General features: G+C 35.9%; 2 protein-coding genes across 3 annotated transcripts; both read left to right on the top strand.

Annotated features, from left to right (window-relative positions):
• Positions 1-3,000: 3,000 nt before the first annotated feature.
• Positions 3,001-43,060, top strand: LOC129283159 (sodium/glucose cotransporter 4-like). Of its 2 annotated transcripts, XR_010296560.1 has the most exons (14): positions 3,052-3,348; positions 5,496-5,567; positions 11,172-11,276; positions 11,668-11,832; positions 13,244-13,430; positions 14,281-14,489; positions 18,166-18,301; positions 22,323-22,424; positions 27,863-27,893; positions 33,470-33,665; positions 34,839-34,963; positions 36,198-36,463; positions 37,743-37,947; positions 41,266-43,060. XR_010296560.1 is itself a non-coding variant. In XM_064113638.1 (10 exons), the coding sequence occupies exons 1-9, from the start codon at positions 3,238-3,240 to the stop codon at positions 27,874-27,876; spliced, it is 1,101 nt and encodes a 366-aa protein (XP_063969708.1). In that variant the 5' UTR covers positions 3,001-3,237; the 3' UTR covers positions 27,877-27,893; positions 30,552-33,132. The 2 variants fall into 2 exon arrangements, 1 of the variants encoding a protein (XP_063969708.1); XM_064113638.1 differs by lacking the exons at positions 33,470-33,665; positions 34,839-34,963; positions 36,198-36,463; positions 37,743-37,947; positions 41,266-43,060 and adding an exon at positions 30,552-33,132 and having other exon boundaries at positions 3,001-3,348.
• On the top strand, positions 33,274-41,477 carry LOC135157670 (sodium/glucose cotransporter 4-like). Its single transcript, XM_064114067.1, has 6 exons — positions 33,274-33,280; positions 33,470-33,665; positions 34,839-34,963; positions 36,198-36,463; positions 37,743-37,947; positions 41,266-41,477. Exons 1-6 carry the CDS (start codon positions 33,274-33,276, stop codon positions 41,475-41,477), a joined length of 1,011 nt encoding a protein of 336 aa, XP_063970137.1.
• Positions 43,061-57,481: the final 14,421 nt, after the last annotated feature.

Below are 57,481 nucleotides of genomic sequence, written 5' to 3'. Positions count from 1 at the left end.
GCACAACCCTGATTGAATTTTTTATCAACAATGATCTGATTTGATTGAGAAATTTGTAAATTAGTTTTTGTATTTTGTTTGTTCGTATCCTTCCTCTACCCTTGTTTATTTTCATCTTTTTGATGATCAAGGTGATGATAGATAGTAGTGATGATTCTGATGATGATGGCAATAATGATCATGATGATGATGTCGGTGAATGTTAGTCTGCAGGCACAACCCTGATTGAATTTTTTATCAACAATGATCTGATTTGATTGAGAAATTTGTAAATTAGTTTTTGTATTTTGTTTGTTCGTATCCTTCCTCTTCCCTTGTTTATTTTCATATTTTTGATGATCAAGGTGATGATAGATAGTAGTGATGATTCTGATGATGATGGCAATAATGATCATGATGATGATGTCGGTGAATGTTAGTCTGCAGGCACAACCCTGATTGAATTTTTTATCAACAATGATCTGATTTGATTGAGAAATTTGTAAATTAGTTTTTGTATTTTGTTTGTTCGTATCCTTCCTCTTCCCTTTTTTATTTTCATCTTTTTGATGATCAAGGTGATGATAGATAGTAGTGATGATTCTGATGATGATGGCAATAATGATCATGATGATGATGTCGGTGAATGTTAGTCTGCAGGCACAACCCTGATTGAATTTTTTATCAACAATGATCTAATTTGATTGAGAAATTTGTAAATTAGTTTTTGTATTTTGTTTGTTCGTATCCTTCCTCTTCCCTTGTTTATTTTCATCTTTTTGATGATCAAGGTGATGATAGATAGTAGTGATGATTCTGATGATGATGGCAATAATGATCATGATGATGATGTCGGTGAATGTTAGTCTGCAGGCACAACCCTGATTGAATTTTTTATCAACAATGATCTGATTTGATTGAGAAATTTGTAAATTAGTTTTTGTATTTTGTTTGTTCGTATCCTTCCTCTTCCCTTGTTTATTTTCATCTTTTTGATGATCAAGGTGATGATAGATAGTAGTGATGATTCTGATGATGATGGCAATAATGATCATGATGATGATGTCGGTGAATGTTAGTCTGCAGGCACAACCCTGATTGAATTTTTTATCAACAATGATCTAATTTGATTGAGAAATTTGTAAATTAGTTTTTGTATTTTGTTTGTTCGTATCCTTCCTCTACCCTTGTTTATTTTCATCTTTTTGATGATCAAGGTGATGATAGATAGTAGTGATGATTCTGATGATGATGGCAATAATGATCATGATGATGATGTCGGTGAATGTTAGTCTGCAGGCACAAACCCTGATTGAAATTTTAATCAACAATTGGGTCTTCACACAAGACTAGCACAAATAGAAATTGCTATTCCAGTTTCTAAATGAGAGTGGTCTTCTGCAAATAAGTCACTGCCAGTGTTTTTAGGCTCCATATTCAGACCACTTTCCACGAGTCAAGGGTTTGCACAGCAAATTAGGTGATTGTAGTCATGGGCGTACACAGCCTTCCTTCCTTAAGTCCACTTTACAAAATACAAAAGCACCCGAATGACAAGCTCTGTCGCCTCGCTCCCTCGATTTTGAGTTTTTTTTTAAAGTTTATTTGTCCTGCCCCCCAGCTAAAAAAATTATGAGAATTGCCATGACGGTGATTATAATGGTGGTGATGAATGATGATTTTTGATGGTGGTGGTGGAGATGATGGTGGTAGTGGTGATGGTGATGATAAAAGTGTACTTTTTTATATATCTTTTTTTTTCATCCTCTCCTGTCATTCCTAATTATCATCTACTACACATACTTCTCTTTTCTTCTTCTTTTTCTTCTCTTTTCATCTTCTTTTTCTTCTTCTTCTGCTTCTCCTTTTCCTTCTTTCTTCTTCTTGCTCTTCTTTTTCCTCTTGCTTCTTGCTCTTTAATTTTCATCTCGGTTTCTCTTCTCTCAATTAGGTCCATCACCACCTTAATTCCCGTTTCCCTTCACGGTGCCATGCCAGGGAATTTAAATCCTCAGCCATCCACTGCGGGATATCCCCCCCCCCCTTGGGATCAGTAGCATGATCATCCAGTTTCTGTGACTAAACTTGTCGTTTGTAGTGAGATGATAAAAAATATTTTCAGCATTTCATTGCATCGTAAATCAAACATTTAAGTGCCTTAACCCCCGGCTTTTACGTTCGCCCAAACGGGTCACAAATCATTTGTCACTGGCCATAAAATGAATTATCTTTTACCAAACTGAGACGGTGTTCCACATGAGTTAGCCGAATTTTATTGACAATAATATTTTATTTAGGTATATGAATACACATTTGAGATCTAGATTGCAAGCATGCAAGCAAGGCAGGGCCCTGGGAACGATTTATTTACTGGGGGTGCTGATGTAAATTTGAAAAGCATAAAAGAAAAAAAAAAGTTTTCACTCCAAAATGGACATCAAATCAGGGTGCCGAGGAATTTGGAAAAAAAGGGGGTTTCACTGGAAAATAAATGTCATTTGGGTTACATTTTTCAATTTTTACACATTCTTTCAGAATACATGTGGGTGCTGCCTATATATGGAGAATAATACACGCAGCACCCCAATAAAATTTTTGGGGTGCTTCAGCAACCCCGCTTCCCAGGGCCATGATGATAAGCATGTGGTTTTGTATTTCGGGAATGGGCGTGGTTGACCGGCTCAAAAGGGTAGAGCCTGATATGCCTTCTGGGATAATGATGTGTCTGCAAATTGGCTCGCTGAGCCGTATGAGGGGGGAGGGGGTAAACCATCCAAAAATACATTAGGATGGGATTTTTTTTTATACATGCAAGGTTTTTTTTATTTTTAAGGACGGTCTGTCGAGCCCTCTGAGACGCCCGCCCCCCTCCCCGGGTTCGGCAGCCCGAGTTTAGGGTTTAACCATGGACCTTATCTGACGGCCCGAATTCATACAGGAGGTCCATGGTATAACAAAAGAAGGATTAGGGCCTACAGTTACGTAAATAAGCCAAAGAAGAGACAATTTCAAAGCCCCATCGCATCGTTAACCGAGCATTGAATAGGGGAGGGTGGGGATCTTATGCTCGGAGTCGAGACAGCTGATGAGGAATCGGAAAGCAGTCGCGAGCGATAGCAGACGATGCAGCGGGCGGCGAGAGGAGTAGGCACCTACATGTATACAACGACAAACTTTCATGCAATTGACAAGCGCTAATAGTAATATCTAGCTCCACTCAATTTAAGTTTACAGGTGTTTTTCTAGTCGATTATCATCATGGAGGGAGAAGAAATCGTAACACCGATGGACGGTCAGCAGGGATTTGTTGCCGTAGATATTGTGGTGTTAGTGGTTTACTTTGTGCTTGTCCTCGCTGTTGGTTTGGGAGTAAGTATCTTCTTTATATAGTCAATACTCTTGCACAGTGATGAACTGAGGGGTGCGCTAGCTGCTAGCACAGCCTCAGCTCAGGAGGGGGGCAATGACATAGATTACGTGGCCTCTTGCAGATCCACACAACTCGCGCTCGCTTCAGCTCTCGAAACTTCGCTAATATTTATAAGCTAATGTTATAGATCTATACATATCCATCCATCTGTTGTACAGGCATTGTTATTGCCAATAACAATAATATTGGCAATTACTTAGGACTAAAATAATGAATCAGACGCATATTAATACTGCACATGTGCTTAATCATGTTAATTGGAATATAACTGTAGTGTAGGACATCTAATATATCGCTCAAAGACAATGCATTATATAGATGATGGTGATATAGATGACTCCTATCTTTATAATTGCCATAATTTCTGTCAGAGTCTAGACTATATTGAACCATCGCTCATCAATATCGTTATTATTGTAGTCAAGGTCATCATTTTTTTCATAATCTTTTAACTCTTTCATAGTCATACTGCATTGTTACCTTAATCCTTATTAGGCCAATGATCAATGGAATGTATATTTAGAGAAAAATCACTTGTTTTACAAGCGTTTAATACTGAAAATTTTCATCAAAATCGGATGTAAAAATAATGAGAAATTTTGACATTTAAAGTTTGCTTATTTTCACAAAACAGTTATATATCATGCCTAACTCAGTGACATATGCAAATGAGACATGATGATGTCCCTCACTTTTTCTTTTATATTTTATTATTTGGATTATACAACTTAAATTTTTACAAATTTTTTAACCATAAAATGTTAAACAATGGAAATTCCACATTTTCAGAGAGGAATGCAACTTTGTTTCACAGGACAATAAAGAGACTAATTAGAATATTTCATAAATAAAAACAATATAAATGAGTGTCAGGACCCATTTGCATACCGATCAGAATGTGAATTTAAAGGGATGCTCTGGCTGAAGATACAATAAAGTAAAATTCACAGAGCAAAATGCTGAAAGTTGGATCAAAACTGGATAACAAAGTTATTGAATTTTAAAGATTTGCATTATTCTGGTGAAACAGTTCTAGGCATGTCTTCATGAATATTCAATGAGCAAACTGATGATGTCATATCCCCACTTGTTCTTTTATATTTTTTTTATATGAAATCAGGTTTATTCAAAAAATTTCTACCAATTGAATTAAAACAATTGCATTGACAACTGATTAAGTGCATTAGTTACCGGTAGTTATTGAAGACTTGGAGTAAATATCCCTTTAAAGGGGTTCTCTAGGCTGAAAATATTTATATCTAAATGAATAGAGTAAAGTTCACAGAGCTTGAAATGCTGAAAATTTCATCAAAAAAAGGATAACAAATAACAAATTTATTGAATTTTAAAGTTTAGCAATATTTTGTGAAAATAGTTATATGCATGTCATCATGAATATTCATTGGGTGGGCTGATGATGTCTTATCCCCACTTTCTTTTTTCTTATGTTATTACATGAAATAATAATTGTTTCATTTTTTCTTACATGTGTGAATAATGCGTCTCCTTTATAATGAAATACCGGTAAGTTGCAGCAATAAATATGTAATGAACTAGATCAGTTGTCAATCCAATTTTTTCAGTTCTTGGTAGAAAAACTTTGAATAAACCTAATTTCATATAATAATTATACAAAATAACAAGTGGGGATATGACATCATCAAGTGGCTAATTGAATGAAGACATGCCTAGAACTGTTTCACTGGATATTCTACTGGAATAATGCAAATCTTTAAAATGCCATAACTTTGTTATTCCTAGTCCGATTTTGATCAAATTTTCAATGTTTTGTTTGTATAATTTTTCTTTATTTGTTTAAATCATTTTATTCTCAGCCCGGAGCATCCCTTTAAGCATAATTTGAAAATGTTATAACTTTTTTATTTTACATCCAATCTTGATGAAATTTTTAGTGTTGTGATTGTTGGATTTTTCTCTTTTTATTCAACCTTTTGTTAGGTTGGACTTTGGTCCTTTGATGATTGTTGCCAATTCGATAAGCAAAATAATATTAATTTGGACCCTGTGAAGGCTTGTATATTTATGTCATAATTCAATGATTTTTTGCTTGTTAATTCTTTTCAAGTCAATGTGTCGATCCAACCGGGGGAGCACCGAGGGATATTTCTTAGCTGGAGGAGCAATGCTATGGTTTCCTGTAAGTATTTTTACTTTTAATTCCTTGATTTTATGCAGTTTATGGTCACATTTCAAGTGTCAATGGTGGTGGTGATGATGATGACGATGATGGTGGTGATGTTAATGATGACGGTGGTAGTGGTGGTGGTGGTGGTGGTGATGGTGGTGGTAGTGGTGGTGGTGATGATGAAGATGATGATGATGAAGGAGAACAAGAGGCTCATTTTGGATGGGGATGATGATAGTGATGATGATGAGGAGCTAGGAGGAGATTGAGGATGATCGATGATGATGATGATGGTGGTGATGATGTTGATGGGGATGATGATGATTATGAATTGATGATGATGATTACATGTATTAATTGATGATGATGATGATTTTGGTGATGGTGATGATGATGATGATTGAGTTGGTGGTGATGATGATGGTGATGATGATGATTGATGATAATAGTGGTGTTAAACTGTTAATGATGGTGGTGGTGGTGATGATGATATGAATCTTTATAATATTGACCCTTTCCTAAAGCTCTCCACACAGTTTTTAACAAGTGCAACACTGTCTAATTCACCTCCATTGACTTGAGAGTTATGACTGAAAAATAATTATAGGGTGAATTTCACAGAGCTAATTGCTGAAAATTTCATCAAAATGTGACAGCATGAAAGATTGAATTTCAAAGTTTAGCAATATATTGTGAAAACATATATGCATGCCATCATGAATATGCAATAAATAAGTGGGCTGATGCATGTACACTGTACAGTATGTACCGGTATGTCCCCAATATCCTTTTTCTTTTGCTATTATTAGATTAAACTTTATGTTATCACTTATCACAAAATGTAATAATTTCATAATTCATATGCATCGGTATGATCATGGACCTAGTAGGCCCATGGTACGATCATATGGCTCCGTTGTACAAAAAAAAGTGTCAGCAAAGATCGTGGACATTCTGGGCTTGCACACAAATTTTTAGGGTTGACAATCAAAGAATTGAATTATTTCCAGACATATCCGTATGCCTGGCTTCTCAGAATTGATTTTTCATACAAAGCTTCTTTGATTATTGTTAAAATTCTGGTATTGTTCCAATTTCATCCAAGTTCATGAATGGAAAATGTGAAAATTTTGGAGTTTCTTGACTTCTTATTTCACTTTTTACTGGAAAGTTATGTGTCATTTTCATATTTTACCCCCAAAACTAAAGACTAACATGGACAGTCAAAGAAACTAAATTGCTCTTTTCAAAAACATTATCTGTTGCTCAGATTCATTGTCATATATGCAAAACGTAGGACTTTACTGCGATACTTTCTCAGCGGTTTCAGGTAAAATCTTGTTTACTTTAGAGCGATCTCGAGGTCACCACAAAATAGAATGGTCTCATGCTTGTAGTTTCACCACTTTATTTTACGTCTGGGTATTCTCTAAAGGACTATTCACCCGTGGTGTATTTGAACAAGGTAGAGAAAACTAATGAACCGTACAGTAGAGTATATTCAACCTGATAGAATTCAACCCATTTGGAGAGAACTTCCTCAGATATACAGAAATAGGGAATTTATTTTAATTTCAGACCTTTCTTCATTTCCAAGAGAAAATTCAAGGCATTCTGTTGTCAGTATTTTCTTTATCAATCTGTTGACTCTATGCACAGATGAACAAATTATGCGGGCGATAGTTTTTGCAATTTTGAGTATTCAACATGCCATCTCTAGTATTCAACCTAGTGATGATAGATCGCAAAATGTCTCAAATGGTGTAGATTGCTCAACTATATCAGTCTACTTTGACTTTCCCAAATGGTAGTCCAATAGACGGATAGGGCAGATTGTGAGAAAGCCCCATCTAGGTTGAATACTAGTGTTGGTACATGTATGCTGACTACTAGTGCAAAAAGCCATAGCCGCATAATTTGATCGCTTGCGCATGCAGTCGACATATTGAAAATGAAAATACTGACAACAGAATACTAGTCTGAATTTAGTCTCGGAAATAAGAAAGGTCTGAAATTAAGGTTATTTCCCTATCTTTTAGCCATTTTTCTTTGTTGTGGGTAGCACATAAATGTCTTTCATAACGCAAACATGAAATACTCAAGGTGTGTTTTGAAGCAGAGCCTTCAAAGTTATACAATTTAATAAAAATCATATCAAAACCAAGGAAGTATAAAATCAATAAATAAACTTATATGAACAAAGTACAGAACATTAACAAAATTACTGTGTGGAAAAACAAACATACTGTACCTATCAAGTGTTATGTTTGCTTAAATTGATTTTTGATTCTTGATTATGATTCCAGCTTCAGAAAATCAATTGAATACACTAAAAATGACATGAAATGTCAAAATCGGCTGTTTATAAGTTGCAAGTGAAACATGAATGCCAGTTTTGATGATAATTTTGAAATTAGTTCAACAGAATCCAATTAAAACGACCACTCAGGTTTTGCACATGTGCGTTTGAATGGATATGTGCCAAGGCTGTTAGTAATAATAGTTTTTGTCAAATTAATGTTAATTTACTTGATTTAACACACTATTCACACTTTTCTCTAAGGATTGCTTTAAAAGTGACACGACATTTACTCCTGCAACATTTGCTCCTTTCTTAGTATCTCAGAGGGCTTAGGGTTAGAGTTGGGATCGTAAGAGAGTTTTAGGATTGGATGTAAACATAAGGATTAGGGTTTATTTTTTTTGGAGGTTAGTTTTTATGTTTGACTTTAAATGAGCAGATTTTCCATTGGAGCAATTGTCGCCGGAGCAAATGTGATGGAACCGCTTTAACACGCCTCATGGCACTGCACCACAACACTAGAACAAGTGATCAGGGGAGCGTTTCATCAACATTTATGTCCGACAAGTTGTCAGATCTGACAACTTTCCCCGATTCTGATTGGCTGAGAGGTACTGTTGCTATGGTAATTGTCGGTTAAAACACGACTTGTCGGATAAAATCCTTTCATGAAACGCTCCCCAGAATTTTCCTTTCTATTTATATCCTGCTGTGTTTTCATTAGAGTGCAAAATTTTGCAATTCACCCTGATATAATTTATATAGAGCAGGAGAAATTAGTGCAATTCACCCTTGATATAATTAGTACAGAAAAGAAGAAATTAAATTAATGAGGGTGAAAGTTTCTTTCAAAGATAGTTATTTCAAATCAAATCAGATCACTGAGGGCCTTTTCACACGTGAATCTTGAATCATTATTGTAATGATGATTGCAATTCATCTTTAAAATCATCGTACCTTTCACACGCTTACTTGAAATCTGATTTGAATTCCGGAGCGAAGGCGGTATGTGTCCTACGATGATTGCATTTTGTATTATCTACAGAAGTGCTTAAAAGGTCACGTAAGCTAAATCCCACAAAAGATGATTTGGAGGTCAAGCCTTTCACACACAAAATATTTACCGTAATTTGAGTGAAACTTAACTGGAATTCACCTCCGGAATAGAAATTGAATGCATGATTGTGATACATGTATAAGTGTTCGTGATTCTAATCATGTTCTAGCTTTGTTTCACGCATGCTAAAAATTTGTCCTTAGCCTTATTTTTCACTGGAATCATCATTCAAATTACAATTTTTTTTTTACAGTGTGAGGGGTGGTGAGTCTCCCGATGCCAGCTTTTATATCAAAAACACAACTCAGAATCTTTCCTTTCTCCTTCAGCACAGATTATTAATGTGACTTTTATAGTTTCTTTAAAGGACAAGTCCACCCCAATGAAATGTTGATTTAAAGAGAGGAATCCAACAAGCATAACACTGAAAACTTCATCAAAATCGGATGTAAAATAAGAAATTTATGACATTTTAAAGTTTTTTCTTAATTTTGCGTAATAGTCATATTCACATCCTGGTCAGTATGCAAATGAGGAGACTGATCAATAACATCATCCACTCACAATTTCTTTTGTATTTCATTACATGGAATTGAAATATTCAAGTTTTCTCCTCGTTGTCAAGTGAAATAAATTTTATTCCTTCCTGAACATGTGTAATTATCATTGTTCGAACATTTTTTTGGTCTAACATGAGGTTGCATATTTTCAAATCTGTAAAAATCAAAATATTGTATATTTCAAACAATAAAAAAAGAAATAGTGAGTGAGTGACATCAGCGACTCTCTCATTTCCATATCACCGAATTGTGCATATAACTGTTTTGTGAAAAATAAGTGAAACTTTGAAATGTCATAACTTTCTTATTTTACATCCGATTTTGATGAAATTTTCAGTGTTATCCTTCTTTGATTTTTCTCTTTTTCTACAAATCAATGTTTTTCCGGAGTGGACTTGACCTTTAAGTATTTAAGGTGCAACTGTGAAATATCATATGGAGTGCTTAAAGCTTTATTTTGGCTTTAAGCTCTTCACTACAGAGTAAAAGTGCAATTAACTCTTATTCATGTACATGTGATTTCTTTTTTTAAGTTTACAAAAGAAAGATGTTTGAAATATGGTACATCAATGAATTTTTATGGGAGGGGTTAGAAAGAGACTTACATTGTAATGTACTTCAATAAATTTATACTAATCAGTTATGCAGTGGAATCAATTCAGATTTCCCAGTCAACTGATATGCCAAGTCATCAAAACCAAAGTTTGTTTTCCTTATCATTCATTAACAAGTCTAACTGCCCTTTCACACAGTAAAATGAAATTTGAATGATTCCAGTGAAAAATAAGGCTAATGACGAATATTTACCACAGTGTGAAACCAAACTAGAACATGATTAGAATCGCGAACGCTAATTACAGTCACGATATTTTGCAATCATCATTGCAATGATGAATAGAGATTCACGTGTGAAAAGGCCCTAACTTGTAACTAGTATGGTTTCATTCTACTTCTGGTATGTAGTCTACATTGTATCATTACCTATTCATCATGAAAGAGTACAATGTGATCTTTCTATCAAAAGAGTGACTGAAAGTATCGGTTATTGCTATTCTTTTTTTCATGAATATTGTGAAAGGAGAAACCAGATTGAAAAGAATGGTGAATAGTGTTTTGTAAGTAGCAGAAAAAAAAGAAGAAAATATGGTGCTGGTTTGAGAAAAATCATTGTAAATTTAAAAAAAGTTGATAATGGAATTTTAGTTCCTTGATTTGTGATGTCATATTACATTTTATATGTATTTCATTTACATGGTCTTTCCACGTAAGGTTAATTTCAATCTTAACACCAAGGAGTTTTAAAGAAGTTTCCTTGTTTATTACTTTGTTATTGATAGGAAACCTATATCCTCATTATTATTCATGTTTTTTTAATGTTATAATTAGTTTTTGTCTCGTTAAATAGCAGAGCAAGATCTGCGCCACTTTTTTGACGGCGGCGGCTGCGTTGTCAACATTGAAATCTTAACCAAGGTTTAGTTTTAGAAATGTCATCATAACTTAGAAAGTATATTGGGCCCTAGGTAATGAAACTTGGAAATAAGGGTAACAATGTATCACTGAACTTCCTGCCTGAGTTTCAGACCACATGACCAAGGTCAAAGGTCATTTAGGGTCAACAATGATGCTGGTGTACTCCAGTCGGTAATGCACATGTACCTCCTTGCTTATTCTGCTCTTTCTTTGTACTTTGACAGGTGGGGGCTTCTTTGTTCGCTAGTAACATTGGTAGTGAGCACTTCATAGGCCTAGCAGGATCAGGGGCATCATCAGGCATTGGTGTCGGTGCCTTTGAACTCAATGTAAGTACAATCCAGAACCATATTCTGAAGTTTGTAAGTCCCTGTAGGCTCTGTAACCCAAGTGAAAGCCCCTAGACAGAGGCGGCGGAACATCAGGCTCGGACAAAGAAAGTGGAGGGGCACCTTTTGTCTGCCAAACAATAGGTGCCCCTCCACTTTCATTTTATGAGCCTGACGTTCCGCCGCCCTGCCCCTAGATTTCCGCGAAACGGAAACATTTTTGCAGAATTCGGAAGAACTGAATATAGAATTTCAAGACTAGTCGTATTTTCATTTTGGGGCTATATGCACAAATCAGCCCAACACTGGGTACTTGCCTACATTCTTGTGCACAGTGAGGTTCCCATATCTTGCAAACATCCTGTGCATTATTTGTATTATTTTGTTGCAGGCCATTATCTTGCTTCAAGTGATGGGATGGGTGTTCCTCCCTGTGTACCTTGCTGCCGGTATCTACACCATGCCTGAGTATCTGCAGAAGAGATTTGGAGGAAGGAGGATCAGAATGTACATCGCTGTTGTCTCGCTCATCTTATACATCTTCACCAAGATATCAGTAAGGACTACTATTGCGGGTGCATTTACAAGAAATTCACAATCGATCACTAGTCCATTTTAGTTCCCAAATCGATCAATCTTACGTCTTGCATTTACCTGCAAGCTTCCACTTCCAGGAGTAGACAAAACATGCCAAAGTAAAGCATGTTTAGTGTGAATACATGCAGCCATAATAAAACTGATCACTTGAAACGATTCTATATCCATGTATCCTTGAAGAGCATGTAGGTGTCATTCCCTCCATTTGAAGTTTCTTAACAAAAGTCAGAACCTTTTGCCATAGCTGGTAGCTGTATTTAGATTTGGCAAGTGCAAAACTTAGGGTACTGTGAAATTCTTCATGTGGCAAACCGACTGGATATGACTTAACTGAAATGCACCTTGTACCATCTTCTCTGAATTTCCTTCATTTTTTGTGATAGAAAGACTTGAGCTTTGGAGTTCTGTTGTGGAAGAGAGAAAATGGAAAGACTTTTGTGGAAGTGAGACTTGTTTTGGGAGAGACACTTGAGCTCTAGACTTGTGTTTGATAGAAAGACTGTCATGGAATCAGGACTTAATAGAAACTTGAGTTATGTTGTTGAAGACAGACTTAAGCAAGGTTTGTGAGAAAGAGGTATTGTTTTGAAAGAGAGACTTAATTGAGACTTGAGCTCTAGAGCTCTGTTGTGTTAGACAGATTTAAGAGAGACTGTTGTGGAAGAGAGACTTGAGCTTTTGAGCTTTGTCTTGTAAGAGAGATTTAGAAAGACCTTTGTGGAAGAAAGAATTTGGCTCTTGAGATATGCTTAAGTGTTACTTTGGTGGAAGAGAGACTGTTGTAAAAGTGAGACTTAAGACAGGTTGTTATGGGAGTGTGACTTAAACTTGAGCTTTGTTGTGAACAAGAGTTTTAAGAGAGACTTTTGTGTAAGAGAGACTGTTGTGGAAGTGAGACTTCAGAGAGACTTGAGCTCTGGGGTTCTGTCGTTAAAGAGAGACTTAAGACAGACTTTTGTGGAAGATATATTGCTTTGGAAGAGAGACTTGGGCTCTGGAGATCTGTTTTACATGTTTAAGAGAGACTGAAGAGAGACTTGAGCTTTAGAGCTCTGTTGTGTAAGAGAGACTGACTTTTGGGAGAGATAATGCTGTGGAAGAGAGACTTGAGCCTATGGTAATCTGTTTTACATGTTTAAGAGAAACTTAAGAAAGACTTGAGCTCTGTTGTGGAAGAAAAGCTTAAGAGAGACTGTTGTGGAAGTGAGACTTAAGACAGACTTGAGCCACAGAGCTCTGTTGAGTAAGAGAGACTTTATAGAAAGACCTTTGTGGAAGAGAGTTTGATTTGGAAGAGAGACTTGAGCTCTCGAACTCTGTTCTGTAAGAGAGATGTAATCAGAAACCATGGACTATTCTTGTGTCTCTAGGTTGATCTGTACTCTGGAGCTTTGTTCATCCAGCAAGCACTTGGTTGGAATCTGTATGTATCCATCTTCTCCCTACTGGCTATCACAGCATTGTACACGGTGACAGGTGGACTGGCTGCCGTCATCTTTACAGACACCTTACAGGCCATGATCATGTTGATAGGAGCACTCTGGCTCTGCATTGAAAGTAAGTAATAATGTACAATCTTTAATACTATGGACTTTTCGATAATATTTTATCTTTGCAGTTTTTATTCGTCACAAAAACAATCAAAATATGCAAAACATATCGTTGCACTTCAATCAAACAGAACATTGATACAAACTGTGTAAGTACATAAAAAATACCCTAAATGAATTGTTCTGTACTCAGAATAATTTAACTTGTACCCCAGTCCTGCCGACAGGACGATCCATTAACAGAACAGAAAAGGGGTACGGTAATACCCGGTCCACGGTCGTCCTGGCGGCATTGCCGGGGTATTGCGCAACCCTAAAAATATGACATTTTCATTAATTAACATGACCAACTTTTCGATAATGATGATCATAGAGAAACATTTTCATAGTGATTGGATTTGAACCCTAGGGCTTACAGTTCAAAGCCTGAAAACATATCAACTGAGCCACAACACCTGCTTGAATAATTATGATACAGTTAGATCTTGTTGAAGGAACATGCTTCACAAGATCTTACAATGCCAAAAGATCTTATGTTGAAAATTGTTGGAAATCTTTTTTTACCCCAATGATTCATTATTGGCAAGTGTTTGCAACCACTGTGCAGATGCTTCCTGACATAAAATCTATTGAAAATGCTTGTCAAATAACAAGACAACACTGCTGATATGATTCACAGATGGAAGATGATTTTTATGAACGGCTTTTAACTATAGATTTGGTATGTTCCAGAAAGCGTAGCTGATGCAAAAATTCACTATTGCATGGTTTAGATATGGACCTTGTGTGTAATTTTGATGAGGTGTTACTTATTAGCTATGCTTTTATTCCAGTACACCTTGTGATTACTTTATTAGGTTTCAAAGCCATCGGTGGTTATCAAAATTTGGAGCCCTTGTATGCCCAAGCCATCGCCAACGAGACGTACTACTCCAACAGCTCCTGTGGTCTCCCCAGGGATGATTACTTTAATCTCTTCCGTCATCCTGTGAACTCTGACCTCCCGTGGCCTGGGTTCATCTTTGGGCAGACTGCTGCATCCCTCTGGTACTGGGCAACAGATCAGGTCAGTTTGTTTTTGGGGGGCTGCTGCTTTTGCTGACCATGGTGTTCATGCTGTACTATTGCTGTTGATGATAATGATGATTTGATGATAATGATGATGGTGATGATGATCATGATGGTGATGATGATGATTATTATGGTGATGATGATGATGGTGATGTTGATGATGGTGATGGGGATGGGGATGTCTCGATCCCCAGGGATGATTACTTTAATCTCTTCCGTCATCCCGTGAACTCTGACCTCCCGTGGCCTGGGTTCATATTTGGGCAGACTGCTGCATCCCTCTGGTACTGGGCTACAGATCAGGTCAGTTTATTTTTATTTTTATTTTTTAATTTTATATTCTACGTGTGTTGTGATGATGAAGGAAATGGTAACGATGATGATTATCTTTTTAGCTGATGGTGTTGATATTGGCTGGGCTTGGGCTGCTGTTTTTGCCGACCATGGTGTTCATGCTGCTACCACTGCTGTTGATGACGATGATGATGTGATGATAATGATGGTGATGATGATGGTGATGATGATGGCGATGATTATTATTATGATGGTGATGATGAGAATGAGAATGAGAATGGTATTATTGATGGTGGTGATGATGATGATGGTGGTGATGATGATGATGATCATAATGATGATGGTGGTTATTATGATAATAATGGTGATGATGATGATGATAATGATTATGAGTATAATGATAGTAATGATGATGATGATGATTCTGATGGTCATCATGATGATGATGATAATGATGGTAGTGGTGGTGATTATGATGATTAGTATGATGGTGTTGATGGTGATGATGATGGTGATGATAATGATGGTAGTGATTATGATGATGATGATGATAATGTTGGTAGTGATTATGATGATGGTGATGAAGGTGATGATTATGATGATAATGATGTTGATAATGATCTTGTGACCTTGCTTTTCCCTTCAGTTGGTCCGGGATCATCTTTTAACAATCTACTGGGTGATAGATCAGGGACCCATTGCATAAAACTTTTGCCATAAAAAGCTCTGGCAAACAAAATTATGCCATTGAAATTTACACATTTAAAAACTCTGGCAAAAATTTGCCAGAGTTTTTATGGCAAAAGTAAACAACGGGCCTCGGGGTGCCATTTCATAAAGTGATTCATAAGTTAAACATGAGTAGGCACTACGAGAGATCCTGTCTCATGCTAAATGATGTGGCTAACTTTAGTACCTAAGTACACATTCCAGTTATGCGTAAAGACTTGTGTAACTTCATGAACATCTTTATGAATTCCACTCAGGTTTGATAGATGATCATTTGTGCTGTTCAGAGTGTTGTTTCTGCTTTCTAAAGCCTGTCTGAAGGTTTGGTAAATGTTGAACATTAAATGTTTTATAGTTTTGTTTTGAAAATTTAAATTTTTCCTGTAATTCAATAAATTGTGCATCAGAATGTTACATGCAAAGATGATATTTTCAGCCAATTTCATGCTTTATAAATAATTTTTTTTATTAAAAAAAGGGGGAAAGATATGCATTTTTTTTTAAATATTTGTCAAGCCAAACTGAATTTCCATGTCAAATTGCAAAATAATTCACTATCTAATTAATACATATCCACTTTACATGTACTACACTTTCATTTAATATTGTGTACAATGTATCGGAACATTGATAGACAATTGGGGTTGGGAATTGCAAACACAAAAACTACTAGTATATTTTATTATCATGCTTTCAAGAGATAACGTGCACTTGATAATAAAGTGAGCCAACTGGGCCCATTTAATTTCACGGAATCAATAAATATATAGTGACACGTTAAGTATAGTACGTGCTGTTCAGTTCCCACACTTAACACGCTTATCACATTGGGATCTCACAATTCTTATGTTTATCAATTCATAATTTAATTTGATATCATAGAAATCTGCCAATGCATCAGTTTATGAGAAGAAAGCAAATATCCGATGTACAACGTTATTGTGTTTGATTATGATAACAATATCTTTATAGTTAAATATGGTCGAGTCAGGTTGTCCTTGAAACAGTGTTCTATTTAAAGGGAAAGGTCACCTGAGCTGGCATCAAGTATGATTTAATAAACGTAGAAAAGTGAAAAAGTTAAGCCACCTTTTTTGGCCCCTTCCAAATCAACTGTGTTTTGATCAATTGTACAAAAAACTTTCTAGAAGTAAAAATGAACTTGTCGTATGTGAAATTTAGAACAAATAAATCACTATCAAGTATCATGATATATTTGGGCCATTATATTGCAAGACTATATGTTTCAGATCAAATCAGACATTGTTCTCATTATACTTTCTAAAACTGGTTTACTGGAAACCGGTTCAGGAAACCAGTCTGGAAGATCGCTTTGCTAGCGTACCCATTTGATTACCTGAAAGTGGTTTTCAAAACCATTTCATGTTAAGCGGTCTTGTTGATATGGGAACACTCTCAGTGGGGTGACATGTTTTGCGCAAAATTTGGAACCTCAGCGTAGGCATTCCACATACAGTGTGTGGAGTAGCGCGCTCAAAATGTGCGAAGATCGCTTCCGGAAGAATGGTTGTGTCCTCACGCTAAAACCAGTTTAACGAGACAAAGCGATCTTGAAAACTACATCGCGAGGTAGTTTTCTGAGCCGGTTTGGAAGATCGCTTCCAAGATCGCTTTGACCGTTCTCATTACACGTTACACTAGTTTCCACTAAACTAGTTTTAGGATGGTAGTGAGAACGGTGTCTCAAACATTACATTTGTGACCAGCCACCCCTAAACCAACAATAAGTCACCCAAAATGAACTTTGAAATTTTTAATAGGTTTGTATTCTAAGCTTTATGATGATATATAACTTGTCAGAATCAATCAACAATAACCCACAGAAGTACATGTACTTGATTGAAAGCATTGGAAACTGTGAGAGAGCAAAAAAAATTAGGAGAAAACTAGACCGGTTTGTAGTTCAGGTTTACTCAAGCATGAGTGGTGCACACCATGCAATATCAGTAAAGCTTCTAAGCAGTCCGCAAAAAAAGCTAACTTGTATCAAAGAATCTCTTGCATCTTGTTTTTTATTTCAATTTATAACCTGTAATTTTGACAGTATGAAGGAGAAGAGTTACTCTTCCAGATTTTTATTTTATTTTTATTTTATTTGTGCTTTTAAAAGGACAAATTACTATTTTGGCTATTTGCAGAGAACCTTGCGTTGGTTTTCGGGTGACAGGTCACATTTATGCCCTCTGTGATATTTCAGCCCCATTAAAATCAATATATTCATGAGGTCATATCTCAGGCCCCCATGGACTTTCCATCATGCGCTACCAAAATATGGTATAAAAATGATGAAATTAGAAATAAAAAAAATTGACGTCATCACTTAGGTACTCTATTTCATCATATAAAGGGATGAAAAGGAATTATGGTAATAAGCTGCAAGCAATTTTCTTTTGGTGCCTATAATTTCAATACAATGATGATAATGTCAACAACAACAACAATTATGAATAAAAAAATCATGCACTTTGAGCATGTTTGCGGTTATTTTGGGTAATCATTCAAAGTCTCGTTTGGCAAAAAAAAAATATGTCTCAAGAATCTCTAAAAATCCTATCATGGTTATGGCACCAATAATATATATATATTTTTTAATCACACACATGTATGGTATTCTATTATTTTGATAGGTAATTGTTCAGAGAGCTCTGTCAGCTAAGAACCTGTCTCATGGACAAGGGGGAACGCTCTTTGCTGGGCTCTGTAAAATCACACCTCTCTTCTTTATTGTTATGCCTGGCATGATTGCACGCATACTATTCCCAGGTAAGTCAATATAGCTTGGATTACATTCAACAATACTTAAAGGGAAACTCCTCTAGCAAGAGAGATTAGAATAATCACTGGAAATTTCCAGCTTCTTTTCATGTAATTAAAGGGAGATTAAAAGTTTGTAATTATGATAACCATGATAATTGTTATAATGATTGTTATATAATGATAATTGTAATGATTATTAAAAGGTAGGTAGTGATGAAAATAATGATTATAATGATCAATGAGGATGAAAATGATGATGGTGGTGGTGATGGGGGTACAATGATGATGATGGTGATGGGGATGATGATGATGATGAAAATGATAACGTTAATGTGATGCGTACCAATACTAATGATAATGATTATCAACATTATAAATACATGTTTATTCTAATGATGATTTTAATAATAATGATAAAAATATTTAATCAATTAAAAACGAAATTAGACGTAAGTGGAAGTTAGACAAACAGGGCTTAATGAGAATTGGATATCAGACAAGGTGTAGTGTAGACCAAATGGCAATTATACCAGTTAAATAGTAGCCCATGTGATATATATCAGACTATCTGAGAAGTACACCTCTAGGGGGGGGGGGGTTACTTAGTATAAATGTACATAAATTAATGTATGATACATATGTGCCGCGGTTGAGACCCGGGGGGGGCACTCAGTATATAATGCATAGTGGGTATGTGCCGCGGAGGGGACCCCCGTTTTTACACCCAAATTTCCGTTCCAAGGCATAGCATTTTTGTCTTATTGAGACAAAAAACAAAGAAAGCCGCTCCAAGGCATAGCACTTTGTTCTTATCGAAAAAAAAAAAAAAAATCCGCTCCAAAGCTTCGCATATTTTTCGTTACGCCGTTCCGGTCGCATTGATCTGCTGCAATTTTGGTGAAAAGCGGCCGCCGAGCGCTGTCCGACCATCGTCTCTGCGCTAGCGCACCCGGCGGAGGCCGCGCTAGCTGCATCATGCACGCATGCCCGTTCCATAGGGGTGCATACGCACGTACTCGCACGCTGGCGATCCGTTCCAAGGACCCCCGTTTTCACAAAATTGTAGTTCCGAAGCCCGTTCCGAGGACCCTCCTTTTTACAATAAGCCCGCTCCAAGGCCCCCGTTTTTTGTCTCGCCCGCGGCACACCCCTACCACTTTTTTGGTCGAGTGCCCCCCCCGGGGTTGAGACCCCCATTTTCAGCCTTATTTTCCGTTCCAGAGCATCACCAATTTAGAAAGCCATGGAAATTCTGGGTTTTTCCGTTCCAGAGACCCTCAAATTTGTGGTTCCCCGTTCCAGTGCGCCTCCATCATGAACTGCTCAGCCGGTCGGCGCCGAATGGGCCGCTCCGGAGACCCCCGTTTTCTGATATGGTCAGTTTCAGAGCATTGCATTTCTAGCAATCGTTGATCCTAGAGCCGTTCCGGAGGCCCCCATTTTAAGACCAAATTTTTGTCCCAGAGTTCCCTATTTTCGACTTTGGTGTGGCACATATGATAAGTATCATGTTATAAATCTATTAGCCCCCCTCCCCCCCCCCCCCCGGGAGTTCACCAACCAGAAAGCCTTGTATGCTTGTGTACCAGGTGACTATAAACCCTGATAACCTGGTGTCCTTTGGATTGTAGCTTGGCCTCTTGATACGAAAGTTGGTCACACATTGTATGTTGTTTTCAGAACAGCTGTTTTGATACATAATTGATTCATCACATGACCGTGTAAAGTTCATCCTGAGGCAAAAAAAAACTTCCCGATTAATAGATCACACGTGTGTGTCAGGTATAAAAGGCCCCAATTCAGATGTTGTATGTAAACATGCATGTCCTCGTTATGTTCATAAAGTTGATAACATTACCATTCACATCATAGAACTGATACATGTACATGAGGCCCCATTGTCACGTGTTGTAAGTAATCATATGTGTTCCCTATATAGTTCATGTAGTTGATAACTTAACTTCTTAAAAAGGAAAATGAAACCTTTGAAACAAGATAGCTTGTGTGAAAACAGACAAATCAAAGAAACAGATCAACAAAAGTTTGAGAAAAAATGAATAAATAATAAGATACATTTGTAGTTATGAGCATTTGAACTATAGATCATTATTGTTATGTACATCCTCCCTTTGGCAATACAACAAAGATGTGTGATGTCACGTGTGAACAATTTTCCCATTACGTTTGTATGTATTTCACTTAAACTGCCCTTTTTTATCATTTCTATCAGTAGATCATGTATTCTTTCTATAGGGGGGCATGTAATACAGATTTCCAAAGAATATGTTATGGATAAAGAGTTTGTATCACCATAAGAAAGAGCAAAAAGCGACATTTTGGGGGTATTTTATAGTCCATCACAGGGAAACTTGTTCACTTGTGACATCACACATCTTTGTTGCACTGCCAATGAGAGGATCTCTATAGCATTAGTGATCGCGATACTATTCAAATGCTCATAACTTTCTCATAATTTGTCTGATTTTTCTCAAACTTTCTTTGATCTTATTCTTTGATTTTTCTCTTTCCACACAAGCCCACCTGTCCCAAAGGGAAGTTCACCCCGACAATAAGTTTGTTGTAATACCAGAAAAACATGGAGTCGTCTAACTGCTGCAGTGAAGCAATCTGTTGACTAGTTCTAGAAAGCCACTAAATCCCATCTATTTTGGTAATGATAATGGATTGCATGAACTAACTGATCATTCTGAGGTGTTGAATTATTGTTTTAGTGGCCCAAACATGGAGTAGTGTATGCGTGTGCAGCACTTTGTATCCAAAAAGAAAAGTGGCTATGTCAAATGTCTATTGGATTGGAAAGAAATGATAAATGATATTATCGGAGGTCCTGGGGATTGGTATAAATAGACTTCGTTATCAGATAATTTTTGTCACTTGATAAAGAGTTGCAGCGGCACTCGAAAGCTCGTGAACTTGTAAGCTAGTGAACACTTTTTGCGAGAGTGATCACGAATTTCCTTGTTGACCATAGTAGATTGCGAGACAAATGAATACCCTCTAGCGATTATTTCAGTCTGAAATAATGAACCTATTTAGTATATATATATAATCAATTAACTTTTTTTTCAAACCTTCATCAATATTCTTTTATTATATTTTCTTCAGTTTCTCAAAATAAATCTTTCGACAGGGTGAACTTGCCCTTTCATGAATAACACACACATCATTGATCACATACATTAGGCCCTATTGCCATGTGTTAAAGTAATCACATTTGTGTCATTGAGTTAGATAATCTGATAAAGACTTAATTAATTGGTCACATGGGTCATAGGCCTTTTACAAAAAGGTCACATGACTGGCAAGAAGGGTAATCATTTACAGTACATCTGTAATGAAGAAAGTCTAAGGACATGCCTTGTATGTACCCCCCCCCCCACTTCTTGGTGTTAGATCACATGACTTCCCAAGTAGAGTGATCACATGACAAGGGTCATATTGAAAGCAGCCCGAGCTACAGTTATAATGTAATTGAAATGATACAGATAGACAATGGAGTCAATGCAAGGTCACATGGCCTTCCAGGATAAGTGGTCACATGACTTCCCTGCCCCTCCCCCACCCACCCACCTCTACAATAGTTGGGGGAGGGAGGGCATGACAAAAAATCTCCCCTCCCTTTTCTGACATTCTGGCTCCGCCCCTGTCCATGAAAATTAATAATAATAACGGTATTTACCCAGGGTCGGTAGCCACTTCAGTTCTGAAAACTGTTCTCCCAGCGGGGCCTGTTATTATTATTAGGTACCCGGCTAAGCTAGGCTACCTATTCAGGTGCACACAGCTTTTTGAGGAATTACTTCCTGCCAGTACCCATTTACATGTACCTCACCTGGTTCGAGTGCAGTACACTGTGGATGAATTCCTTGCTGAAGGAAATTACGCCATGGCTGGGATTTGAACCCACGACCCTCTGTTTCAAAGTCCGGAGACTAATCCACTGGGCCACGAAGTTAACAAACATGACATTCAAAGTGTCTTGCATTCATTTAATTTTCTTTTCCAGATATTGTGGCCTGCACCGATAATTGTGAGGAGATCTGTGGCTCTAAAGACGGCTGTTCCAACCTCGCCTACCCTCTTCTTGTCATGAATGTACTCCCTAAAGGTTTGTATGCAATATTGTACATAGTCACACTAGGGCCCCATTGCACAGAACATAGTGATTAATCTTCCATTCAAGATGTACATGTAAACTTAAAGGAGAATACAATCTATGGAACAAGATAGCTTGTGTGAAAACAGAAAAATCAAAGAAACAGATAAACAAAAGTTTGAGAAAAATTGGGAAATTATGAGAAAGTTATGAGAATTTGAATATTGCGATCACTAATGCTATGGAGATCCTCAAATTGGCAATGAGAAAACAGAAAAATCAAAGAAACAGATTAACAAAAGTTTGAGAAAAATCGGACAAATAATGAGAAAGTTACGAGCATTTGAATATTGCGATCATAATGCTATGGAGATCCTCAAATTGGCAATGAGACAAAGATGCGTGATGTCACTTGTGAACAACTCTCCCCATTACTTTAGTATATATTTCACTTAAACTGCCTGTATTATCACATCTATCAGTAGATCATGTGTTCTTTCTATAGGAGGGCATGTAATACAGATATGTAAAGAATACATCATGGATAAAGAGTTTGTATCACCATAAGAAAAAGCAAAAAGAGACATTTTGAGGATATTTTATAGTCCATCAAAGGGAAAGTTGTTCACATGTGACATCACACATCCTTGTCGCATTGCCAATAGGAGCATCTCCATAGCATTAGTGATGGCAATATTCAAATGCTCATAACTTTCTCATTATTTGTCCGATTTTTCTCAAACTTTCTTTGTTCTTATTCTTTGATTTTGTTCCAAAGGTTTCATTCCCCTTTAAGTGTTGATTAGTTCATCTAACATACATGTATCTAGCTTGACTTAATTTACTTAATACTTTATGACACATTAATTTTCCTTGCTCTACATGTAACTCATTATGTGGTTAGGTGGATTCACAATACGGTGCGCCATCTATCGGTTGCTGTGGACACACCGAATTCGCAATGCATCATGGGAAAAGTCGACATCTGTCGCACATGCTATTCACTAGTGTACCTACGGGGGGGCAGACTGCCCCCCCTGACGAGTCACAACCCATGCAAGGGACATATCCCTCCCCCCCCTGAGGAGTCTTGAAGACTTTTTTTTTTTTTTTTGCTTGTCAAATTTTTTGGCGGACGAATTTGCCCCCCCTGTGGAAACTCCTAGGTACGCCACTGGTGCTATTACTATAATTTGTATAAAAGTGAATGCATGCATGCAGTTATTTAGCGCTGACCGACACGGCTCGACCGGATATGCTTATAGCTAAGGTCCAGGAGGTAGGAGAGAATATATTGGCCTGCATATTTCTTGCGAAATTTAGACCGTTTTTGGTGAATTCTTGCCATATGGTTTCCATTTTTGTAGCACTAGCTCTGAGGGCTTGTGCGCGATGTCGACCCCAAAGTTAGAGATTTGGCCTGTTCGCTGCAAGTGATAGATGGCGTACCATATTGTGAACCCACTGTATTGTTCTTATGATAATAATAATGTGTTAAAAATGATTCTGATTTTCTGCATTCTATGTGCTCAAATATTTTCCATCGAGAACAGTCATTAGGGTCAAAACAGTGACAATAAATTATGGTAGAAATTTTTGAGATTATATACCCAGTTGTTGTGTGCTTGGACAGGTTGTGTGTCCGGACGATCAATTTTAGAAAGTCATTTGGAAAAAATTACATGCAAAGTTTCATCAATTTTTAGTACAAAATGTTAGGAAATATTATAGAGAACAAAATAGAAGACGATTACAACTATTGAATTCATATTTTTAGTGTAATCCAAAGACAAAAAAGAAGGCTTCAAAAATATAAAGTGTCCGGACACCCAACCCCCCATCCTACTTGGTAGTCATCTGTATTAATAATAATCTGTGTACTTCATTTTGTATTTATTTTCATGAACGTGTCTCAATCTTATTTAGTAGGTCTATCCAAATTATTCTCATGTTAAAAAAACAAACACTGAAATGACTCTCACATGAGTAAGCTTGGTGCCAAGAATGGTCTTTTTTCTCCATTGCAATAAATGACTATTTTTTTCTCTCTTTTGAAAAAAATTAAAATCCGGTATTAAAAGAAGAGGCTGATAACTAGTTTGTCCAAGAATAGTTGAGAATAAATGAGTCATACTCTGGTATTTCCTACAAATATATGCATTATTTAAAATCAGCTTTGCTCTTTGAAGTCCCTGTAGATTGACTCATCATAGTGTGCTTTATTATTCATTTATTTATTTTATTTATTTATTTATTCATTTTATTTATTAATTTTTTCTATCAATTGATTAATTTATTAATTTTTTTTATTTAATTATTCATTCATATATGTTCATAATGTCAATACAGTACATGAGATTATTATCTATAAGTGTATAATACGAAAAGTACATAAGGTGTAACAACATAAATCTAGAGTTTGATTGGATGAAACACCTAACTAATCTCTTATTCTCTTGCCAAACAAAGCATGAAGTAAAGAGACAAAAGGCTATGATCTTATAAAGTCAAATTGATAGTGGATTATCAAAAACATAATGTAGAATAATCAGAGCAGACCATGTAGAATAATACATGTCCATAGACGTTTATTATCCCCCTATTATTGAATTGAGAGAAAAAATGTCATATTTAGGTACATTTAGTCTTCCCCTCCCTCCAAACCAAAAAATCATGGTGCTGCCCCTCAATCGAAATTGATTATTAATGTGCAACATATATCAATCACATCAGCTACATTATTGGGAATATACTCATTTGGATTTGCACAGCGGGGGTTTCGGATTCCGGTAATCCAAGTTCGATTCCCACTTGGTGCGCTAGTGCCCTTTGGTAATTAAGGCATTGATCCTCATAACTAGTTCCTCGGAGAGGACCTTAAGCTGTCGATCCTTTGATTGCTTGCGTACAACCAGAATTCATGCTTTCTAGCAATCAGGTAATAAATCAACACCATAATCAATCCTAAGATATTTAAAATTTATTATAATTCAGTACAAGGAAAAAACATTGTGAAACAACATTTTTTTAATGTCTGTGACTGCTTTGTTGTTGTCCTAAACAGGAACAGCCAAGTTCCTATATATATTTTTTTTTTGACTGATCGTTCAGTTTTTAATTGCTTTGCTAAACATGAAGCTGATATATCTCCAAATATCTATATGCACAGAATCTGTAAGTCAGTGTAAGACAGATTTATGATTTTTTTTAGTGTCTATTTCTGATTTCTCCTGCTGGTCTAAGGCAGCTAGGCCTTTTCTTACATGCATATTTAAATTAATGGACCGAAGGTCTTCATGATATGTCATTTTTAATATTTTACTGAATATTTAGGCACATAATCTCCAATTAAATATCAGGATTAATCGTGAGGCAACATTTATTCCATGGCTGTTTTCCTTATACCCTATTAAAGGAGCAACCCAGTTCTTAGAATTAAGTTTCTAGATAATTTAGTTTTAGTTGTTTTGCTGAACAAAGCTGACATCTTTGAGGATCAGTACTTACAGACACAACATCTACCATTCAGTAGTGGAAAAAATTGTGATCTAAATTTTTTTCTTGTCCATGACAGTTTCCTGTTGGCTTCCAGCAGAAACAACTAGGTTCCTTTATTTAAGTTAATTGACACATGGTTTTATGTGTTGAGGTCACGAATGTCTAAAGTTCAACATGTTCCCTAGTTATAACCACCATCCAATCATATCCCTAGGACCATGTTCCATAAAACTTACTAAAATAGTGACTTTACCATTAGCTACCATGGTAACGGTGTTCAACAACCAATCAAATTCAAGGATTTCAGGTTTTACATCCTAAAAAAAAAATAAGGAGAAAACAAGGCTTGAAGTTCAGGGGTCACCCAAGCTTGAGATGTCCACACTGTGCTATCTGATACTCCTGTATGTTGTCTTTTGTTTAAGTTTTTATCTTAAAAGGACAAGTCCACCCCCACAAAATGCTGACGTAAAGAGAAACAATCCAACAATTATAACACTGAAAATTTCATCAAAATTTGATGTAAAGTAAGAAAGTTATTACATTTCAAAGTTTCACTTAATTTCACAAAACAGTTATATGCACATCCTGATCGGTATGCAAATGAGGAGACTGATGAACATCATCCACTCACTAAGCCTGTTGTATTTTATTTTATGAAATATGAAATATTTTTTCTTCATTGTCAAGTGAAGCAACGATTAATTCCTTCCTGAACATGTGGAATTAGCATTCTTTAATACTACATATATGTTTCAGTCAAGTTGGTCCTTATTGTCAAATCTGCAAAAAATGAAATATTGTATAATTAAAACAATAAAAATTAAAAGAAATAGTTAGTGAGGGACATACTCGTCTGTCTCATTTGCATGTCACAGAGTTGTGCATATCACTGTTTTGTGAAAAATAAGCGAGACTTTTAAATGTCATAACTTTCTTATTTTACATCCGATTTTGATGAAATTTTCAGTGTTATGCTTGTTAGATTTTTCTCTATTTATTCAACTCAACATTTTTTCTGGGTGGACTTGACCTTTAAGTTTTGGCATCATGAAGAAGAAGAGACCCCTTTTCAGATAAGCAAATTATTTTTTTCTTGCCTTCTCCTGTGATTTATTGTTGATTTTGGGGTGGTTGGTCACAATTGATGAACAAGGAATATATTGCATGTTTCTACTACTTTGTCTTAATACCATAAAAACGTGGAAGTCAGAGAGAATTATCTTTGCTGTATGCGTGGAAGGGGAATCAATTTGGTTGTCAGTTTTATTCCATTGAATCTGATTGTAATATTAAGAATTCCTGGAACCTTTCTGTCCTTTGTCATACATTCTCTATTACAATGGGGCCTTATAGGGGTACTCAATGCTGAAATCATAATCATATCTTGATAAAGTAAAATTCACCAAAGTAATATACTGAATATTTCATCAGAATCTGATAAAAAAATTGAATAGTTATCAAATTATAAAGTTTAGCAATATTTTGTGAAAAGATTTATTTGCAAGCCGTCATAAATATGCAATAGGTAGGCTGATTATCTCATATCCCCACTTTCCCTGTTTCTTATGTTATAATGTTATTACATGAAATCATTATTAAAATATTTTCATATATGTGTGTAATTACCAGTGACTATCAGTAGTCAGTTGTAGTTTTACTTTCTGGGAGGTGAAAATTTGAATACGTATAATTTCATATAATAAAATATAAAAGTATCAGTAGGGATATGACAATCATTTTGCTCAATGCATATTCATGAAGACATGCATAGAAATGTTTCGCTGAAATAATGCAAACTTTGAAAATGTCAATTTTGTTATTCTTTGTCCAATTTTGATGAAATTTTCAGTATTTTGATAGTCTGAATTTACTTTAAAAGTTCAAATCATCCCATTTTCAGCCAAGAGTACCCTTTAAACTCTTAACTAAACATGGTTCATTCAAAACAGGACAGAGATGTTGAAGCAAGCTGGTCGCAAGGTATGTATATCAAAGCAAGAATTTGGTTTGCTAAAAGGGATACAGGATTATATTCAGGAAGAACTACATGTAATTGATGTGTGATAAATTTAATTTTCATGAATACTGACAGAAGGAAGACACGTAATAGTTTTACCTTTCACCATAGTTAAAGAGGAAAAATAGCTCCAATTCTGTCCTGAGGAAACTAATTATCACTTTCTCCCTTTAAGATGAACCCTAGAGGGAAGACGACTTGTTTCAAAACAAAAGTCAAAATATCTGTAATGAATATTCAAGATGGGAAGTATGAGTTAACCACGCTCTTATCAATGTCATTTTTATTTCAATCGCAGTCACTCTGAGTCCACTTCAACATAGTGGGAGGGAAAATCTTTTTTTCCAAATCATGATCAAATTTAGAAAATGAACTTTGTATTCAGTTGATAGTTAACAACATAAATTTTTATGAATATTTTAATACTTAACCTCTGGAACTAAACGCAGGGTTCCCAGCCCATCAGGGAAAATTATTTTACTTTTTTCCAGTCAGGGAAAAAATCAGGGAATTTGATTTTTTTTAATACCTCAAATCAGGGGAAAATCAGGGAATTTTGATCAGCCCAAAAGTCGTGGCAAGCACGGTAGTCAGTCAGACTTTGTTATATTTTGTTGCATATCAAAACAATATCCATTGAATGAATGTTATGGTGTTACTAATTGGGTTTAGAAATTTATCAGGGAATTTTTAAACTTCGTCAGGGAAAAATCAGGGAATTTTTGTTCTTGAAAAGCTAAGAACCCTGAAATGTTGATTCGAATTCAATCTAACAATATGAGGATGCGATTTAGATCTGAGGAGCAATTCACCCATCTCGCGTAAAGCGGTGCGTAACTTCAAAAACAGGTTTGAACAGCCAACCAGTATCAATTGCCTCTGCCTATGTGCCACGTGTATGAAATATTCCTTTGAACAGTATTAATGAAATTGAAATGCATTGCAGTCCAGTTACAGGTGTAATATCATCACTATTTATAGTCTTGTATACCTTTAAAGTATGGTACCAGTCTGTGTTGTTTGAAGGCTTGATCCAGCTGAATTTGAGAACTGGTCACGTTGTTGCACTGTGAAATTACCTTCTCAAGCATTGAAAGAAGTTATTGTTGCCTACTGCTAAGACAACATAGATGTGAGGATCTTCTCTCTAGGGTCTTTCTCAAGAAACTGTTATAATTCATGAAGGTCATGACTCAACCTTTTTTTCGGCCCATAGCCCCACACCTGCAAAATAATGGACACAGATAAAACAAATCTGCACATTGCATCCACTTTAATGCCCAGCACCTCCCATATCAGAATGTGGAGCGTTGTGGCCCAGTGGATTAGTCTCCGGACTTTGAAACAGAGGGTCGTGGGTTCGAATCCCAGCCATGACGTAATTTCCTTCGGCAAGAAATTTATCCACATTGTGCTGCACTTGACCCTGTTGAGGTGAATGGGTACCCGGTAGGAATTATTCCTTGAACTCTTTAGCGCCTATTAATATGGCGGCTTAGCTACAGCCGGGGTAGTAATGCGATACCAAGTATCAAAGCGCATTTGAGTATATGCACATAGTAACTGCGCTAAATAAATGGACATATTATTATAATGTAAATGCCATTCAGAAATAACTATGTTATGGACATGTTTGCTATTTCAAGCAAAAGCATGATGTTTTCTCTGCTATAAATTCCACTTACTAACTGAATGACTAACTTCAACCACGGATTTAACACTATACCTAACCCTAAATGTAACCCTAAACCTAATAGAAATCGCCTTTTGCAACCCTAAACCTACATCTCAGACAAAATAAAGCATGGAGCCATTGTTGCAGTCCGAGCAAAAGTATGTGTCACCCACTGGCCACCAAACACATTGAGTTTCATTCATGTTTTTTCTCTAACTATACTAACTAAAACCATGCGTAATTGTGAGGCTACCAGCTAAAAAATGGTTTGAATGTTGTGATGTTTTTCTGAGATCAATTACCCACCTTTATATTGCGCAATCTTGCATTGTGGAATCATAAATTGTTTTTAAAGTGGAAATGAGCAAGCTAGCACACCAATGACTCATACCAGGACTCTGTCTTTACTTGGTTTAAAGTTTCTTTGAAGTTGCTTTTTGTTGAATGTGCAAGTGTTACTTTGCCAAGCAGTAGATATACAAGTTTGTTGTACAGTAGTCCCCCTTTCCCCCTTTATTATTATACATCCCTTTGGGAAACAGTACAGCATTCCACAGTGCATCTCGTAGTGTGTTCGCAGTCTGTCCACAGTATGTTGGCACTGTATCCACACCATATACACAGTGTGTATACAATGTATTCTTAGTGTGTTTATGATGTGCTCACAGTCTGTTCACAGTCTGTTTACAGTTTGCTCACAGTGTGTTTACAGTGTGGGACACGGTGTAAAATCATTCTTCGCACTGTTTGATTTATGAGCATTCCATAGCATAAATGACATTATCACATAGTCCTTCATGCAAACACACTTTGAACATGTTCAAAGTGTGAACTGTGAACACACTGTTAACACATGGTAAACAAGTTCCATAGAAAGGGTAATGGGGTGATATGTATGATGATATATCCACCTCACTAATATAATCACTTTTGTTATTTTTTATAGGAAATTACATATATAAAATATATATCATGGGCCATATGGAGGAGCTTATCATCTGTGACATCACAAAAGCAACACCTTACAAATTCAGAACTTCATTTTTCTTTGACTGATTTTCATCAACCTTCACCAATATTAATATTTTTTTAAATATAAACACCAACTTGTAATCAGGGTGAACATTCACTTTATATAGATACCTTGCAGGATGCAGAGGTCAGCAGTATTCTGAGGGTTAAGAATATATTGGCATTGATTTGGCAGACTCATAACCATATGATAAGGGCTACATGTATGTCTGTTTTGGAGGCTTTGAATCAGACTAAAAATCTTGGACTTGTAATTTTTGTCTTTCCTCATTTTTTTTTAAAAGAAGAGAACTTTCAAAAAAATTGTTCAAGGCGAGACTCGAACCTGCGTCAATGATCTTGCCTGCAGTGAACTCACTATAGCGCATCGATTTCCCGATTGCACCACACCGGACGAGCTGATCAATGCGTTGGAAATAATGGTATATTCTGTTCCATGAATATACATGAGGTGTAGTCTGACGAAATAGACCCTATTGGGTACTGAGTCTACCCAATCGATGCCAATACAGTTTTGACCTATTCTGAGCCAGTATCCAGTTTTTTATCATGGGGGATTTCATGAAACAAATACTTGGTAATTTTTAATTGAGAGCTATAAGAGCTAATTGAAATTCTTGTATCTGACTGGCTTAGAACAAATTAGTCAGCCAAAATCAACATTTGATTCACAAAAGTAACACTCCCCTGATCAATATCCTGTTTGTTGGCTATTTGAATGCCACAATAGATCTTCAATCAAGTTATTGCAGTTACAGGGATTCCTTTAATACCATTTTCTTAATAATTAGTGCACCTTTTGATTGCGTGAAATATTATTTTTTTAGTTCTGTGACTTACATTTTAACCAATCCTTTTGCAAAGTCTAACATGCATGTATTATATGTATTGATGGAAGATGTACATAAGCTTTTGGTTTGGTAGTAAGAACTGTTAAATTTGATATAAAATTTACTGGGAGTTTTTGTTGTTGTCCTGTCTCTATCTGAAATCAAGTTTCACAAAATAGATTGATACTTATTTAAAGTTCTACTCTAAATTTAGAAAATTTGTATGATTTTATTTTTTAAGGGCATAACATCTAATTCATTGGAGAACAGGCTGTCAAATTTACTTTGGTTTCTGGGAAGGATTTTTTCTTCATTTTAAATGAAGATTGAGAAGCACATTGTTTATTTTCTGTATTTAAGGAAATTCCTATTCATCTGTTCTTATTATTTACATCAATTTGTAATGCGCTTATGAAGTTGTACATGTAGTTCATTTTGAACTCTGCTTCCTTTTCCTTTTCAACTAACCACTTGATTTTGTTACAGTTTGTTTAATGTAGTTGTGAGTTATTTTACTTTGAGCATATATCCCTTTATACTTACATGTTCCTTTCTAAAATATAAATGAAATTATATCTTATTTTATCTCATTTACATGTTAATATATTTTCTTCAATAATTTAGACAAATTATTGTTTTTCTTGCCCTATTACTTTTAATTCAATCTTTCTTTATATTCTCTTTCATATATATTTTCTTAAATTATCTGAAATATCAACTTTAAAATCTAGAAGTTTAATGTTAGTGGATGTACAATGTTTTGTTACTAAAGAATGGAAAATTGATGATTTGATGATGGAAGAGAAATTGATAAAAATGCAGCAAATGTGAGATCAAATAATGATTATTAGAGCTTTGCATTAAAAACATTAAATGCGTCTTGTGAATGCATTCTTTGAAGTTTCTTGTTGGAATCTGAACTAGGACTTCTCTCTGCAGTGCAATTTGAGATATGAAAGCATTTGAAACAAATTTTATGATTTTTGTGTAGAATAGAATGCAGAGTTTGTTCCCCGTTGCATGCATATTTTTAAAAGAAACACAGTAGAATTGCCAACCCATATCTTGTGGTAAATTTGCTTTTAAAACCACAAGAGTTTCCTGTCATTACCATATGCTCCTGTGGCAAGTCCCTTCAATCAAAGATTGCCATGATACTGTGGTTTAACTTCTGGGGCCCGTTTCGTAAAGGACTTGCAACTGTTGTAAGTGCAATCAAAATCAAGGTTACCATGGTAGTTGCCATAATGGCAAAGTTTCAACAGTTGAAAGTCCTTTATGAAACAGGCCCCTTGACCCTGTAACATAAAGCTTAACGATTGATACTCAGGCTGATTTTTATGATTGATCATACACAATAATCAATTCAGTCAGTCATATCAATTTTTGATCAGTTTTTGCCCTTTTTTCTTTTGTATTGGTGTATACTTTATTTATTTGTATGTTATGTTCGGGGGCTAGCCTTGATAGGCCTTCGGCCTTTGCTGGTCCCCTGCATCCTGTACATGTATGTTGTGCTTTCATTTGTTGTAATTGTTATCTCTAAAATTGTATTTTGCTTTTTTATCCCTTGCCTCTTTATAATACTTTTAAATATTGTTTTATCATGTTAAATGTATGATTTTATCTTGGATGCAAATAAAAGGCCATATCAGCCAATCAATCAACAATCAACAATTGCTAGTCTTATATAATGGGCCCAGGGGGATGTTTAACAAAAATTTTAATGTGACAATAAGGTCGCACTTAAATTCCCACTTGCGTGTGGTATATAATCCATCACCACATTGATCCGGACATGCCAAGATGACAGGTACTACTGCATATTAATCAAGGAGATTTCGCATTGAATATCATGTACACATCGGCATTTACGCATGACTTTACGTCACACTAAACTCTTTGTGAAACACCCCCCTTGGTCCCTCAATTTCCATTCATACATTACATTTGCAGTGTTAAGTTAAGATTAATTTTTGTTGATTTTAATTATTCTGAACAGGTATCCGTGGCCTTATGTTAGCTGTGATGCTGAGTGCACTCATGAGCTCCTTGACGTCGATCTTCAACAGCGGCTCGACGATCTTCACCATGGATATCTGGAGGTTTCTCCGGAGGTTTCCTTCTGACCAGGAGATGACTAAATTGAGCCGAAAACAGAACAAGAAATATGAGCTTGAGCTCATGATAGTTGGACGGTAAATCCGTACTTATATTATTTCATTTGCAGTCAGTCCTGCTTTAGTGACTACCCATAGAAGAAGGACCACCTGTACATGTAGCGACCTTGATTTTGGTTTTACTTGAATGGCATTCAGAATTGAAACGTAATTTGAGTGGCATGTCTATTACCGCCTCATCAAAACCATTTTTCTTTTCTCCCTAAAGCAGTCTCTTTATTCAAATTTAATTGTCTATTTATTTGCTGAGGACATTGAAATTTTTATTTTTTCGCATTCGCAAGCTGCTATGATATCACTTGTAATTTCAAGTAGTCTCATCGGTAATATTGCTTTATAAATCAGTCATATTTGAATTACTTTGGAAATACTGGGGAGAGTTTTATGAAAGGACTTGTCAGACGTTATATTGGATGGGTCTCGCTTTTGTCCAACAGTTACCATAGTAGCAGTGCTTCTCAGCCAATAAAAAGCAAGGAGAGTTGTCGGATCTGCTGTCGGACAAACATGCAGATGAAACGCTCCCCTTGTGAATTTAGGAAATTACTTCAATGTCTTCATTCTGTTCCATAGTATACAACATGAGTGCTTTTCAGGAAACATTTTATCAGTGATTTTTTCCTGTTTTATCCGAGCCAATCAGATGCAAGGATTTCAGTACCTTGTAACGATAATCAGTGAAAATCTCTGATTTTTTGTTTCATGCAATGCTCCCCAGTGATCTATATGGCACTGGACTGCTTTCCATCCCACCGCTGCCACCAAAAGAGAAATATATGGGCCCTGTGACATGAAGATTAGCAATTGGTCATAGGACTGATTTTACACTTAATTGCATTTGGTCATTGAATGCAATCGAGATTACGAATCAACTGTAAGATCGATCACTATGCTTTGTGCTACTGGCCTCAGATGATTGTAGATGAGTATATTGCTCCAATGTAGTTTTCATCAGATTGCATTCATAAAAAATGTAAGGCATACTCATCACCTGCCTAAAGAGGGCAGTATGACATTAATCATGTCAAACAGTAGGCATAAATCATATCTCTACTTGTACCTGAAGGCCCAAATGATATATGGCCTAACCATAATTATCTCTGTGTCTTACAGTATTTGAATGGTATCTTACCAACTAGCATCTTTGTAACATGAATTAATTTTCTGTGTTTTTAATCGTTTATTTTTCAGGGTGTTTGTCATTATTCTGGTTGGTATTAGTGTGCTCTGGGTTCCTATTGTGATGAGCGGAGAAGGGGGACAGCTCTTTCATTACATCCAGCAAATCACTGCTTATCTTGCTCCATCAATTGCTGGTTAGTTTCTTCCTGTTACTCATCGTTGTAGTAGTAGAAGAAGCAGTAGTAGAAGTAGAACTACATGTAGTAGTAGTGATAATAACAGTAATAATGATATTATCATTATTATTATTAAGAAGTAGTAGTATTATCAATATTATTTATGATTATCATTAGCTGCAGCAGCAGCAGTAGATGTAGAAGTAGTGGTAGTAGTAATTGTAGTAGTACTAGTACTAGCAGTAGTTGTAGAAGCTTAGTAGTAGTAGAGGCGCGATAGTTCAGTCGGTAGAGCGGAGGTTTCAAATTCCGGTGAACCGGGTTCGATTCCCAAGTGGTGCGCTAGTGCATTTTGGTAATGCATTTAAATCCTAGTTACCAGGTCCCTCGGAGAGGATCTTAAGCTGTCGGTCCTCTGGTTCCTTGCTTGGTAACAATACTGTAAAAATCACTTCCATCAATCACTAATAAGTAGTACTAGTGTATACAAATAATACACATCAGTGGGGGCATTAGTAATAATTACACCCACAAGGGACTTATGGTATTGTACTAATGACTGTATCAATGGTAATGAGAATGAATAATTACAAAATGACCCATCTAAACAATGTGCATTATTTGTTTTATGAGAATTGCTGCAGATCCTTCTTATTTTATTAATAATCCTTATCTCAAAAGCATCACTGGTCATTATAATATGCCTATGAATGCCCATCACTGGTAAATTAACCCCAAATATGCCTGGTCACATGCACTTGCGCTTGCTCAGGATCCACTTATACTGAGATTATTATTACTATTATAGATCACTTGTAAAGAAGGGATTGAGTATGATAGATCAAGTATGATTATCTACCAACATAATAATAATAATTCATACAGGGCATTAACTATGTGCATATACTCAACTGTGCTTTGATACTTGGTATCATATTATCACCCTTGCCATAGATGAGCCGCTATATTGGTGCTAAAGCGTCAAGGAATGACTCTTACCAGGTAACCATGCACTTCGCCCGGGTTGAGTGCAGCACAATGAGGGTAAATTTCTTGCAGAAAGAAAACAAGCCATGGTTTGGATTCGAACCCACGTCCCTCTGATTGAAAGACAAGTCATAACCACTCGACCACAATGCCTCCTCAACATCAATTTTACTCAATGGAATCCCTCTTGTGATATCAAACTGTCAATTCAGGAAACATAGCATACAAAGAGATAATCCTAACAGTGTATTTCTCTGTTGTACAGGTCTTTTCACTGTTGCGTTGCTATGGGAACGGATCAACGAAACCGGCGCCTTCTGGGGGTTAACCGGTGCCTTCATCATTGGTATGATACGCATGGTGCTGGACTTTGTGTACCCTTCCCCGGGATGCGGGGAAGAAGACCTTCGACCGTACGGCGCCAAACATCTCCTCATCCACTATATGTACTTTGCTCTTTTTCTCTACCTCTGGACGATGTTGAGTGTCATCATTATTAGCCTCTTCACAAAGCCTATTCCAAAACAATATGTAAGCATTTTTTTCTCTTTCTGTACAATCTTCCCATTTCTCAACTCATTAAATACATTTTAAGCTGCATGTGCATGTAGACATGAATGAAACTTCTAGATGTAAATTTTTTAATAAATTAATTTTGGGTACAGAGTATTCAATTTTTTCCATGCAAGTTCATCAATTTAATCTTGTAAGCAAAAACTGTTCCCTGATTTTTTTCTTTCTAATATTTTCTAAGCCTAAAGTTTAAAATATGTATGAAAGGTTACATTCTGAGATATGTCATATTTCAGTTGGCTAATAAGGATTGTTGTAACAAGATAACGGGTTTATTTTTTATATGACATGATGGCTCCAAAGTAGAGCACCCGCCTCATTAAGAGGAGGTTGTGGTTCGATCCCGGCTAAGACCTACCAAAAGAGAATAAAATAGATCATTCTGCCTTCAAGCTTGGTGCTCAGCATTTCAGATTGGAGATGGGTAAAAATACCATGTTATGTCATGCAGAGCCACTGAGCAGTTGTTTTACTGATGTGGCTATGCAAGCTATATTACACAAATATTTTTTTAATTATAAACATAAATATAAAATTTCCTTCTTACTTTTTAAGGCAGTTTTAGTTTTTGCCTCTCCCTACCCTTTATTTGTGTTATTCTGTCTTTTTGCTATGTCTGGGTTTTTAAGGTCAAGTATCTTTTTTGTCATATGTAATTTATGTTTTCTTTTTATTTTGTCATTGGGTATTGACCTTGATAGATCAACATGGGCTTTGCCAATCCCCTCCACATTTCTATTTACTTATGTTTTGTAATGTAATATATTGTAACTATTTATATTTGTATTGTAATTATCTATGTATGTATTTTGATTGTACTGATATTTGTATGTTTTTTACTCAATATGTGGAAAATGAATTGAATTGTTATGCAGAGCCGCTTAACTCTTAATGTGCCATTCACTGTAATCAGCGAGTGCCAATTTTATTTCAAAGAGGCTATATTTAATTGTTTTATTTATTAAAAAAAAGGATTCACTCCTGAGACAATAATGTTAAACCTCTTGACCATAAGCTGAACTAAACAATGGAATCACTCATGCATGCAATGCTCTCCTCAAAATGCAATAGCCATAACAATAGCTGTATGACCATTGCACGAAAATGTGTTTGTGGCACTTCAGTGGATGCACAGATATTTGTTCATGGCACGTTAAGGGTTAATAGAGCCTTTTTTAAACTGATGTGGCTATGCAAGCTATACAAAACAAATATATTTATAATTATTGTTATTCAGCTGTATCGTTTGACATTCTGGACGAGGTTCAGCAAAGCAGAGAGATGGGACATCATGGCTTACCAGGCTGGGAAGGAAGTAAGAGAGGAAGGAGAGGAGAAGAAAGAGGGCGCTCTTTACCCCAACGAAAAGAAGTATGAGCCCTTAAATATTCTTGATGATGCTGGACCAGAAAATGGTGCTGAAGATGATACCAACTCACAAGGTAAAAACTACTCAAACACTAGGTATTAGATTTATGTACAGCAGGGAGTTTTAGAATGAATGAACGAGAACGGGGTATCAGTCGACTGATCACGTGCGTCAATGTAGTCGTCTGTCTATGTTCACTACATGGGCGGAAATCCCAGGGGAGGCGTGTCCCCCCTACCAAAAACAGTAGGGGGGACACAATATCAAATGTCCTCCCTACTATTTTGGGTCTTTTATGGTGGGGATAAATACATCATTCACAATCGATAAATAAACACGTATTATGACCTTGCAATTTTGGTGAAAACCTTACAAATATTTAAGATTTCCCTCAACTTGTACATTACGTGTATGTATGTCCACATTAAACAGGGGGATAACTAGCAGGTCATGACACACTGTCCACGCCCGAAAGATCTGGCGTACCATCGCGTCGCGATTCGGTTGGGTGATGCGAAAGTGCAACTTGTGCACACTTGCTATAATTCCTTTTTACATGAGTTAGGAGATATAGCGATATATATTTTGGAGTTCAGAAAGCGATTTCAAATATGATAAACATGAATCGTACAACTTACATTGATTTTGTGAAAAGTCACTGAAAACTGTGTTTTACAAGGGAAATGATCCACTGCAATAGACCAGTTCGTAGTTACCTCATGGACAATTTTGGTCAAATGACCTTTCATTTCTTTCATTATGATAGGCAGATTTCAAAGCAAGATATTACGTAAGCATGCCTTACATAGCAGGATGAAGAAATTGAATAGACCAGGTGACTAGAATAGCACACCAATGAACACTTTATGAAGGTATTTGTTGCATTCCTACTTTGAATGCATATCATAGCATGTTGCACAATGTACTTGGCAAACTGTGAAATACCAGTCGTTCGTGGACGCATTGTTGTTCTTTTGTGGATGTACATGAAAAACACAATTCAAAAAAATATATGAATAATCAAGACATCAAAGTTGGTGCTTATCTCATTAGATTTTAAACCACCATGTCACTTTAGTACAAATGACCTTCCTCTGATCTGCGCAGAATCTTTTGATCATGCGCAGAAAGGAACTACGAACTGGCTTATTGATCTTCATGCTGAGCTTGCGCAGTTAAAATGACATCACGTGCACATTGACTATGATTTAGGAGAACGGTAGAATGGAGGTGGGGAAGTTCTCAATTTTGATAGTCGGCGAGGGTGAGGGCCTGAGCCATGCGCGATGCATTAAAATGACGTCATTTCGTACCAGTCGTCTATGTGGACGTATGATTCTAAAAGTGCTTGAAGGAAAAGTCCACAACAACAAAAAGTTGATTTAATAAAAAGAGAAAAATCCAAAAACATTATGCTGAAAAAAAAAACATCAAAATTGGATGTAAAATAAGAAAGTTATGACATTCAAAAGTTTCGTTTAATTTCATACTCATACCAGACTTAAAAAATTAGACCTTCTGCCTGGTGCTTGACTTTGGTAATGGAGAAGGGTAATCAGAGCTGCCAAGTAGTACGATTTTTCCGTATTTAGTACGTTTTTGCAACCAAAATACGGCAGTACGTTTTTTTTTTTTTTTTTTTTTTTTACAAAATCGTAATTTATTGAGAAAAATCATCTCTATATGTCTCTATTTCATAAAACAGAAATATGGTTATTAGATCAATGTAATTTCAGGTAATTTTCAATCATTTGGTAAAAACCAGGGTGAGATATACACAAGTTTCAATTTTTTTTTTTCATCTGCAAGAGCAGTGCACATTTTAGCTTGCATGCAGCTTGAGCGCCGTGATGGGCGAGTGCGCCAAGCATTTTATTATGAAATACACTGTTTTGGGGAAAAATACAAAATATTTATCTCACACGGTAAAAATACTGATTTTTTGGTCAAAATACTGATTTTGGGGGATAAGAATACTGAAAATGCAAAATACAACTTGGCAGCTCTGGGTAATGATAACAGCTGAAGTGCCTGGGTAAATAAGAGTAATTTGTTATTATTAAAAATCTTCTCAAAAATCTTTTTTATTTTATTCTGAACCCACAATGCCACTTGAGCACACTATGGAGAGGATTTGGCACAATTATGTCACATTATTATTATTTTCATTATTAATCTCTCAAGTTCCAATTAATTGCGAAAAAATGTAGAGGGAAGTCATAATCCCCCCACCTTTTGATTCTTAACCCTAAAAGGACTGGGCTATTTGAGATGCATGGCCCCCCCCCCTTCTGATCTCGACCGCCGTTCGCGCGATCGCGCCGAAGTTTGGCATGCACATTCTTTACCACATAAACTACAAGCTAATATAAAAAAAATCTGAAAATAATTATTTTGTATTTATTATGAATAAAATATGCAAAGTATTTAATGAAAAACATTTGCATATTTAACACCCAATTTCACTTCAAATTTTCTTTTTTGCAGATGTCATCTTTGTAATCTAATTTAAAGGTTTCCACAAAGAAAAATTGTGAAAGCCAATTTTTTCCCTCATGTATTTCTTTGTTTTTAGAAGTTCTTTTGTATTTCTTTATGTTCATCTTTATTTTTCATTGTTTTTTTCAATGGAAATTATAACAGATGATTTAACAACTAAATTAAACCCTAAAATAATTAAGCAGACCAATTACATGTAGAACAAAAAATAATCACCCTTTTATGAATTTCATCTCCCATAGGCTTTGTACAAAGTATAAAATTTAGCAATTTTCGGTATGACATTGTCTCGTAAAAAGTCACATGACGTCGCGATGCTATACCCGTATGTCGCAAATTTGGTCTCAAAAGTTGTGCGAGACTTCAAAGAAAAAAGTCATAAAATTTTGGGGTGCTATCTTTTTGCATTTCAGAAATATCGCGCGAAGCGTCGAGGGGGGGCCATCATGGCCCCCCCCCAGTCTTTTTAGGGTTAAGCCCAGGGCACACTATGCGACGCGATTGCACCAAGATCCTATTGCAACAAAACTAGGGAGTGTGCACCAACCTACAATGCGCTGCAACTGCGACCAGCTTTGTTCCAGTAGGATCGCAGATTAAATCTTGTACATCTGACATGCAATTTTACTAATTTTAGCCAATCAGATTTGTCCTTGATGCTGAGGTCATGGCCAATTTGCTGCGCTGCTGCAACGCAGACAAAATACAGTATGCGCAAAAGAAGAGGCTCTGTCGCTGTGAGATGCGATTGCACTGAGATGCGATTGGAAACTTGTTGCAAATGGATCTTAGTGCATTTACGTCTCATAGTGTGCGCTGGGCGTTAGGGTTAAGTGGAATGTCTGACAGACATTATTATTATAATGCAATTCATGCTATCATTCATTCACAGGTCCGAACGACGAGGAATCATGGTGGCATCGATCGTTCAATTGGTTCTGTGGTTTCTCAAATCAAGAGAACATCAGCGACTCACAGCTGAAAGCCAGGGAGACCACCCAGATGGCTAAGGTTATCCAACGCAAGAGAGATAAAATCATTCTCAATGTCCTCTGTGTCTTTGTTATTCTAATAGGCGTGGTTCTCTATGGCATTTATGCATAATCAGTTGGTATATTCTTTAGCCCATGAAGGGTTATGAAGGAGTGTCCAAAATATTCTGCGATGCATGAATGATGCTGAAATTTCTAAGTTCATTGCAAAGCGTGTTAAAAATATAGGACAGTTGACGAGGTTAATGAAAAATACCAACAGAACAGTATGTGAAAGGTACTTTTTAATGAAACATGTAATGAAACACGATCTTTTCATTACAATAATTGCCGTTTGTGGCATGGACTTACTGCTTATTATTCTACCATAAAATCCCACATCTGTGGACACTTCTATTCTCTTCTTAACTCGCCAAGCGCCTTACATTTGAATGATAAACAAGTAAGGAATAAATTTGCTCTCATCATCTATGGACTTGAATGCCTTGGTTCTCCACCATGTTGAGTTGCTCTGTTGGGGATCAGTTTGCACTTTTCCTCTCAGGAAAGATAATTATCAGGCTTGGGGGCAGAGTGGTTTGCAAAATGAGATGACTTTTAATCTCCCATAACGCTAGGGACTCAACATATTACCAAGCCAGTACCCAGTGACGTTTTCTAAAGAAAGAAAACAATGGAGGAAAAGGACAAGAGAAGGGATTGAATCCCCCAAATGGAGACCCTGGCGTCAGGCCTAATTACAGTGGTGAAGAATAATGATAACATATCATACTGTGCCCCACCCACTGGAAGAACAACTAAAACCTGATGGGACTACTTTGGGTTAATTAGATTACATATGCTTGTTACATATGCTGCATTGGCAGGCCCCAGACAAATCAACCTGAGACAACTCGGCTACACATTTAGAAAAATACACATTCCAAAAGTGGCATTAAGGGGAAGATGGTTTTATTAAAGCAGAAAAATCTGGCGACGAATTCAAGAGACAATATGCAGCTGGGCTGATACTTGTGTTCGAAAGAAAACTGCAAGCCAGCGATCAGAATAAAAGGGTTTGATCTGGGTAAATTCTCTGAAATAGATTGCCTTTTACCCAGTAAATATTGACTTTTGCAGTCTTAATCTCACTTCAGATATTCTGACTTGAAGTAATAAAATCAGCAAAAATGTTTAGTGATCACTGGACATGGAGCATTAATCATTGAACATTGTATGCAAGAAGAAAGTTGCAAATCTCTCAATGGTAGAAATATATTATCAAACCATTAATACCTCAACTAATGTGGTTAAGTTCTTTGATAATTATCTAGCTATGGTGGCTGAGGAAACTTTAAATTCTGTATTACCTTATGCATGTGATGTAGGGCAATGTATATTATGCATGTGGCATGCAAGTGTTAATTGTTCTCATAGAAAGTGTAGACGGTACCAAAGACACTATAAGGGGAAGATCGGACACTTCAGCGATTTATTGAAATGCTCGATAAATACTCATGGGGAAGGACGCCCACTAGCTTCGAGTAAGTAAACCATCGCACATCGGCAAGCTGCTGTGTATAAAACATATGGGGAAAATGAGAGTGGGGATTTTGGAGAGGGCTCAAGGGCAGTGCATAGAAATAATTCCACCTTTTATTACGCAGAAACCTCTGAAATATATTCATCTCAAATTTAAGGGGAAAAAATTGAATTAAAAAAATTGTAAAAAGTAAAAATCGTCTATTCCTTCACCCCTTCTCTCATATATTTTGTACACAACCATATAGCGATATGCACAGGTAAAAAATAATTAATTACTTACTCAATGCTGTAGTATCTTTGATGGTACCAGTGTTCTAGCTCAAGATTTCTTAGTGGTGGTCGCAATTTTACTGCCTTACAATTTTTTAGGCAGATTTTTCTCAAACCAAGCCAAAAGTGTATGAGCATCATGTAAAACTTTGATACTTGATGTAGTAACCCCTTTGGCAGCTCATACAGGAAGCTATACTGGGATGATGAATAAATTGAGCCACTGGAAGGAGTGTCATGAAGTGCAGAAAAGACCACCGCCAACCTCCATAGCTATTACACTTGTAGGGGCATATATTGTACAGTGACATTTTTTATGGAGGTTGAAAAATTATTTGAATAACCAGAACAAGGTGTGTGCTGTCTGTATTGTGCTTTATAAGTGTATAACATTTTAGATTGATTTTTTTTAAAATCAGCAATCTATGAATTACTGTTATGATTTTCTGTCTCAAACTGTAGTTTAATACCACAATGCTAGTGTAATTCTTTTCAGTGTGTCTCAAAATTAAGGTAATCCAAATTTGGAGGTGGACATGAATAATCATGGAATATTACCCAAAACTTGAAAGGAATTCATGGCTGATGTCGTCAACATCAATTAGTTAAGAGTTGTGTAAGAATTACACGTTGGGTATTAATACAATGCTGATGTCATATTCTTGTAAATTCAAAATATGATGTGCAATAATTCTGACTATATGCTTTATAATTTTTTAGTTAAAGAGTTACTGGTTATATTTCCAATGTGACATTTTGATTTTCCTGGCAGGTCTATACATTATTATAATAGTTGAAAATAATTTAGATTCTAAGCATTGTACTATTGAATGTTTGCACAATGACTTTAAATTTGCTGCCAAAAATATCTTATTTTATATCCTACATAGATTGAATCCTGTATGCTGATTGGTTCAAATAGCATCATGTGATCAAACATATTCTCACTATTTTGCGATGATGTCGAAAATTAAACGCCCACCGAAGAAAATGTGCTATTCCGTGACGTCAATGATGGAATAGTCGACTATTCCATCATTGACGTCACAGATCATGATGGCGCAAGCACTAATACGCGTTCTGCGCACTGAGCGCGTAGCAAAGCGCTTCAGGAAAAGTAGGTCAGTCAGCGCAGCTGGTTTGATTCAGATTTTAAAAAGGATGAACTTAGAGTACAAGAACTAGATTATCAAGAAAGTTTCTATAACTTATTAAAGTAGGATATAAAACAAATATACCAGGCCTTTATTTCGAAAGTATAGAGGGAATTATTCCTCCTCGGTTGTACTGGCATAATCACTATATTTTCCCTCGGGGCTTCGCCCCTCGGGAAAAAATAGTAATGCCAGTCCAACCTGGGATGAATAATTCCCGCTATACTTACTCAAAGCCTGGTATATTTGTATATTATTTCACAGTTATAAATTTTACATATTATACTTTCAAGGTTGCATTTTCATTCACTGTTTAAATTCAAAACTTTATTATGATAACTGAATAAAAAATTGTAGATGCTTGCTCATTGCCATTTGCTTTCTTTTGGGGTGAGATGTACTTAACTTTGACCTCAATCATATTAGAATGAAATTGCACATACCACAAAGTATGTATATGTTTGTTTTTGTATTGTTTACTTATGTATATTTCATCATTGTAAAATATATATTTTTGCTCCTCAAATCGGGTGAGGTGGAGCATTTAGTGCCGACCAAGTGCCAGTTCATGCTCCAGTGCGATGACAAACTACTTTAATCTTAAATGTTTCAACACACTTGCATGAATTAAGTTTCTTCCAAACATGGGTGGGAGAGTTCTACATTTACTTTTGGTTTTTTTTCAGCCTATTTTATGCTTTTTAGTGATTTTTTTGGTGTAAATGTATTCTATCTTTTGCAATTTAAACTTGTTCATCTCATTTTATTTGTACTCACTCAACTCTTTATCTAATCATAAAAGTGAGAGCTTGTGTAGGAGCTTTTGCAATTTAAGCTTGTTTTAGCTGGTTTTATTTTATTTGTAGTCACTTACAGCCCAGGAGAGTGTTTTATGGGGAAAATGGCAATTTTTCACAGGCGTTGTTGCATTGAGCCAATCAAATACATGTTGTATTTCGGTAACTTATAACAATAGTCAGTGCAATTCACCGACTATTAATTTCATGAAACACTCCACTCCTCAATTTAACTCTTCATTAAGATGTCATCTCAGGTTTGCCATTCCATGTTTCAAAAATTGCGATGAAAATCTCTTTTTTATTATGAAATATCTTTAAACTTTATTTTACTGTTACACATGGTTTTACTTTTGCCTTTATTGTAATTCTACTTTATATTCTTTCCATATATTTTCATATTCATAATTAGTGTTTAGCTTTGACTGATTTCATGTATATATTGAATATCACCCAATGTTTAATTTTATATTTTGGGTTTATAACCCCCATGATAATTGTAGTTTGTTAATAACATGTTTTGTTACCTTACCATGTTAATTAGGGTTGAGCACTCAGAAACCTTAAGTGAAAATTTGAGGTGCAGCAAGCAATACAAGCAATGAGAAAATCTTTAAAACGAAAGTTTATTGTTACAATATTGTAAATCTGGATCTAGTAAGTTACTTAATCCAAGTTCACTGGAAGTTGGAATCACAAATCAGCAAACATGTAACAAAATGGAGTCATGCTACCCCTCTTTTAAATGTACTTCATTGGCTACCTGTTTCTGATAGAATACATTGTTGAATACTTGTCCAAACTTATAAATCTCTGTCAACCACACTTCTTACATTTCTTCATTATTTCAGCAACAAAGATCTACATACTCACTTTTTTTCCTGCAGCTGCTCCTTCCTATGTCATTCCAAAATCCAGAAAACAGGCCGGCTTCATTACTTTTTAATCTCTTACTCCCTATCTTTGGAACAAACTCCCCCATCTGTGCGAAACATCTCTTCTCTTCACCTCTTCAAAGCATCTTAATACACACCTATATAACCATGAACTTTAACTTGTCTTATGCCATTAACAGCATTTTGTATCCTCTAGAAAAAGTGATATAAAAATCGAATTATTATTATTATTATGGCTTTAAAAGTGACCCATAACTTCATTAGAATGCCATACTTACCGTTGCTTATTTCTCAGCAATCAAGCTATTTCTATCAGAGTATGTTTACACTTGATTAAGTCATACTTACAAGCACTTCTGAACTCATGAGCTTTTGTTCATACTACTCTGGAGATCATTACCAACAGTACAGTCAGTGTATAGCAGATGTACAAGATGAAGATACTGCTTCCTTCTTTTTAGAAAAAAAAAGTATATGCATAAATAATTGAACTTTATGCAAACAGAAATATTCTGGCATTAAGAAACATGGGTAATGCTGTACCTTATGCGCTGCTGTTCTGTGACTTATTGGGTTGAGGGGAATTTTTCACGCAACAGCCAAGAGGACCATATGCAATCTGTGTACACGGGATTTATCGAAGTCCACAGATATCTGCAAACACACTTTCATGTAATAAAGTCTTTCCTAGCTGTGATTCTGCCATTTAAGTTACCAGCACCTTGTTCCACTTTAAATCGATCATGGATTTCTTGCTTCCTGTCAGCAACCGATCTCTTCTCTTCTGATGACACTCGCCACTTTTTGACTGGAATCTGAAATGCGATGTGGACCAACATCTCAAAGCTTCCTATCCGTTTGTGAAGTGGAGATAGGCCTTACTTGCAGGATTCTTTGTCTGTGCTCGGTACCCCTTAAATGTTGTTGTATTGCTTAGGGGTTGCCCCGCTGGCATAGCATCGCATGGATGACTTTGTCTCTATCAGTGCGTGTCTTACTTTATGATCATCCATGGTGAGACGTAGGTCATAATTAGTTGGAGGTCAGCGTTCCTGTTGAGGTCTGCTTCCATTTTGTAGTTGATATCCAAAGTATCATCCATTTGTTGCACATTGCTAATTTCTTCAGTGATTGCTCTGTTCTCCCCTTTGAGGTAATTCAGTTGCTTCTTTGCTTAACTGAAGACGAAAGGAGCGGCAAATCCTGGTCGTAGAGGGTGCTGGATTCTCCCACAATACACAACCATTTGATAGCAGCAGCAACTGCAATGAGACCAATGTTCTGCAGAATAAACTCTCCTTGGATTTATCCTTAGATCTGAATTTCCGTTTATATTCACTCTGTTCAAATGAGCATCAGAGTCCCATTTACAAACTAACTTAAATCGGACCTACTCATCTCCCAGGCTCTCAACAAGTTCAGTGAAGACTTCCTCCCATTCTTGCATGATCCCATTAAGTGCCGTGTGATCAAAAGTGGTTCTGGAGCAGGACATCTGCAGTATCCTCTGTGATTCGCTGTCTGTGCAGGAAAGCCCTTTCTCTTTTTTCCCTCTCTTCATTGTCATGATTGTAGGATATATGTCTCCATTCTTACGTTTGGCTCCAAATTTGATTGTTAAAGCCTGTTTGGTCAGGTCCGTTTCTAGAAGAAGTGCTAAAGCTTTATCGGGTGTGTATGGTTCATGCATTTTGACTAGTTTGGATAAGTTAGAGCTTTCTGAATTTTGTAGGTCTTGTAGGGGAAATTAATGTGAAGTTACGTACATATTTTAAATTGGGATATTTCCTGTAGGCTCCCAGTAATACAGGCAAAGTCGAGTTCTGGGGGCTGTGTTTCATCCTGTAGATCATGATCCTTCCTTTGTAACCTCTTCGATGATTGCCAATCTTTAGTAAGACGGAAAACGGCAAAATGCTGATGATATGTTCCAGGTATGCCCTGCATCAACCTGACGACCTCCTCTGTAAATGCATGAGTTAAGCCAGTCTTCATTGCTTTGTATGAATTTTTTCAGTGTATCATTGCTGTTTATTCCACCTGCATCTACATTTAGGTATTGTTTTGTTAAGTTAGATGGTTGAATGTGCATCTTGTTCCCTGAAAATCTTTCACAGATCACAGAATAATCAACTTTTCGAAGCAGACTTCTGTGTTATTTTTAATATCCTTAAGAATGAGTAGTCTCAAAGAGTTTGTGTTTCATCAAAGGAATTGATTCTGTATGATGATTTCAGGATTATGTGGGAGCAATTTCAGATTGACACATGAAAACTTTAGTGAAATAACTTCTTTTTCAACTCCACTGTAGGACATCATATATGTGGAAATTTGCAAAATATCAAATTCCTAATTACAAGTAGGAAATCAACAACCGTAATCCACATGCGGGAATAAAATATTTTCAGTAAATATTAAAAATTATTTCAACTGGTCATGACATAAATTAAAAATCTATAAAAAAAACTCTGTGTCAAATGAATTTTTGGTGTTGCCCTGGCCCAATGGTTGTATTCACCAGGTGAGAAACGTTCTTTTTTATGAAGCCTTTTTGGTTTTAACTTACCAAAGCTGTGACTCTCATTTTAGTAAGACAGGAATGACTAGAGCTTTATAAGCCAAGCAGTAAGTTATTTATCAAAATATCTGTGATGTTGTGATTAGAGTACCTCCATTTTGTGAAGGACTCTTCTGGCAAGCATGGTTATGATGTCTCGCACACCGTTTCACTAGGCAACTTGTGCGGTCCATTTCCTTGGTGTTCTTTAAAGATTAATCGACAGTTAACAATTTCGAAATGAGTCGAAACAGAATTCAATAAATTGACCAAGTGTCTGTATCTATGAATGAAAAGTATTTGACGAAGGATTCAGGAAGAAATAGTCTAATTGTAGAGAAATAGCAAACAATAACTTGAGCAAGTCATTTCACCAAAATGTTGGGTCTTTTTCCAAGCAATAATAGTAACTTTTAGACATGTGCTTATCTGTGAATGCGATCTTTAGTGTAATTATTTCAGCTTAGATTTGATGTTTCTGTACCAGAATTAGATCTGGGATGATATGGTAACAATTATTTAACCTTTGTTTTACAGACTTTCGCATGAAATCAGTGTTTACTACAACTACTTTCATTTATCTTTAAATTTATGATAAGTTTTGATTATTTTTTTGCCCTTTTTAGACAGATAACTATTTCAATTTCATCATTAAAGCTCAGGTATTTTATATTATATACATTAGGAATAGATTCAGTATAGCCACATTCTGTCAAATGGTAATTTATGCAGATTTATGTACGTTTACCAAAGAAAAATCATCCTCATGAATATGTATCACAATTAAGTGATAAAATTGTGTGATAGTGCAATCATGATCACATGTATAGCTTGTACAGTATGATCTAAAAAGTGATTTGGTGTATATCGTGAAATAGGATATGAGAGTGCTTTCCTGACGCTGATATTCTTTCTGTGTCCATTTGCAGAATTGTGTAAAAACTGATTAATTACCTCTTGGTCTGTACCGATTTCGTATGCAACCAGTTTGTGTACAAGCAGATCATCTACCAACAATTGGTCAAATTTCCTGTTACGCTGTTTCCATTTTGTCTAATATTCAGTTAGTCAACATAATTTAAGTCTATAAGATGAATTGTTTATGAATAAAAGTTTTATTTGACAAAGTGTAAATTTGACCATTTGAGCATCAGACTTAACCCTAAATAGACTGGGCTATTTCGACGCCTAAGAAGACTGGGGGGGGGGGGCTGATTCAGCCCCCCCCCCCCTATATGATCTTGGCCGTCGATCACGCGATCGCGACGAAAATTGGCACGTGTGTTACCCATGGCATTATCTACAAAACTATAATATCAAATTCTGCGAAAAATCTCATTGCTCATTAATTGTGCTTATTTATGCGTAAAATCATAAGTTTGCTCTAATTAATAAAATAATGCCCCTTAAATGCTAATTTTTGTTTCACATACTCTAGATTGGCATCTGATCAAACTTATTTTTCAAAAATTTCAACATCACTTTTATTTTCTTATGTATTCTATTGTTTTCCAAATTTCTTTGTTTTTTGACTTTTTGTTTTTTTATTGTTTTTTCAGTGGAAATTGTCGGGGACTTTACTTTGACCATAAACAAGATAAAATTAATTGATTTTAAGCAGTAAAAGGAAAAATAATGATACATTTTATGAATTTTGGCTAAAAACACTATTTGCTTGCATTGGATTTGTACGCAAATTCACGTTTTTGAGTAATTTTGGGTCTGCATGCACTTACGAAATGTTGTGTAATTTTGGAACCACGTACCCGGGGATCACAATTTTGGTCTCAAAAGTTGCGCGAGACTTGAAAGTAAAAAGTCAGCGAGCGACGCGGTCAAAAAAATTTGAGCGGCGGATTTATCGCGAAAAATGTCGAGGGGGGCTGATTCAGCCCCCCCCCCCAGTCTTAGGGTTAATGAGAACTTGACTTAGTGGGTATTAGATCCAAGTGTAGTGTGATAAAACCAAATGGCAATTACATTATATTGATATTAGACCAAATGGCCTGTATTCTCAAAAGAGGTTTCAATTGTATTGTGGTACAAACCCTTGAAATATGCATATTTTTGTGAATAATTAGATTACCCTTATTTCGTCGCATACACTTCACAACATCCACTGAAATGCTCATTTTTGGTAAGGAGCGCTAAAAGGGTAGTGTGATGATACAAGAAATCTGCCTAATCCATGGTTAGTATGACAAGTTCCCCCAAGTCTGCGCAGTCCCCCTTGTCTGCGCACACGCGTATCTGCGCGATTCTATACGCAACGAGCACGAACTCTACACATGCAATACATAGACAGGTATTCATAAAAAAATCGAACTCAGAATTTAGGGCATTTCATGTGACGGCCTCAAAATGCAGCCTTTCTCATCAAAATCCCCGAATCGTGTGCAAAGTGAATGAGTGCGCAGACATGGGGTACCATTTTTTTTTCAATCTGAAAATGACAGCCCGCCGGTTTTTTCAAGAAAATCCTATATTTTCTTTCATGTTTTTAATGAGAAATTTGGTACACTTACTAATAATAATATAAGGAACATTTTTAACTGAAAGATTTTGTGAAATGAGAAGAAATCCATGTTAAATCTTAACTTAAATTGTTAGGTGCGCAGACTTGGGGCCCACCATCACAGGGGCCGCGGAACCGGGGGGGCCCCACTTTTTTCCAAAACCGTGTACAAAAACGTAAAAATGACCATATGATTGTGATTTTTAGCATGGTCAGCCCCCCACTTTGAAACCCGTTCCGCGGCCCCTGCATCATACCATTGTACAATTGAAACCTCTTTTGAAAACTGGGCCCCGTCTTACAAAGAGCTACGATTGATCCGACCAACCTCAAATTTATGGAAATCCATCAATGTCATAATTTTGTCTATAGGAAATTTGCACAATGTCCTTTGAGAACAGGGAGAAGCATACTGAATTGACAAGGAAACAGTGAATGTATGAATATACATCGTATCTAGAAAATAGTTTGAAGAAACATGTATCTTAGATGTTGACGTTGCTGGCTTTCCATAGTTGTGATTGATTGGATCAATCGTAAGTCTTTGTAAGACGGGGCCCAGGGGGCAATAGATTTATCGTATGTGGTATTAGACTACCTGAGAACTAGACTGATTGTATACTAAGTGAATATAAAGCAAAATATTTGCTGAAATTTTGTCTGAAATAACTTACGATTCTGTGTGCTAACATTCACCAAGAGGCCTACTACGCCAAAACTAGGATAAACTCCAGACATAATTTAAAGAGTTATTATCAGAAAGTCATTGTAAGACTTCATTTTTTCCAGAAGCTTTTGATTTGCTTGATTGTGATTTTGGGCAATTTATACATTACAATGTTGAGATCCTTGTTATATCAAAGCAGAGTTGCATATATTTATGTATAAGATGTGCCTTGTGAATTTGTCATTATTGTAGGAAACAACTTTCCCCATGTAGATTTGTATGTTTCTTAGCATTCGTCAGACACTGAGAAAATCCTAATTTTCATTTTTGAAGAGTTTCAACAAATTTTTACCATCTAGAGTTTTGCTCAAGCAGACCTAATGTATGTCTAAATACATTTGTGAACTAATTATTTTTGACACATCATTTTGACAAGAAAATAATTACACAGTTGTACTTAAGGACGTTCCACAGTTAAAATGAAGTCCATGTCATGTTCACCAAATTTTGTAGAGAGTTACTTTGGTATCTATGCATTATGAAAATTCAAAAAATAACATAGGTTCATGTGCTTATTTTTTTTCTACGGGTCTTCAAAGTCACCGTATTTGAATGATATGCAATCTTGCGCAATCAAAAGAATTATGCCTCTCTTAGACCTCACGAATTCACCAAATGAGTTTAAATCATCTTTACTCAGTGAATACCGCATCAAACTTCATCAAATTCTCAAGATATATAACAAAGTGTATACCAAAGTAAGAGAAGGTCTTTTAATTGGTAAAACTATATCTATTTGGAGTCAACAGCGCCCTCATTTGGCAAGGATGATGCAAAAACTCGGAAAAACAAATCTTCAAAGACGTGAATCTACTCAAAAATTAAAAAAGTGTTTGTAAGCTGCACTTTATTCAAAATCCATGTCATTTTTATCAAATTCGGCTTAATTGTAGAGGAATGCATATCGAATGTGTAGCGAAGTTAAAAATATGAGGTCTATGTGCTCGTTTTTTAACTGTGAGTGTCTAAAGTGAGGCGAGTTGGCTTGAAAATCGCCTAAAAAGCGCCGAAAACATGCAAAAGTCTCTTAGTACCCTCTAAAATGCAAATGGTTCCATATTTTGCTCCCAAACATTCAAAATCCATGTCATTTTCATCATACTCTCTAGATTTGTAGAGGAATATATTCTGAAGAAGTTAGGACATTTAAACTATGGGGACTATGTGCTCGTTTTCAAATTATCAGTGTCCAAAATATTGCGAGTTGGCTTGAAACAGCCCAAAATGCGCCGAAAACAAGCAAAAGTCTGTTAATACCGTCTAAAATGCGAGTGGTTCCGTAGTCTTGCTCCCAAACATTGAAAATCCATGTCATTTTCACCAAACTTTGCATATAAATACTTTAGCACCTGAATATTCCAAATGTGCAAAAATTAACATGGGTCCATGTGCTTGATTTTTTGCTATAGAGCTTAAAAATTAACCCAAAATGGATGATGTTCTTAAGAATTGCGCATCCAAAATAATATGGCATTTTTAGACCTCGCGAGATCGCAACATTGAGTTTAAAGCCCTATTACTCAGTCAAAATCCATGAAAATGTCATTAAATTTTGCAATGTGATTAATAATTGTATCCGTAAGATGAATAATCTATCTACATTGCTGTCAATTGTTTGCTCATTTAAGTCTAACTACACTTCCAGTTCTTAGAAATTACGGGAAAAATACTCAACCTCAAAAAATTCAAATTTTGATAACAAACTTGAGAAGTAAAAAAATGATGCACTTTATTCAAAACCCATGTCATTTTCACCAAACTTTGCAAAGTTGTAGAGGAAGGTATACCTAAGAGGTGCAAACATTAATAAATATGGGTTAATGACTTGTGTTTGTTTTCAAACTATCAGCACTCTTATTAGAGCAAATTTGCTTCTTAAGACACCAGGCGGGTGTTTCATAAAGCTGTTCGTAAGTTAAGAGCGACTTTAAGAACGACTGGTGATCCTTTCTTATGGTAAATGATATTCACCATTAATGATCATTGGTGATTATTTAGCACGTAAGAAAGGTTCACCAGTCGTTCTTAAAGTCGCTCTTAACTTACGAACAGCTTTATGAAACGCCCCCCCCCCCCGAAAACGCGCCAAAAGCAGTATTTATGTGAGGAAAAATTCCGAACCACTTTTCCATTTATTGATACTCAGGGTCATATTCATCATACTTTGCAGTACTACAGAGAAACTATTTTGAAATTGTAGAGGAATAAAAACAATGGTCCATGGAATAATTCCAGTTTATTAGCTTCATAAAATAACACATCAAATCTACAGTTAGTGCAGATAAGGAGAAAAATCAGCTCACATTACCTAATCACAAGTTCGTCCATTGTGACGTCAGCGCGCAGAGTGTAAAATATGCGCAGATCATGATGCGCACAAACATAACTGTGGAACGTCCTTAAATGTTTTGAAAGGAAAGTTTTGTTCGCATATGTGCTACATCTTTTTTTAAATTGAAAGTTGTGCTACTGACATTTTTTTTTCTATAAAGTATTTAGATACCAACCTGATCAAGAACCTTTCAGTATTTCTAAATATTTTGGTAAGAAAATCAGTATTTTCACAGAAATACTATAGGGCAACACATTAACATCAACTTTAGAAATCAGTAATTTGCATGAAACCACAAGTATTCTTTCTAATTTTTCAGTAATAATTACTGAAAACCAGTATTACTTGGCAGCTTTGAAATTAATATTAAGCATTCCAGTTGAATAATACCGCTATCTACACTGAAGTTTATTCTTTTCTTCTTTGTACGACTGAAACTTGTTATGATGTTAACAGTTCAGATTCAAGTTTTGCAATACAAATTGATATATTGAAAATCAAGTTCCAACTTTGGATGAACTGTAAGCTCAAAGTTCCCAAGGTTTGTTAAACCTCTTCCCATATATTTTGGTTCATTGGTGTAGTGTTGACTATTGCGAAAAGTTATTTTTAGTATTGGTACTGATGGTACATATCACTGTTTTAGGCAATTCAAGTCAAGTTGTGCCAAAATATTGTAGTAATTGCAAATTAATAAGGGTGGAGTCATGCATAAACTTAAGACCATGTAAACAAGTTTTGGCATCTGCCTAATCAATCAAGTTTACTGCCATGCAGTTTTTATGTGTTTTTTTTTACAATTTGATTTGTATTCTAAAAAGTGTTTGGTGTTGGGAAAATATATTGAATTGACATTTTTTTTTCGAAATTGTGGGCTAAATATGACCTGGAAATGTGGCCATTGGGCTTAATTTGCAGAATAAGTAAATAAACAACAGGAGAAAGTTGGTTGTTGCTCCATTAAGCCTTGTCAGATATTATGATTGATATTGATCCTAATAATGTGATAGGCTGAAATTTGTTACTAACCAGTCATATATTTCTATTTAATTATAGCTGGAACGGTAAAGCAGAATGATTGCTTTAAATTGTATTAAGTTTTTGGAAGATACGCATTAAAAGTGCATCATGATCGAATTGCATTTGCATTTATTAATTAGTGTTTGGATGCGTGTCTTTTCTCCTTATGTTATGTTAGAATGACGGTGGATATGTAGGAAACCTATTCAATACTTTTCTTTCGTAGGGTTTTAAAACAATTTTCATGAGTTTAAATTTCATTAAAAACGAATAAAATAACAGCATAAAAAGCTGTTATATTTGTTTTGGGAAACTTACAACAATACTAGACACACCCACATTGTTTTCTTATATTAAACAAAATATATATGTATTGACGCCAATGCTCTGGAGAAGTGCAACACCAGTTTAAACAAAAACCAAGCACAAGCAAAATAGTGCAATTAACTGTTTTGAATATGAACTTGCCTGGCATGAGATTGATGATATACTGTATTATAGTGCTGAATTGTTTTCCAAATTGGGGTGGGTGAGTGTGTGTGAGGGTGGGTTTGTGTGTGTACCAATGATCTATATTAATATACGACCAGTAGTGTGCATGCAAAGTGGCAAATGAGAACACACACATGAACATATAAACCAATGACACAGTAAACCGGGGACGTCCTCAGTTGTGAACCAATGCAAATGGTCCTAGGTATATTTTTGAATTTTCATCTAAGGTGCTGTACAGTGCGTATTGAATAAAAAGGTTACACTTTGAAAAAGGAAATTGTCAAAAAAATGTTGACACTTGAGTGAGCACTGTCCACTTTTGTAAAGCTCGCAGAAATCGGTTTGCGCAGAAATGCTTTTTTTCACGCTGTGTCAACAAAAAAAAAAGGCGAAATCAAACTGGCCGTGCGAAACAGTTCTCATGCATTTTTAGCCAATTGAAATGACACGATACATTTAAACATTTTGTTACAACTTTGCCACTCAAATTTACATTTCAACCCTGGGTAAGCACAACATTTACCTTTTTGTGTCGGCTAGATTTGAGGACATAACTGAATGTAAACCAAAGTTTATTTCAGACATTTCCAGCATTCTTTCACAAGGTTTTTATCATTTAAAGTGGGTTTACATATCGTATGTCATTAATACTTGCTTCTCCATACTTTTACACACTTCCATCAATTTTCCTAGCTAAAGTCCATGGCCCGTATTCTGAACTCGGGTTTAAATTAAACCCTGGTTTAAAGTTGTGGTTTGACTATATGGATAGCCAATTGGGGCACAACTAACTAACAGTACACATCCAATGTATTAAATCATATGACACCCAAATTGTTCATTATTGTCTGGGAATGATAAATTAAGCATTTTGATGTTTTTTCTTCATTATGAAAGCAAAATATCAAACATAAGAAATATACTATAGAAACAGATTTTTTGAATTTTTGGCTCCCATAATTATAGCACAAAGTTAGACCATGGTCTAAGTTAAACCCGACTTCAGAATACGGGCCAATATGTTCTTCATCTACTTTTATTCATATAACTATTTTCAAATTAATCATTTTTCTCGAACCTTTAAAAAGTAAGTGGTGCTCACTCAAGCAGAAAGATTTTTCAACAGTTATATCGTCATTTGCTTAATGAGATCTGTACCAATGTTTAAATGTGGAAAACTTTCAGGATATTGCACATATATAATTTCATAGGATAAGTTCTTAATATAAACCTTTTTGATACCCACTATATAACTAATTTTAGACCTAGTCCATCTAAAAAGGAAAATGTTTTTTTTTTAACTAACGTCAAATTTTGTTTATGTCGCGATAATTGGATGATCATGTTGGTTTAAGTAATATGTTTAAAAACCTTTCCTCTTTGACGATTGTTTTAATAATTGTGGTTCATATCTCAAGTTCGTTCATAAAGTTAATATTTATGGTAAGAATGACGTATTTTCTCTAATTCGAGACCAAATAATCAGTCTTGCTCACGCAATTCGGAGTAAAGCAATAAATACTGAGGCATGTCAGAAACGAATTGCGCAGAAACTTATCTGCATTCACTCTCATTGGTGAAAGAAAATACTAAAGGTATGCTAATCACTGGCGTAAATCCCGGGGGGGATGGGGGGGATATATCCCCCCCACTTTTCGAGGAGGGGGGGATGGCCTGTACAAACATCCCCCCCCCCCACTTTTTACGAAAGAAATGAAAAAAAATTCACAAGAGATAATTGTTTTATTGGTGAAAATTCTTCCTGAAATACCGCTTAACAAATAAAACAATATTATTGAATCATAAAATGCAAATAAAGAGCCAGTTCA

The sequence above is a fragment of the Lytechinus pictus genome, chromosome 19 (genome assembly GCF_037042905.1).
Source record: "Lytechinus pictus isolate F3 Inbred chromosome 19, Lp3.0, whole genome shotgun sequence".
NCBI lineage: Eukaryota > Metazoa > Echinodermata > Echinoidea > Temnopleuroida > Toxopneustidae > Lytechinus > Lytechinus pictus.
Note: the sequence above shows the minus strand (reverse complement) of the source record. Positions and strands in the feature narration are given on the sequence as shown.

Coding starts and splice junctions, on each gene's coding strand:
- LOC129283159 (XM_064113638.1), top strand. CDS start 3,238: ATGGAGGGAGAAGAAATCGTAACACCGATGGACGGTCAGCAGGGATTT. Junction 3,349..5,495: donor TCCTCGCTGTTGGTTTGGGA/GTAAGTATCTTC, acceptor ATTCTTTTCAAG/TCAATGTGTCGATCCAACCG. Junction 18,302..22,322: donor TGCACGCATACTATTCCCAG/GTAAGTCAATAT, acceptor TTTCTTTTCCAG/ATATTGTGGCCTGCACCGAT.
- LOC135157670 (XM_064114067.1), top strand. Junction 36,464..37,742: donor AGCCTATTCCAAAACAATAT/GTAAGCATTTTT, acceptor ATTGTTATTCAG/CTGTATCGTTTGACATTCTG. Junction 37,948..41,265: donor AGATGATACCAACTCACAAG/GTAAAAACTACT, acceptor ATTCATTCACAG/GTCCGAACGACGAGGAATCA.